Below are 72,089 nucleotides of genomic sequence, written 5' to 3' on the forward strand. Positions count from 1 at the left end.
GTGTTTTGTTCTATGTTCACAGTCTAGTTCTTGTATTTCTATGTTGGCCAGAGTGGTTCCCAATCAGAGGCAACGAGTGTCAGCTGTTGCTGGTTGTCTCTGATTGGGAGCCATATTCAAACAGTCTGTTTTCCCTTAGTGTTTGTGGGATCTTGTTCCTTTTGGTGTGTTCCGTGTTTGTTGTGTTTAACATAGGACGTCACGTTATCGTTTGTTGTTTTGTTGTTCGTGTATTCATTTAATAAAAGAAGTATGTTCGTTCATCACGCTGCGCCTTGGTCTACTCACTCTAACGATCGTGACAATTACAATTCGGGGAAGTCGATGCTGCCTCGAAGTGCAGTCATACACAACCATAATCAATGCCCTTCACTTGTTTTGGAGGACACTGGCGACAGCAATGCATATGAATAGACTGCGCTATTATCATCCTTGCTTTTCAGATCAGATGTCCTACCAGTTAACATAAACATGGTGGAAGCGACTGTGCATTAAGCTAATAACCCATCTTCCCCCACTCCCTCAGTCCCCCACTCTCCAAATCGTTATTAGATAGGGCTGTGGGCTCACTGGCCTGCTCTTAGCACACAGCTGTTAGCAGCAGGCTATGTTTGCTTTGTCACTAATGGCAGCTCTTTGCCTGGGAGTTGCTTGTTAGAGGTTTCTGGTGATAAGGTATCTTCTGCTTAACAATGAGAGCTCTAATTCATTGTTCCAGTGCTGTCAACACATGCTGTCAATACATTTGTAATGGCCAAATGCAAATGACTGTCTCATCTGCTTCTTTATTGTATCGCAACACGTTGGAGGTCTAGACAATGAAGATATTGGAATAGGTTATTGATTTCCATGGCTATTGTTGCAATCCAATTTCCCTATGCCTTCTGAAAAAGGGTATCTTAACCATTCCAGTCTATAGCCAGGGTTGGGTAGGTTACTTTCTAAATGTAATCAAATGGTTACTAGTTAACTGTCCAAAATAGTAATCAGTAATGTAACTTTTAAATTACCCAAACTCAGTAACGTAATGTTTTGGATACTTTCCCCTTAGGAGGCATTAGAAGAAGATAAAAACTATCCATCAAACGCATTTGGTGTGTCATCATAGTGGTCTCTGACTTATGGTCAGACTCGCTTAGGTGCAACAAACTTAAACTTGTGCCTTTTTTCAATGCTGAATTTAATATCATTGAGAAAACAAAAAGGTGTCAATGTATTTTTTTCCTTTCTGAAAATAAAAGTAATCCAAGAAGTAATCATCTATACTGAACAAAAATATAAACGCAACACGCCACAAATTCAAAGATTTTATTGAGTTATATTTACGTCATTTAGCAGACGCTCTTATCCAGAGCGACTTTACAGTTAGCGAGTGCATTTTTTTTCTTCATACTGGCCCCCTGTGGGAATCGAACCCACAACCCTAGCGTTGCAAGCGCCATGCTCTACCAACTGAGCTACACAGTTCATATAAGGAAATCAGTCAATCAAAATAAAGTAATTTGGCCCTAATTTATGGATTTCACATGACTGGGAATACAGATTTGCATCTGTTGTTCACAGATACCTTTTTTAAAAAAGAAAACCAGTCAGTATCTAGTGTGACCATCATTTGCCTCATGCAGCACAACATCTCCTTCGCATAGAGTTGATCAGGCTGTTGATTGTGGCCTATGGAATGTTGTCCCACTCCTCTTCAATGGCTGTGCGAAGTTGCTGAATATTGACGGGAACTGGAACACGATGTCGTACACGTCGATCCAGAGCATCCCAAAAATGCTGATGTGTGATGTGTGATATGTCTGGTGAGTATAGAGGTCATGGAAGAACTGGGACATTTTCAGCTTCCAGGAATTGTGTACAGATAGATTCTTGCGACATGGGGATGTGCATTATCATGCTGAAACATGAGGTGATGGCGGCGGATGAATGGCACGACAACAGGCCTCAGGATCTCGTCGAATTGTGTTCATTGTTCGTAGCTTATGCCTGCCTATACCATAACCCCACCGCAACCACTGGGCACTCTGTTCACAACATTGACATCAGCAAACCGCTCGCCCACACGACGCATCTGCAGTTGTGAGGCCGGTTGGACGTACTGCCAAATTCTCTAAAACAACGTTGGAGGCGGCTTATGGTAGAGAAATTAACATTCAATTTTCTAGCAACAGCTCTGGTGGACATTCCTGCAGTCAGCATGCCAATTGCAGCATGCCAATTGAGACATCTGCGGCATTGTGTTGTGTGACAAAACTGCACATTTTAGAGTGGCCTTTTACTGTCCCCAGCACAAGGTGCACCTGTGTAATGATCATGCTGTTTAATCAGCTTCTTGATATGCCACACTTGTCAGGTGGATGGATTATCTTGGCAAAGGAGAAACGCTCACTAACAGGTATGTAAACAAAACAAATGTGTGCAATTTTTTTTTGAGAAATAAGCTTTTTGTGCTTCTGGGATCTTTTATTTCAACTCATGAAACATGGGACCAACACTTTACATGTTGAATTGATATTTATGTTCAGTGTTGTTTTTCCGAAGTATCTGCAATCTGATTTGTAAAAAATGTGCTGGTAATCTAACTGTTTTTTGTTGTAATCAGATTACATGTAATCAGTTACTCCCCAACCCTGTCTATAGCCATAAACGTTAGGTGGTAGGTGTCTTCTTTACCATCAAACTCCTTGCATTTACAGCTGGCTGTTGTTATTACCTCTGCTGGGTTTCCAGCCCGTGACTCAACCAGAGTCTTATAGCCTATTGGTATGAATCAACTTGGTCCCCTGGATTCACTTAGCAGATTTGTCTATTCTCCAGGACACACAGTGTAAAGCATCTGGATCAGACCCACTGAGGACTCATAGAAAAGGCATGAAAGGCATTCAGCACTTTATCACAATAGGCCTTTATCACTGAGTCTCTCTCATGTCACATATAGATATGATACAACTAAATCCCACCCCACCTCTCTGACACGTTAGTCTTGGCATGCACTTAGAGCCGCGTTAACTATTACGGCGCCCTCAATGTCATATAAAATGGATTAATCATCTGGGCGCTTGGCAAGCTAATATTTCTGACAGGCAGCGAGATGTTTCTGCTGCCATGAAATATGCACAGTGTGTGCAAGTGATTAGTCATTCTTGGGGAAAGGCTGGGCGTAATAGAGTTGTAAAAGAGTGTGCAGTGGAGGAGAGGATAGGGAATTAGGGGAGTGAGTGGGGAAACCTGATGCTTGGGAAGTGTCCATAATTTAGGTCTGTACTGACTTCAATAAACACTCAATCATTTTTTGTGTGTTCAAGTAATATTTATGTTGTGCATATTATTATTATTTTTAACGTATTTTATACTGTACAGCATATGCAACAAAATAGCCTAACCTGTAAAACACTGACCAGATAATTTAATGTGGTAATACTGTATTTGCTGTAATAAGCTAAGCTATTGTGCATAAAGAAGAAATACAATCATTTTAAGAAAGTTGCACCTGAACCAACCAAAGTCAGATTGTGAAACCACAGGCACGTCAGACATAATACTATATTTAATTTTCAAGCACTTATGTTAAACACGGACTCTCTAATGAGTCTCCAAAACATTGACAGTTGACATAGTAGCAGTATACAGCAGGGAAAAAAAATAGTATTGCAAAAAAAAGTATTGCAGTTAGGCATGTATCACATCTATTCCAGTACATGTATAAACAAAAAGCATACAGAGGTATTTACAGAATGGCTTCTGCCTCCGAGGACTCGTCTGCTTTTTCTTCCCTTATTGATTTGTGCCTATCAACATTGAGGTACTGTATCTCTGTGTATGCTGGTTCTGTTGGGGAGCTGCAGCCTGTGCACTTTCTCTCCCTGACAGAACACAAAAGTATGTCGTCGTAGGGTTACAACAAAAGCTCCACATTTCAGGTGTGTAGCATGTATTAAAAAATATTGTGCTGAGGACACATCAGTTCTCCTTTGAGATAATAGGACCACCAAGATACTGTATTGGAGTGCAGTGGTACTTTAATGTACAGTGCCTTCAGAAAGTATTCATACCCCTTGACTTATTCCACATTTTGTTGTGTTACAGCCTGAATTCAAAATGGATTCAATAGATTTACACACACACACACACACACACACACACACACACAATACCCATAATGACAAAGTGAAAACATGTTTTAGACATTTTTGCAAATGTATTGAAAATGAAATACAGGAATATCTCATTTACATAAGTATTCACACACCTGAGTCGATACTTTGTAGAACACCTTTGACAGCGATTACAGCTGAGAGTTTTTCTAGGTAAGTCTCCAAGAGCTTTCCACACCTGGATTGTGCAACATTTGCACATTACTAATTTCAAAATTCTTCAAGCTCTGTCAAACTGGTTGTTGATCATTGCTAGACAACCATTTTCAGGTCTTGCCGTAGATTTTCAAGTGGATTTAAGTCAAAACTGTAACTTGGCCACTCAGGAACATTCACTGTCTTCTTGGTAAGCAACTCCAGTGTAGATTTGGCCTTGTGTTTTAGGTTATTGTCCAGCTGAAAGGTGAATTCATCTCCCAGTGGCTGATGGAAAGCAGACTGAACCAGGTTTTTCCTCTAGGATTTTGCCATTCCGTTTCTTTTTTATCCTGAAAAACTCCCCAGTCGTTAACGATTACAAGCATACACATAACATGATGCAACCACCACTATGCTTCAAAATATGGAGAGTGGTACTCAGTAATGTGTTGTATTGGATTTACCCCAAACTCAAGTGAATTGATTTGCCACATTTTCTGCAGTATTACTTTGGTGCCTTGTTGCAAACAGGATGCATGTTTTGGAATATTTTTTTCTGTACAGGCTTCCTTCTTTTCTGTCATTTAGGTTATTATTGTGGAGTAACTACATTGTTGTTGATCCATCCTCAGTTTTCTCCTATCACAGCCATTAAACTCTAACTGTTTTAAAGTCACCATTGGCCTCATGGTGAAATCCCTGAGAGGTTTTCTTCCTCTCCGGCAACTGAGTTAGGAAGGACACCTGTATCTTTGTAGTGACTGGGTGTATTGATACACCATCCAAAGTGTAATTAATAACTTCACCATGCTTAAAGGGATATTCAATGTCGGCTTTTCTTTTTTACCCATCTACCAATAGGTGCCCTTCTTTGTGAGGCCTTGGAAAACCTTCCTGGTCTTTTGTGGTTGAATATGTGTTTGAAATTCACTGCTCGACTGAGGGACCTGAAAGATAATTTTATGTGTGGTGTACAGAGATGATGTAGTCATTCAAAAATCATGTTAAACACTATTATTTCAGACATGCAACTTCTGTGACTTGTTAAGCACAATTTTACTCCTGAACTTATTTAGGCTTGCCATAACAAAGGGGTAGAACGCTTATTGACTGAAGACATTTAAGCTTTGAATTTTCATGAATTTGTTAAAATTTCAAAAAACATAATTCCACTTTGACATTATGGGTTATTGTGTGTAGGCCAGTGATTATAAAAATCTCAATTTAAATCATTTTAAATTCAGGCTGTAGTCAAGGGGTGTGAATACTTTCTGTAGGCACTGTATATAAAAGCCATCACCTTACTTTATAGACTTGTAGTATTCAACCGAGAAATGATCCAGTTGAGCTGCAGTCAGTGAGCTGCAGTGTCCACTATGTGACATCCACAGATCAATTCAATGTGATGTAGAATACATGTATACAGGTTGAATGTATGAATGAGTGACATCTTTAGCAGCCCTTTCATCCACCCTCTTTATACTCGACAGGAGCTGCCAAATGTGACTGATAGTGTGGTAAATGTAGCTGGACATCCACAACTCACCGTTAACCGAGCAGAGAACATGCCCCGTAAACGTACAATATGCTCTTGGTACAGGTAATATTTAGTGCATGTTGGCCTGCCCTCTCAAAGGTTGTGTTTTGCCTTGGTAAAACTCATACCAATTTTAAACATCTGAAAAATAAAATCAGTCGTGTATGGAACGACTAACAGAGTTTCCAGTTTTTCCTTGTCAAAATGAGAAAATAACTTGACCGTTACAATACCATTTTCCATATCATGAACCTCTTGTGTTAGATCCCACGAATTGTGCCAACCATATGGCCAGGTTCTGTCCATCCTGATAGTCCCATAGTTTGCAGGCCCATATTCCATTGTTCAATTGTCCCCAAGTGAACCACACCCCCAGCGCAGTCAGTCCAGTGCACTGGGTTGGGGGCAGGGCAAGGCTACAAGTGGTGGTTCTTGGAGAGGTATGCGATGAGAGCTACAGCGACGCCCACATATATGCCTGTCCCGATGGTGATTGACAGCACAGCCAGGAAGAGGGCACGTCTGGAGCTGGAGCTGGCCAAGTGTAAGTCCCCCTTAGACACCGCCTTGTTCGTCTGAGAGAGAGAGAGACCGAGGGCAAAGGAGAGAGAGAGAGACAGAAATACCCAATTAATAGGAGGAAATTAAACAGTAAATTGGCCCATTTCCAGTGAAATGTCTGGGGGTCTTGTGGAGGCGCTCAGCAAACATGGCAACCCACAGCAGATAAATAATGAACTCAGCTGTGACTCAACCATCCAACTGGGCCTGTATCCTTTTGAAGTCCACGAGACATTATCAAGATTAAAGAGGGTTATTCTGATTAATATAGCTCAATACCCTAGAGCCTAGTGGTATTCCTTATTATGTCATCCATATACCTCCCCTATTACCTTGCTGAGGACCATTCTTGGTTTGTTAGCAAGCAGACCTTGTTATTTTATCTTCAGCATTACGGGTAGCGATCAAAAGGCCGCCTCCAGACAAGCCCCCTCTAACATTGTTAATTGTGCAAGTTTGAACATTTATTAATGAACCCAATCCTCATTTAAAGATTCCAGACAAAGTTAATCACGAGGTGGGTAGCGGCTGAAAGCTGATAACCCCACTGGTGCTTGGGCCAAGTCTTTTTTTTAAAACTGTTCTTTGGGTCAATGGAGGGTGAAGATTAAGGGATTGTGATGTTTTTATCTTGTTATTTTCTAATGTTCATACAGGAGCATAACATGGACTCGTGAGGGCTCCCGGCTCCCTGGGGCAAAAAAAGTTATTTCACATTTTAATGTAGAGTGAACACAATGTAACAGCGTAATAACTGAGGCAGAGAGAGCGAGAGGGAGGGGGGGCGTTGGATGAGAGGGAGTCCTGCGGGCTATTGAAAGCTCCACTATGATTTGGAATTTGATGCCATGTTTTCTCTGTGTGAATGTGGCCAGTGACTGGGTAGCTGAAATATTAATGCATGTAGCCGACCCCTGAGTCCCACGGGAGCCCCGCTGAGATGTCAGCTTTACAGCATCACACCATCACTCAGACAGGACAAAGAAAGAGATGGAGAGTGAGGAAAGAGTAGTCGTAACAAGGAATGACTTGAGCGGTGCTGTAGTAGTCAATTAAACCAGAGTACTTATAGCATCCAAGAGGTACTCATGGTCTGTTAGTCTTATTTCACACTCTTCTCAAGGTAGCTACGATTGGAATGTATTTTCATTTAGAGGAACCAATCGTGTATGAAGGTGAAATGTCTTGAGTAAACTGTATTTCCTATGATTACTTAATATGCTAATTGCAATTGTGAAGGTTATGCCTCACGGCCATGCAGTAATCCTGCAGGCCACACAGAGTTGTAACCGTACGACCGAGAATGGCGCCGGAAGGGATGGCTGCAGTTTTACGGGCTCCTAACCAACTGTGCTATTTTGTATGTTTTTTCGCATTGTTTGTAACTTATTTTGTACATAATGTTGCTGCTACTATCTCTTATTACCGAAAAGAGCTTCTGTATATCATAACAACGATTACTCACCTCGAACTGGACGAAGATTTTTTTTTAATGAGTCCGACGCGAAGGATATACTGTTTCTCCGAGACCAGGCCCAAATCCCCATCATTCGCGTGAAGAAAAGACGGAGGTACAGGGGACGGAGATCGGGGTGCCTTGTGAGAATTTGTCACGAGTGGGTAACCCGCCTCTACCATCCGTTCTATTGGCCAACTTGCAATCACTGGAGAATAAACTAGATGAGCTCCGTTCGAGACTATCCTACCAACGGGACATTAAAAACTGTAATATCTTATGTTTCACCGAGTCGTGGCTGAACGACGACACGGATAATATACAGTTGGCTGGGTTTTCCGTGCATCAGCAGGACAGAACAGCTACGTCTGGTAAGACGAGGGGTGCTGGTGTGTGTCTATTTGTCAATAACAGTCTTGAGGTATTGCTCACCTGAGGTAGAGTACCTCATGATAAGCTGTAGACCACACTATCTACCAAGAGAGTTCATCTATATTTTTCTTAGCAGTCTATTTACCACCACAAACTGATGCTGGCACTAAGACCGCACTCAACAAACTGTATAAGGCCATAGGCAAACAAGAAAATGCTCATCCAGAAGTGGCGCTCCTTGTGACCAGAGACTTTAACTCTAGACCACCTTTACTCCACACACAGAGACGCATACAAAGTTCTCCCTCGCCCTCCATTTGGCAAATCTGACCATAATTCTATCCTCCTTATTCCTGCTTACCAGCAAAAACTACAGCAGGTAGTACCAGTGACTCACTCAATACGGAAGTGGTCAGATGACACGGATGCTACAGGACTGTTTTGCTAGCACAGACTGGAATATGTTCCGGGATTCATCCAACGGCATTGAGGAGTATACCACCTCAGTCACCGGCTTCATCAATAAGTGCATCGACGACGTCGTCCCCACAATGACCGTACATACATATCCCAACCAGAAGCCATGGATTACAGGCAACATCCGCACCGAGCTATACCATCATCCCGGAAACCCTAGACCCACTCCAATTTGCATACTGCCCCAACAGATCCACAAATGATGCAATCTCAATTGCACTCCACACTGCCCTTTCCCACCTGGACAAAAGGAACACCTATGTGAGAATGCTGTTCATTGACTACAGCTGTGCATTCAACAACATAGTGCCCACAAAGCTCATCACTAAGCTAAGGACCCTGGGACTAAACACCTCCCTCTGCAACTGGATCCTGGACTTCCTGACGGGCCGCCCCCAGGTGGTAAGGGTAGGTAACAACACATCTGCCACGCTGATCCTCAACACGGGGGCCCCTCAGGGTTGCGTGCTTAGTCCCCTCCTGTACTCCCTGTTCACCCACGACTGTGTGGCCAAGCACGACTCCAACACCATCATTAACAACACAACAGTGGTAGGCCTGATCACCGACAATGATGAGACAGCCTATAGGGAGGTCAGAAACCTGGCAGTATGGTGCCAGGACAACAACCTCTCCCTCAACGCGAGCAAGACAAAGGAGCTGATCATGGACTACAGGAAAAAAGGAGGGCCGAACACCCCCCATTCACATCGACAGGGCTGTAGTGGAGCAGGTCGAGAGTTTCAAGTTCCTTGGTGTCCACATCACCAACAAACTAACATGGTCCAAACACACCAAGACAGTCGTGAAGAGGTCACGACAACGCCTTTTCCCCCTCAGGAGGCTGAAAAGATTTTGCATGGGTCCCCAGATCCTCAAAAAGTTATACAGCTGCACCATCGAGAGCATCCTGACCGGTTGCATCACCGCCTGGTATGGCAACTGCTTGGCCTCCGACCGTAAGGCGCTACAGAGGGTAGTGCGTATGGCCCAGTACATCACTGGGGCCAAGCTTCCTGCCATCCAGGACGTTGATACTAGGCGGTGTCAGAGGAAAGGCCAAAAAATTGTCAAAGACTCCAGTCACCCAAGTCATAGACTGTTCTCTCTGCTACTGCACGGCAAGCGGTACCGGAGCGCAGAGTCTAGGTCCAAAAGGCTCCTTAACAGCTTCTACCCCCAAGCCATAAGACTGCTGAACAATTAATCAAATGGCCACCCGGAGTATTTACATAGATCAGCTCTTTTGTCAATAATTGGGAAAAATATCAGAATTGGGCTGCCTGTGTAACAGCCTATGCTGTTCAAGGTTACAGATAATTGATAATTGCGAACACCAGGCTGGCAGCGGAGATGTCATTCGTCGCAACAGGTCCGTCCTCATCATGACACTTTAATGTTCACACCAAACAATGCCAAAGAACAGAGGTGTTGGAATAATTGGCACATAGTTCAATTCAAGTGTGTTACCAGTGTGAGAAGAGACCATAACCAATCATGTTCAATCACAGGGAGGGATATAACACACTTGAATTGTGTTAGGATCTGTGTAACTTGTGGCCCAAGTTGTGGGATCGTTCATAAAATCCAGGCTTTTTATGTTTAACAGAACCAGGATTCTTCTCTTGCTCCATCATGTAAACTAGCTATCCCCAATAGGCTAAATGAACATGCATTTTCTCTCATACAGTTCTCATGATGCCTAGAATGATTAAATATGCACATGCCAAAACATAAATATTGTCAAGAGGATAAATGTTTGCCATTACAATCATCAATACAATAACAGTTTTAATGTAGTCTGGAGGATAGAAACAGCTGTCATTCAGTCCACTGCTTTCTGTAATACAGAATTTAAAAAATTGAATTCCGTTAATGTGATCGTGGAGCACCATTTAAGTGTCTTGCTCAAGGGCACAGACAGATTTTTCACCTAGTCGGCTCGGGGATTAGAACCAGCGACCTTTCGGTTACTGGCACTACGCTCTTAACCACTAAGCTACCTGCCGCCTACAATGCCAACTCAAATAGATTTATGTAATGCTTTCTGTCATGACATACATTTCGGTCCTTGAGCCCAGGCAGCAGTTATCTCCTGTTCTGTGATCTATTTATATTACTGGCATATAGCTACTTCAGCCATGTCTAGGCCTGAGGAACAGAGAATTCGGTTTAGCCGCACGTATTGTATGGATTCAGCACTGTCTGCAGCCTCAGTTAGAAGCTTTCATGGAAGGCTATATCTTATTTTTCATTTGACTCACCACGGATAGAATGTGCTTGAATCAATGAGGACATTACCTAATGACTTACTATATAAGACCAACCCTAGCTCTTAAGAACTTAATGGTACTCCAAACTGTAAAAGGTTTTTATTGAAGATGTGGATTCACTCTCATGCCTACATCCCTTAATGACAAATCTACTAAAAGAGGCAAGAGAGATGGACTAATAATATATTACCTAATAATCCCTTCATTTTTGGATCGACACATTTTTTGGGGGAGATATACAAAACAAAGTAATTGTCTTTAAAAAAGGAAGCATGATGATTTATCCAATTTGTCAAAAAGCTTAATTCTTGGAAGCAAAGGTAATCAAGGTAATTCAAACAATTATTTAAAGTTTTTGCTGCTTCGCATTGAGAGGTCAAATATACTCTCTTACGTATATAATAGATGACCTTTACTGTGTTTGGGTAGACAACCCACCCCTAACACACACACACACACACACACACACACACACACACACACACAAATCCGCACACAGTCTCTGTCCAACTCCAAACAATGCTACCATGAGGACCAAAGGCTGATTATCATCGCCTGCGTGGGGATCCCTGATCCATTGTTCATCTGAGCCTGATGGTATTATTTCATTTAAAGAGATCAAACTCCCACCCACTGCCTCCACCATACAGAGCCATGATCGCATGGAACTCCCTTCAATCTCCAATTACTCAAGCAAACAGCAAAATCAACTTAAAAAAAAGATTAAACAACATTTCTTGGAACGGCAGGTGAGGGGACAACACATGCACACACATTTTAGTTGTATTGTTTGTACCATTATATTTTTGTTGCATTGTTTGTATATCGTTGTATTTTACATTTGTGTGACTTTCCTTGACTATCAGTGTATCAGTGTTTTGTTACTTGTCATGTTTTGTGTTTTTTGTGGACCCCAGGAAGAATAGCTGCTGCTTCGGCAAAAGCTAATGGGGCTCCGAATAAACCACCATCCTGGAAAATATAAGCCTCAACAGTGACCTTGTAGATCAATAGCAGACCTGAGCAGAGGGACTGCAGGCCACGTTACAGATTTACTGAAAGGCACAACTAATCATTTAGCATACGTCGAGCTGACGTGGGCCTTGGCCCAAGTATCAGGGAGCATTCTGCCCCGCTGCCCCAGTGACATCTAAAATCTGAAGCTTTTATGATTACTCTCTGTGTTTGATATAACACACATTTACCCAGGGGGGAGGGGGAGTCAGGCATAGATACAAACAATGACCTTCACGATCTCCAAGTTGTGAGTACACATGCACAGTATAATCATTCACAGAGCTATGAGAAGGTAATATAGGCCTTTGTTAACATGACAATGAACCATAATTGATCTGAGTTATGTCTATCACGTTACATACAGTGTACGAAACAAAATATGAATAATTTCTGCATACTTGGAAAGGTCAGCAGGACATGGTTGTTTAGGCTGCCAGCAGAATTGTAATGAGGACAATGAAACATGCAGGTGGACATGAAAATGACTGTTGATGAATATACATTCAGTGTACAAAACATTAGGAACACCTTCCTAATATTGAGTTGCACCCTTTTGCCCTCAGAACATCCTCAATTCGTCGGGGCATGGACTCTACAAGGTGTCGAAACGCTCCACAGGGATGCTGGCCCCTGTTGACTCCAATGCTTCCCACAGTTGTGTTAAGTTAGCTGGTTGTCCTTTGGGTGGTGGACCATTCTTGATACACACAGGAAACTGTTGAGCGTGAAAACCCAGCAGCGTTGCAGTTCTTGACACACTCAAACCGGTGCGCCTGGCATCGACTACCATACCCCATTCAAAGGTACTTAAATATTTTGTCTTGCCCATTCACCCTCAATGGTACACATACACAATCCACGTCTCAATTGTCTTAAGGCTTAAAAATCCTTCTTTAACCTGTCTCCTCCCCTTCATCTACACTGATTGAAGGGGATTTAACAAGTGACATCAATAAGGGATCATAGCTTTCACCTGGTCAGTCTGTCATGGAAAGACCAGGTGTTTCTAATGTTTTGTGCACTCAGTGTATGAGAGACATCTCTATAGAATTGCTTCGATGTTATTGTTTAAAGGATAAGAGGCGGATAACATACTGGGATCAACATTCCTTAGTAACACAGACTGTTTGTTTCAGATGACTGACAAATGTAGCAAGATGAGCCACACTGCTCCCAGTCTGTGTCTCATTATTCTAACTATCATCTGTTTTAACTAGAGGATGCCACATAGGGTGTTATTGAGTCTTGGGGAAATCTTACAGACACTACCATTTTCCACCCAGCCCTCCCAGCAGTTAATGAGCATACTAAGTATGTAAATATGTTTAACAATCCTATTGTTCTGCACAGGCGAGAAACAGTTCTTTGTAATTACTGGTTCAATTTAAGTCAGCTTAATTAATTACAATCAAATCAAAAACGAATTAACCACGGAGCAACCGCAGTTCCTCAGATGCAGTAAGGAGAAAGAGAAAAAGAGAACAACAATTTTCAGAATGAGGATGAAAAACGTGTTTTACAAACACAATTATCTTCTACCCTTGAGATCTGAGTGTGTTGCCTGAAAAAAATCTTTCTCATTTCAACAAAAAACGTAAAAGTGCTCCTACACCATCATCCACAGGGACATAAATGTACTGTATACACTACATGAAAGTATAGGTCATTGTGGATATATCTATGAGTGAAATATTTTATACATGGTAAAAACCTTTGCTTTGTGGAATATGTCCGTCATCGCCCAAGGAGGATTTTTGTCCCTAGCTTATTCCATACAAGGCCAACTCTCACACTATCGAGCCAAAATATTATGTAAAAAGCTTACCCAATTTGTGTGGAGCATGCTCTAAAAGCAGTGAATCAGATTATACACACTGGCGTAGCAAAAACAGATTGTTGCAGTTTGGTATCGTAACATTACATTTTACATTTACATTTTAGTCATTTAGCAGACGCTCTTATCCAGAGCGACTTACAGTTAACACATTGAGAGACCTCTTTAGGGAGTAGGGACTTATTCAACTTTGCCCATGTGATATGACAGAGCTTGATTAAAATGAAAAAAAAAAGGTAATTATTAAGCTGCACATATAATCCTATGTGTTTTTCCATCTCAACATTTGTATACACCACCACCTTATTTAAAGAATAACAACTACCTGGTAAAAAGTATGCTCAGGAGAGTAGTTGAATAACTATTCCAATACAATCCTCCTTGACGACACCAATGAATCCACAAAATCAGCCAATGCCAGAAGAAATGGTTGAGTGTTACAGGTGATAATAAACACACAAACACATGCCAGGTGTGGTGCCAGGTAAACAACCTCTCCCTCAACGTTAGCAAAACAAAGGAGCTGATTGTGGACACGCCCCCATCCTCATCAACAGGGCCGCCGTGGAGACGGTCAATAACTTCAAATAACCTCAGCGTACACTACTCAGAGAAGTTGAAATGGTCTAACCACACGGACAATGTAGTGAAGAAGGCACGACAGCGACTCTTCAACCTCAGGATGCTGAAGAAATTTGGCTTGTCCCCGAGGGCACTCACAGTGTTCTACAGGAGCCTCACCTGCTCCACCCTCTCCCCTAAGGACATCCCCCCCCCCCATGGACATTCCACCCCCATATACTTTTACTCTGCCCCCACCCCAACGACATTAGTCACTGTTGCTAATATGTACTGTATATTATAACTTTTTTTTATTACAATTTTTATTGTTTTTATTTCATTTGATCCCCACACCCACTCAATGGTCATGCTACTCCCCCCATGGTCATTCCCCCACACCCCCTAAACAGTCTTTACTCTGCCTCCACCCCAATGGACATTTATTCATTCATCACTGCTACAGTTATGATGTATATAGTGCTATTTCTCTTGTTAGTTTTTTTATTACCATTTTCGTTATTTCATTTCACTTAGTCCTGCATGTTGGAGCTCGAAGCCTAAGATTTTCACTGTACCCTGCAATCACACCTGCAACCCTGTACATGTGACTATTAAAACACTGAATCTGAATAGTAGAAGACTGTTTATTTATGTGTCTGTGGCTTTGATAATGGTAACCCTGTGGAGAAGCACTATACTGGTCTCAACCTCAACTAAATTAGATGTTACTTTCAGTATTCTTACACAGCAGCTAAATGACCAGTCAGGGCGTTTAATCTCCAGCAGATCTTGTGTTTAGGCCGTTCAATCTGTATTTGGCCAGTGCCTTATGCATCTGTGAGCCGGTAAATACGCCCATGCACTTTTACATTAATGTGGATGCTACCATGATCACGGATAATCCTGAATGAATCGTGAATGCTAACCTCCCCTGTTATTGTAATGGTGAGAAGTTAGCATGTCTTGGGGGTATGGTATTTGTGCGTCTGTAACTTTCTCACTCATCATTATTCACGATTCATTCAGGATTATCCGTAATCATGGTAGCATCCACATGAATTTAGAAGTGATTAGAAACATATTATATTCTTATTTTTCCCCAATACTTTTGGTTCCCTAAAATAGGGAGACTATGTACAAAGTGCTGTAATTTCTAAACGGTTCACCCGATATAGGTGAAACTACACTCAAATTAAAGCTGACAGTCTGCACCTCATAGTCGTTGTTTGATTTCGAATCCAAACTTGTGGAGCATAGAGCCAAAATAATACAAAATGCTTCACTGTCCCAATAATTACGGAGGGCACTGTCTATCAATTTATTTTATTATTTTTATCTAAATAGTTTAAACTGCTTTTTTTGTTGTTGCAATAATCACTGTCAGTCTATGAAAATGCCCTTTTTGTTACAGATTTAACCAGAACGATGCATAATGCACATTCACTAATAATGACAAACTTCATTATAGCAGGTATTATAGGTCTCATAAACAATCTCTCAAGCACAAGCCCAGCCGCTAGTGAGTAGACAGATCTTTTCCCACAATTGCCCTACTTTGAAAACGATGTCACAGGTGGTGGGTTTTTGGGCTATTTCTAAGTTGCACCTCGGCCGCCATGGCATTTCTCTTTAAAATAAAATATATATACAGTGGGGAGAACAAGTATTTGATACACTGCCAATTTTGCAGGTTTTCCTACTTACAAAGCATGTAGAGGTCTGTAATTTTTATCATAGGTACACTTCAACTGTGAGAGACGGAATCTAAAACAAAAATCCAGAAAATGACATTGTATGATTTTTAAGTAATTAATTTGCATTTTATTGCATGACATAAGTATTTGATCACCTACCAACCAGTAAGAATTCCGGCTCTCACAGACCTGTTAGTTTTTCTTTAAGAAGCCCTCCTGTTCTCCACTCATTACCTGTATTAACTGCACCTGTTTGAACTCGTTACCTATATAAAAGACACCTGTCCACACACTCAATCAAACAGACTCCAACCTCTCCACAATGGCCAAGACCAGAGAGCTGTGTAAGGACATCAGGGATAAAATTGTAGACCTGCACAAGGCTGGGATGGGCTACAGGACAATAGGCAAGCAGCTTGGTGAGAAGGCAACAACTGTTGGCGCAATTATTAGAAAATGGAAGAAGTTCAAGATGACGGTCAATCACCCTCGGTCTTGGGCTCCATGTAAGATCTCACCTCGTGGGGCATCAATGATCATGAGGAAGGTGAGGGATCAGCCCAGAACTACACGGCAGGACCTGGTCAACGACCTGAAGAGAGCTGGTACCACAGTCTCAAAGAAAACCATTAGTAACACACTACGCCGTCATGGATTAAAATCCTGCAGCGCACGCAAGGTCCCCCTGCTCAAGACAGCGCATGTCCAGGCCCGTCTGAAGTTTGCCAATGACCATCTGGATGATCCAGACGAGGAATGGGAGAAGGTCATGTGGTCTGATGAGACAAAAATAGAGCTTTTTGGTCTAAACTCCACTCGCCGTGTTTGGAGGAAGAAGAAGGATGAGTACAACCCCAAGAACACCATCCCAACCGTGAAGCATGGAGGTGGAAACATCATTCTTTGGGGATGCTTTTCTGCAAAGGGGACAGGACGACTGCACCGTATTGAGGGGAGGTTGGATGGGGCCATGTATCGCGAGATCTTGGCCAACAACCTCCTTCCCTCAGTAAGAGGATTGAAGATGGGTCATGGCTGGGTCTTCCAGCATGACAACGACCCGAAACACACAGCCAGTGCAAGTAAGGAGTGGCTCCGTAAGAAGCATCTCAAGGTCCCGGAGTGGCCTAGCCAGTCTCCAGACCTGAACCCAATAGAAAATCTTTGGAGGGAGCTGAAAGTCCGTATTGCCCAGCGACAGCCCCGAAACCTGAAGGATCTGGAGAAGGTCTGTATGGAGGAGTGGGCCAAAATCCCTGCTGCAGTGTGTGCAAACCTGGTCAAGACCTACAGGAAACGTATGATCTCTGTCATTGCAAACAAAGATTTCTGTACCAAATATTAAAGTTCTGCTTTTCTGATGTATCAAATACTTATTTCATGCAATAAAATCCAAATGAATTACTTAAAAATCATACAATGTGATTTTCTGGATTTTTGTTTTAGATTCCGTCTCTCACAGTTGAAGTGTACCTATGATAAAAATTACAGACCTATACATGCTTTGTAAGTAGGAAAACCTGCAAAATCGGCAGTGTATCAAATACTTGTTATCCCCACTGTATATTTTTTTCTTCACTGTGACCTGCTGCTAACTGTCAGGCAGTGAGGCAGGCTGTTGCTGAGTGAGTGAGTGGTGGGGAGGGCCGGAGGGACGGAGGGGTGTGTGTGTGTGTGTGTGTGTGTGTGTGTTGAGAGAGCACTACAGCTATTGAGTCACGTGAGCGAGAGGAGGGAGCAGCACGCGCGCACAACTTTTTACCAGTGGTAGGCTATTTAGATTGTTATTACGGAGACACCTATTTCCAACCCTTTTTCCGTAAAACATATGAATAAACTAGAACTGATGCGCATCAAGAAATTATGGAAATAACAACTTTGGGCGCACTAGAGCGCATTACATACATTCGCTCGGAGGTGGTTAAAACTGCATTCCAATGTTGACTTTGCTTAAAAGAAAACAGTATCAAGCTAAGTGTTTTATGCATGCTCAGTTCTTGGGTCTCTGGGCTGCCCGAGTGGACATTTGAAATGGAAGTTATGGAACTCCCTCGCATGGTTTTTTTAAATGGGGGAAAGTCCTCAATGAAACTGACATTAAATGTGGAAAATGATACATTTGCCTCTGTTGGCCATCAAGTAGCCTATTCATTTATATGCCATTGTAGGCTACCATTTGATCCAATAAATGTTGAAATGATCATATCACTGGAGTCATTGCAAATCAATTTCTGCCACTTGTGCAGCCTACCTGGAGCTGGCAAACCAATTCAATAAATTGCCTATAACTTCAGATTATTGTTGTTGTAGCCTTATGTTATTATGCAATTATTAATGGACATGTTTAGTTAATTAAATTGTAAGTTATCAAAGCTCTATGGCAATTGCAGATCAGTTGTTAGAACGCATTAGATTGACGGTAACAGTAGTCAGATTAGGCTACAGGAAAGAAATTACGACCCCATCCTCAGTAGCCTATTCCAGCAGGCTATTGGGAAACACAAGCACTTCTTACCTCGAAATCGCCTCGCTATTCATGTTGAATACATTTGTCTGTTAATTTGAACTAAGCAAGCTGCTAAATCGTTCAGTTCACATCTTGTCTACATCTTGTCTAGGCTACTGTAGACTATCTGAAATTAGATGTAGGTCTATCAGAGGCTATAAACTACCTGCCTTTATCTAAGCAAACCCATGGCAAAATTAAATTACAATCATAAACCCTGATTGTAGTCTGTAGCTTATGCCTATTGAAATAACAAGTCAATCTCGCAAATAGGCCATTTATAACGGTTTGTAGTCTTAACATCTGGCACATAATAACATCACAATTGCCAGAAAATAGCCTAACAGTTTATTTTATGTTCGTCCAAGTGTTTCTTGCTCAGAGATTTCGAGATCCTCTGTCCAACTTCCATCACTCAAACTCTCTCGGATTTATCTATAGTTATGCACATCCACAAAGGGGATTTATTTACAATTATAAACCTGGATCGAGCCCTGAATGCTAATTGTCTGAAAGCCGTGGTATATCAGACCTTATACCACGGGTATGACAAAAAAAATACTTTTTACTGTTCTAATTACGTTGGTAACCAGTTTATAATAGCAATAAGTCACCCCGGGGGTTTGTGGTATATGGCCAATATACCACGGCTAACGGCTGTATCCAGGCACTCCGTGTAGCGTCATGCTTAAGTACAGCCCTTAGCCGTGGTATAACGAGTTAAATCGACATATATTGTTGGAAAAGATCTGGCTAGTTTAATAAGGGCTAATTATATTTTCTCTTGCGACATTCAAATTCCTTTATTACATCATAGCTTGCAATAATTATTATTTTGAGGAAAACAGAATTTACTACGATATTCCTTCTTAATTGGCTCAATAATGTTATGGAAAAAGGGGTTATTATATAAATATGGCAACTCCTCTAGCTGTGAAAAAAAATGGGGCTAGTTTTCAGGCCTTTTCGGCGGGTTTTAAGTGGTCATTGGGCTCAATTTAGCTACACCTGGAAACCCTGAACACACCCTTCTGTCTGTCTCCAACTGTGTGAACAGCATGCTAGCCTGTCTACTTTGTTCAGATGTTGAAATCAAATGGCCTACCTTATTTTTCAGAATGAGAACGAGTTCCCAAATCCTTCTATAATAGTTTTTTTATGCTTATGTACATTTATAAAACACAGACTAGACAGTATAACAGTCTGTGGCAAAAATGCTGCTAGCGGTACACGAGCGCAATAGAAACTGAGCATTCATTTCCAGAATCAGTGTTCATTGATACTCCTGTTTTAGTAGGAGTTGAAACATAAAAAGGGTATCGTTAGAAAGGTTAAGTTGACCTCTATTACAGTAAAATATTGTCTCAATGTGTTTCGGTGTCCATATAACCAATTCTGTTGGACCACCCCAAACGCAAATAGCGAGTGGAAACCGCTGGTTTTCAGAGAGGAAGAAGTGGTCTTTCATCTTTGTTGTTGTGAGTGGCAGGGGGAGGGGCTTGGTGTGTGTGTGTGAAATGTGAAGATGCACAGTCACAGCAGAAGGAGTGAAGGAGACAATATCAAAAAGACAACATGAGAACAAGCAGACATAAGCGTTCATAAAAACTAAAGAAAAAATAAATAAACTTGATTCTTACACAATACAGGCATTTGGAATATTGCACTAAAACATACATTGAAATTAATTAGATATATAGCTCAGCCCTAAAATTAAATACTAAATAGCATATTCAAACCAGGGAAATACCCCCATAGAAATGCACTTTAAAAATGTTGAAAGAGTTATGCATGTCCATTTACACAGCAGTATTTCTCTGTGGAACAATGGAGCATGCATATCAGGTTTATGTTCTGTCAATGGCCTTTAGTTAGCCTGGGTGTCAGTTGGGTATGGGTACCCAACATTTTAAACTAGGCTACAAAAAAGTACACTAAAATCACTCCAATCCCAATTAAAATGTAACATCTGTTTAGCATAATGACTGGCTGGCTTTAGGACCATGCGAAGCATTGCTCGGAGAAAAGCTGCCAGCCTGCACCCATTCTCTCAGAGAGCAGAGACAGTGCCAGACAGTTTGCTTTGCCGGTCAGCCGTTTAGGCAGTGCGCCGATTGCTTTGAATTTGATGTTGACATTTGAACTCGGCCTTGTAAGCCTCACGGCCAGCTGTTTAATGCACCAGTTACTCTCACATTGATGTCGGCATAAGCGATGCGTCCAATAGGCTATGGGAAGATAAGCTTCCCCTAAAGTAAATTGAATTAGCCAAAATTTGCGATACAATTACTTGTGCCTATACATAAATAAATAAATACATACATACAAAACAGGAGCTGCCTCCACTATTCCAGCACCATTTCAACTTCAACATTTCAACATCTAATAACCTATGCTTCGCCTAATACAGTGACAACTAAAAGATACCAAAAACCATTTAGTCCAATCAATGTAAGCTAAATATGATGTGGCTGTCCATGGTACCGATTTATCTCTCTCTGTGTGTGTGTGAGTGTAGAAAAACATGTTGACCCTACTTGTAGAGAAACGCCAATGCCATCCTCCTCTTTCATGTTGCCTAAACGGTCTATGTCTCTGTCATACAGTACATGCTTTTAGTATTTGATGTCCTAGGCTACCTGGCTAAAATGCTTGCCCGCTAGCCTAACTACCTTTCATGGGCAACGATATGCCAGGCCAGCTAGTTAACATTAGCATACTACATGTTGAACTTCCATCCTCTCAGGCCAGGGGCACAATGTATGAATTTATGGTTGGCTCAGTATCGCCGTTATAACCATTGGCCAGTATGGAGAATTAAGTAAAACCACAAGTCCAAATCCCTTTCGCCATCCATGGCTAATTTAGGAAAGGGACGATTTTAGCTAGCTAGCCACCGGAGGACAACACAACGAGATGCAACAATTCAAGTTTTTTCCTGTCAATAATGACGTTTGGCTTGTGATGTGATTGGTCTGAAGCCAAATCCAAACAGGCTTCCCTTGACATGTTTTGTTGTTGCGCCAGGACCATTCACAGCTGAGCTCACTCAGTTTAGCTCAACGCTGATTGGCTATTATTTTGTTTATTTTTATCAAGGGAGGCCAAATGCTCGCTGGCTTCCAGTCAGAGGGACAGTGTCATCCTCAAATGTTTCACTGCTGGTACCATAGTAATGAAAAGAAAGCGTACCCAAACACGTTTCAGCCCAGCTTCAACAAAAATAGAGAATCAGGCAACTGAGGGACTTGAAAATCCAAAAAACATTCCTTACCCTAGGACACTTCCAGGAAAAGAATAACAGGCACTGTGTCTGCATTGATCTGAGTATTTATTGACAGGACATATGCAGAGAAACTCATCCACGCCTTCATCTTCTCTCGGATCGACTACGACAATGCGCTGTTGTTTGGGGGCCTCCCAGCCAAATCACTATAGAGGCTCCAACCAATCCAGAATAGTGCTGCCAGGGTCCTGACCAGGACCATGAAGTCAGACCGCATCACCCCGATCCTGGCCCAACTCCACCGACTACCGGTCAACTACCAGATAAAAATTCTCATGCTTGTATTTAAAGCCTTAAATGGATTGAGTCCCACCTACATCAGCGACCTCATCTCAATCAGCGAGCCACCTCGCACTCTCCGCTCCAGCCACTCCCTACTGCTTAATGTCCCCCAAGTCATGTCTCTGAACTATGGGGGACTGAGCCTTCTGCTCCCTTGCCCTTCTGCTTTTACTTGCCTTGATTCTAAATGTATGATGTTTATATTGTATATATATTTTTAAAAATTACTAATAAAAGCGCTATACAAATTAAATGTATTATTATTCAAACAGGCTTACTTTTCAGCCTAATTGCCATCAATTCAGTCCGAGTCAGTCTGGGAGTTTCACTTCAATAAAAGCCAATTCATGCTTCTCCTTTGAGTTTGAGACAGTAACATTAAAGTAAGGATCCCACTGGGCACAGACATCAGTTCGTCTATTTTTGAATTACATTTGGTTGAGTTGTCAACTAACGTGACATTTTTTACAAAATGTTACCGTGGCATTGGATTTATGTTAAAAGTTGGGTGAACAAAATACCAATACCAAATTCTCTTACGTTGATGACTTATTGGAAAGCCAATACGTTTTTCACATTGATTCAACGTCGTTACGTGGAAACAATGTTGATTCAACCAGTGGAATGGTAGGAGCTGTTGATCGATATAATACCGTATAGTAGTATTACTTAACTGCTCTCAGAAAATTGCATCATTATCACATAAGATGTAAAGACCATCAATGCAATAATGATGAAGAACAGGAGGAAGAAATAAAGACAAATTAGCAAAAACTACTGTGCAGAAATGAGTTACTAAAATCCAAGTCATTCTGACAGATTGGTTTACCTTCTAACAGGCAACTGTAAAGCTACTGGGTTGTTTATCTAACAGAGCGGGTGGGGGGTCCCCTGCAATCTCACCCATGAAATCTAGATTGGTTGTGGTTAAAGCTTTTTTCCCCCCTACACCCTGTCGCCCCAAAGAGCTGTGTATTGATTGCTTTGTTCCTCCTCAAAAGGAGGAAATTAATTGCAGTGTTGAGCAGTACAAAAGGTAACTGGAACCAATTAAATATGGCAACGGCCTTTACAGTTGCTCTCGATATGCAGAAACCAAGTGCACCACTCAAAACACAGCTCTTATTAATGTTCTACCATCGACACAGAAGCTGCTTTCTGCTCTGCTTTGCTTTGCGCGTGAGACAGACACATATTCACAGAGAGAGCCCATAAGCAATAACCTGATCTTGATTAAAGTGCACTCAAGGTGATTGATATCTGAAACACAAACTCCTGAGAGAGGTGTTGAAAGGGAACCTATGCTATGGCACACACTCTGTATGTGTGGGCTGTAGACAACATGGTTTATCTTTAGAGTACACAGAAATACAGACTGGAGCAGAAACTGGTTGAGCCTTACTGCAGCAGTTCCTTTATCAATCTATGCATGGTTTTCCATCCAATTATTACATTACCCAATTTCCATACAGTACCAGTCAAAAGTTTGTACACCTACTCATTCAAGGGTTTTTCTTTATTTTTACTATTTTCTACATTATAGAATAATAGTGAAGACATCAAATCTATTAAATAACACATATGGAATAATGTAGTAACCAAAAAAGTGTTAAACAAATCAAAATATACTTTAGATTCTTCATAAGTAGCCACCCTTTGCCTTGATGACAGCTTTGCACACGCTTGGCATTCTCTCAACCAGCTTCATGAGGTAGTCACCTGGAATGCATTTCAATTAACAGGTGTGCCTTGTTAAAAGTTAATTTGTGGAATTTCTTTCCTTCTTAATGCGTTTGAGCCAATCAGTTGTGTTGTGACAAGGTAGGGGTGGTATACAGAAAACAGCCCTATTTGGTAAAAGACCAAGTCCATATTATGGCAAGAACAGCTCAAATAAGCAAAGAGAAATGACAGTCCATCATTACTTTAAGACATGAAGGTCAGTCAATCCTGAAAATGTCAAGAACTTTGAAAGTTTGTTCAAGTGCAGTCGCAAAAACCATCAAGTGCTATGATGAAACTGGCTCTCATGAGGACCGCCACAGGAAAGGAAGACCCAGAGTTACCTCTGCTGCATAGGATAAGTTCATTAGAGTTACCAGCCTCAGAAATGCTTCACAGAGTTCAAGTAACAGACACATCTCAACATCAACAGTTCAGAGGAGACTGCATGAATCAGGCCTTCATGGTCGAATTGCTGCAAAGAAACCACTACTAAAGGAAACCAATAAGAATTAAGACTTAGACAACCAGGTGAATTGAGTTATTTACTAATTAGTGACCTTAATTAAATCAATCAAGTACAAGGGAGGAGCGAAAACCCGCAGACACTCAGCCCTCCGTGGAATGAGTTTGACACGTGCCCTAAAGCTTTTCAAAACCTACCACCATGGTGATGTGGGTTTCTGTTGTTTTAATTTCGGCCTGCAACATTTTGTATCCTGCGGCTACAAGGCTTTGTAGTTGGATTTTAGGAAATTAATTTTAGCATGGGCTGTGTTGCCCATGCCAACCGAGCAGACTTTATAAAAACCTAGAGCATAAGAGAGAGATGTAGGTGTGCGAGTCGTGACGTGCAGTCAGACCAGAGTGATTCAGTGTGGGTAGCAGGCTGCTGCCAGAGGCTTTTCAAGCAGAGATATGAGATCATTACACACGGAAAACAACTGTCTAACATCTTCATCAAGCCCACTCTTATCTATCAACTGAATCAATGTTTTTCCTTCTCATTTTCCTGGCTCTAAGATGCATCAAGGTGGTAAAACTATACAAAGTACAAGGTTACATAATGTGGTTTTTATGTGGGATTTACATTGTACATGGTCTGAAACTACAGGGATTTTTCTGTAACGGCATGTTTTTTTGTGTTATACTGTTATTACAGCTAAGCCCTTCCTGCAAATAGCAAGGATTAAATATCATGGTGTCCTTAGTGGTCCTCATGGTGTCCTAACAAACCCATGGTTCACATTAGAGAGAATAACATTGTCTAGGTGCATGCTTTGGCTGTAAACAAATTGTCCTATTCCTTTTTTCTCCCCACTGCCATTGGTGACCTGTGAGCTGAAAAAAGCCACTGCTCATGCAGAGATTTCATCCCGTTCTCTACCTACTAGGCAGCCCCCTGGGACCGTAGCTCTGCTGTCCTATATTACAAATGTTAAATACTGAAAAACACACAGGAATATTGAATATACAGTGAGGGAAAAAAGTATTTGATCCCCTGCTGATTTTGTACGTTTGCCCACTGACAAAGATATGATCAGTCTATAAATTTAAATGGTAGGTTTATTTGAACAGTGAGAGACAGAATAACAACAAAAAAATCCATAAAAACGCATGTCAAAAATGTTATAAATTGATTTTCATTTTAATGAGGGAAATAACTATTTGACCCCTCTGCAAAACATGACATAGTACTTGGTGGCAAAACCCTTGTTGGCAATCAAAGAGGTCAGACGTTTCTTGTAGTTGGCCACCAGGTTTGCACACATCTCAGGAGGGATTTTGCCACACTTCTCTTTGCAGATCTTCTCCAAGTCATTAAGGTTTCGAGCCTGACGTTTGGCAACTCGAACCTTCAGCTCCCTCCACAGATTTTCTATGGGATTAAGGTCTGGAGACTGGCTAGGCCACTCCAGGACCTTAATGTGCTTCTTCTTGAGCCACTCCTTTGTTGCCTTGGCCGTGTGTTTTGGGTCATTGTCATGCTGGAATACCCATCCACGACCCTTCAATGCCCTGGCTGAGAGAAGGAGGTTCTCACCCAAGATTTGATGGTACATGGCCCCGTCCATCGTCCCTTTGATGCGGTGAAGTTGTCCTGTCCCCTTAGCAGAAAAACACCCCCAAAGCATAATGTTTCCACCTCCATGTTTGACAGTGGGCATGGTGTTCTTGGGGTCATAGGCAGCATTCCTCCTCCTCCAAACACAGCGAGTTGAGTTTATGCCAAAGAGCTCCATTTTGGTCTCATCTGACCACAACACTTTCACCCAGTTCTCCTCTGAATCATTCAGATGTTCATTGGCAAACTTCAAACGGCCCTGTATATATGCTTTCTTGAGCAGGGGGACCTTGCGGGCGCTGCAGGATTTCAGTCCTTCACGGCGTAGTGTGTTACCAATTGTTTTCTTGGTGACTATGGTCCCAGCTGCCTTGAGATCATTGACAAGATCCTCCCGTGTAGTTCTGGGCTGATTCCTCACCGTTCTCATGATCATTGCAACTCCACGAGGTGAGATCTTGCATGGAGCCCCAGGCCGAGGCAGATTGACAGTTCTTTTGTGTTTCTTCCATTTGCGAATAATCGCACCAACTGTTGTCACCTTCTCACCAAGCTGCTTGGCGATGGTCTTGTAGCCCATTCCAGCCTTGTGTAGGTCTACAATCTTGTCCCTGACATCCTTGGAGAGCTCTTTGGTCTTGGCCATGGTGGAGAGTTTGGAATCTGATTGATTGATTGCTTCTGTGGACAGGTGTCTTTTATAAAGGTAACAAGCTGAGATTAGGAACACTCCCTTTAAGAGTGTGCTCCTAATCTCAGCTCGTTACCTGTATAAAAGACACCTGGGAGCCAGAAATCTTTCTGATTGAGAGGGGGTGAAATACTTATTTCCCTCATTAAAATGCAAATCAATTTATAACATTTCTGACATGCGTTTTCTGGATTTTTTTGTTGTTATTCTGTCTCTCACTGTTCAAATAAACCTACCATTACAATTATAGACTGATCATTTCTTTGTCAGTGGGCAAACGTACAAAATCAGCAGGGGATCAAATACTTTTTTCCCTCACTGTATGATGCATCTAATAAAAATAAAAAACAGGCACACAGGCAACAGTCCCAGGCAACAGATCCAATGTCTGGCACATTGGAAAGGAATGAAGAATATTTGACTTTATTTCCATTTTAACAATGAATACCTGCCACTAGATCTTGACATAAAGTGCCTAGTGAACATCTACACGCCCCCTTGCAGCCGTCACATTTTTCTGCTTTAAAATTCAAATCTAAAAATGGATAAAAATGTTCCCCTACTGATCTACACATCTTCAAAGTGAAAGAGTTTTTGAAAAATGTTCCAAATTAAAGCTGCAATATGTGAGTTATTGATCTGTCATTTTTATTGAAAGCAAATCTAAGAAGCGGTAGATCTGTTCTATTTCTATGCTTGCGTTCTTAAGTTTTGTTTTTGCGTCCTTTCCTTTCGGTTTTGTACACCAGCTTCAAACAGCTGAAAATACATTATTTTTGGTTATTGAAAATATATTTCACAGCGGTTTAGATGGTACAATGATTCTCTACACTATGCATTGCTTGTTTTGTCACAAACTGCAATTAGGCGAACTATTAGAATTTTAGTAACTAGGAAATGGCGGAGCGTTTTTGCGTATTGCACCTTTAATAATATAAAAAAAATATATATTGATTGCGTATGTCTTCACACCCCTGAGTTAATACTTGGTGGAAGCACCTTTGACAGTCATTACAGCTGTGAATAATTTTGAATAAGATTCTACCAACTTTACACTACTCTTAGGGCAACAAACAACATGGTAGGGCTGAGCGTTATGGCCAAAATATCATATCACGGTATTTAAAAAAAATTGACGGTATGACTGACGGTATTTTATGTTTTTGAATAATAAAAGTTCTAAATTTGCTTTATGAGTAGTGTGAGACCCTAGGGTGGCAACACATCCATTGAAATCACTTAGAATGCGTCTTTCTCCATTCTGATTGTTTTATACTGTTCAATTAAGCCAAAAATAATTTTCTGCATTTTCATAAATTTCTGCATTTACTACACTCATTTGAGGTCATTTCCACACTGCCACGTAGGGCTGCACAACATGGGCAAACAATCTAGGCCTTATTTTTAACCAAATGTTGCAATTTTGATTTGACTTGCGATTTAGAGCAAAACAATTGGGTTAACTGTTGGAATCATGAAAATAGAATGATTATCTATTTCTATAGTTAGAATATAATAGCAGGCACTTTGAATACAGTGTTGTTTGACATGACAATGAATGAAAATGCCAGGGGGAGTTATTGTGACAGGGTAGGAACCAAAGTGTTAATATGTGTTTCCTAAGAGACCCTATAATATTTGGCTACATTGAATGTTCTCTCTTAGCTACTTCATGTAGCTAACATATTCATGCTTCGCCTATTCCTCTTTAATTTAGAAGCTACTGTTGCACAAACATACTGATTTAGGTCTACTCCATCACTGGTATTATCAGGCTGTATAGCTAGTTATGCTTGTTCTGACTCAGTACATTTATAAGCTAGCTAGCTAACACGATTTAGGCCCAACTTGCTAAGAAAAGACAAACTAGCCGTTTGCAGATGTAAGAAACACAAGCTAATAGTGTAATTATAGAAAGCTTATAGATTTATATTAAAAAACAAAGTGAAAACAGCACCGTTGTCATCAACATTGTTGCATGTAATGCATTGACCATGCAGACTGAACACAAGTGTCTGTTGTCGAGGAACAACAAATGTGCTCCTTGAGTGACAGGGGGCGGGGCTAGGTCTGTGTGGAAAGCGGCATGGAGAAAGACAGAGCAGAGAGAGATGAATCAAGCAGCGGAGTAAACCAAAAAAATTGACGTTACACACAGCGTATTACATTTAACAAACCAAACATTCAAATACCGTTATAGAAGGTAACGTAAAACCCCAAACCGGTCCGTGCATCAATACCAGTATATCGTAAAATACCGTATACCGCCCAGCCCTACAACACGGCAAAGAAATTAACTTTTCGGCCTAAATTCAAAACTACAGGTTTGGGTAAAATCCAATACAGAGTGAAACCCTCTGTATTGTCAAGTATTGTGGTGGCAGCATCACGTTAAGGGTATGCTTGTAACCGGCAGGGACTGGGGAGTTCGTCAGGATCAAAATAAATAAGGAGCAAAGCCCAGGTATAAAGTTAGAGGAAAACCCGCCTCAATCTTCTGAAACCTAAACCCCGGATAGAGTTTATTTTTCCAAAATACACACCAGCATGGCTTTCTACAAGGGGTTGTGTGTTCCTGAGTGGTTTAGTTTCAGTCCTGACTTAAATTTACTAGACAATCTGAGATGTTTGAACATTGCTGTCCATCAATGCTTCCCAACCAAATTTACTGAGCTTGAGCAATTTTGACAAAAACAAGGGAAAGTATTCATACCCCTTGACTTATTTCACATTTTGTTGTGTTATAGCCCAAATAAAAAATGTATTAAATATATTGTTTCCTCACCCATCTACACACAATACCCCATAATGACAAAGTGAAATCATATTTTTAGAAATCTTTGCAAATGTATTGAAAATGAAATATAGAAATATCTAATTTACATACAGTACCAGTCAAAAGTTTGGACACACCTACTCATTCAAGGGTTTTTCTTTATTTTTACTATTTTCTACATTGTAGAATAATAGTGAAGACATCAAAACTAGGAAATAACACATATTGAATCATGTAGTAACCAAAAAAGTGTTAAACAAATCAAAATATATTTGAGATTCTTCAAAGTAGCCACTCTTTGCCTTGATGACAGCTTTGAACACTCTTGGCATTCCCTCAACCAGCATCATGAGGAATGCTTTTCCAACAGTCTTGAAGGAGTTCCCACATATGCTGAGCATTTGTTGGCTGCTTTTCCTTCACTCTGCGGTCCAACTACATCCCAAACCATCTCAATTGGGTTGAGGTCAGGGGATTGTGGAGGCCAGGTCATCTGATGCAGCACTCCATCACTCTCCTTCTTGGTCAAATAGCCCTTACACAGCCTGGAGGTGTGTTTTGGGTCATTGTCCTGTTGAAAAAGAAATGATAGTCCCACTAAGCGCAAACCAGATGGGATGGTGTATCGCTGCAGAATGCTGTGGTAGCCATGCTGGTTAAGTGTGCCTTGAATTCTAAATAAATCACTGACAGTGTCACCAGCAAAGCACCTCCACACCGTCACACCTCCTCCTCCATGCTTCATGGTGGGAACCACACATGCGGAGATCATCTGTTCACCTACTCTGCGTTTCACAAAGATAACGGTTGGAACCAAAAATCTCAAATTTGGACTCATCAGACCAAAGGACAAATCTCCACCGGTCTTATGCCCATTGCTTGTGTTTCTTGGCCCAAGCAAGTCTATTCTTCTCATTGGTGTCCTTTCATAGTGGTTTCTTCGACCATGAAGGCATGATTCACATAGTCTCCTCTGAACAGTTGATGTTGAGATGTGTCTGTTACTTGAACTCTGTGAAGCATTTATTTGGGCTGCAATCTGAGGTGCAGTTAACTCTAATGAACTTATCCTCTGCAGCAGAGGTAACTCTGGGTCTTACTTTCATGAGAGCCTGTTTCATCATAGCGCATTATGGTTTTTGCAACTGCACTTGAAGAAACGTTCAAAGTTCTTGACATTTTCCAGATTGACTGACCTTCATGTCTTAAAATAATTAAGGACTGTCCATTCTCTTTGCTTATTTGAGCTGTTCTTGCCATAATATGGACTTGGTGTTTTACCAAATAGGGCTATCTTCTGTATACCACCCCTACCTTGTCACAACACAACTGATTGGTTCAAACGCATTAAGGAAATAAATTCCACAAATGAACTTTTAAGAAAGGCACACCTGTTAATTGAAATGCATTCCAGGTGACTACCTCATGAAGCTGGTTGAGAGAATGCCAAGAGTGTGCAAAACTGTCATCAAGGCAAAGGGTGGCTACTTTGAAGAATCTCAAATATAAAATATATTTTGATTTGTTTAACACTTTTTTGGTTACTACGTGATTCCATATGTGTTATTTCATAGTTTTGATGTCTTCACTATTATTCTACAATGTAGAAAATAGTAAAAAATAAAATAAAACCCCTTGAATGAGTAGGTGTGTCCAAACTTTTGACTGGTACTGTAAGTATTCTCACGCCTTTGCTATGACACTTCAACTTGAGCTCAGGTGCATCCAATTTCCCTTTATCAGCCTTGAGACATCACTACAACTTGGAGTCCCATCTGTGGCCAATTCAATTGTTTGGACATGATTGTTTGGAAACACAGTCTATATAAAGGTCCCACAGTTGACAGTGCATGTCAGAGCAGAAACTATACCATGAAGTCCAAGGAACTGTCCGTAGATCTCATAGATTGAATTGTGATGAGGCATACATCTGGGGAAGGGTATAAAACCATTTCTAGAGTGTTGAACGTTTCCAAGAGCACAGTGGTCTCCATCAAAGGGGAAATTGAAGAAATATGGAACTACCCAGACTGCCTAGAGCTGGCCATCCGCCCAAACTGAGCAACCAGGCAAGAAGGACCTTGGTCAAGGAGGTGACCAAGAACCCAATGACCACTCTGACAGAACTACAGAGTTCCTTGGTTGAGATGGGAGAACCTGCCTGAAGGACAACAGTCTCTACAGCACTTCACCAATTTGGGCTTTATGGGAGAGTGGCCAGACGGAAGCCACACCTGAGAAAAAAGCACGACAGCAAACCTGGAGTTTACAAAAAAGGCATGTGAAAGACTCAGAGCATAAGGCAAAATATTCTGTGGTCTGATGAGACAAAAATATGATTATTTTGCCTGAATGCAAAGCGCTATGTCTGGAGAAAACCAGTCACAGTTCATCACCCGTCCAACACCATCGCTACCATGAAGCAGTGTTGTGTTCGAGACCACCTAAAGCGAGACAGATTCAAGACCAAGAACGGAGCAAGTCAAGACCGAGACGGGGACAGAGACCGAGTCAAGTCAGACCAGAAAAATGCGAGTCCAATTCAAGACCATGATTGTAATTTTGTTAAATCACCACCATAAGAGTTCAAAATGTCCAGTATTTCGGTGTTCATATTTCAGAACAACATATGGATTCTTTAGACATTCAGAATAGTGAAAAAATGCATGCTGAGGGAAAATAGAGCCACTCTACAAATTATTACTAACCCAAACATAGTGGGGAACAATGGGCCTTCTACGCCTTCAGAGAAGGATTTATAAAATAATGATTATAATAATTGTATTATTTTCAATTATGTTCTGATTTAATCTCTTCAGTTTTGTTGGAAAGGAAAGGGTTAACACTGAAGAGAAAAAAATATCCAATCAGGATTTTTCTTTGCTGTCTCTAGGGAGATAAATCTAGCTAGCTAAGTCAACTAATCACATTTTGACTTAATGAGTGGGAGCGTTTTTACTAAAACGTATGGAAACTTCTGCCTTCTTGAAGGCCAACAGGTTACTGCGCAATAGCGAGCAGTAGTTTGCCCATGGTCTAGCTAGCTAGCTTTTGTTGTCAGCTAGTTTGCAGCGGCTGCAGCAGGTGTTATCAAAGATGATGTTGTTGCTAATTCGTTAGCTTCTCTCTTTTCAAGAATACCTTTTAACAAGAAGTTAAGTTTCAAATGATCATCACCTCGTGAGTGGAACTTTATTTTTATTGCAACACACTTGCTGTTAGCCATTTCTTTGAAAATAACTTGTGTGTGAAACATTGTTGCATTTAAAGTGGAACTGACAGCATTTTAGCAACATTAAATCTTATTGAAATCTGTTCATATACAACCCCAGGAAGAATGACACTATAATCATTTACTGGTAAATATCATGAGTTGAAACGTCTTTCCTACTGTACCGGCTACCAATGTCATTCTTCTGTGAGCTGCTCCATGCCAAAACCAGTTGAGAGATGCATACTCTTGCTGCCTGCAGATGATATTCCGCTGAAACTAGGCTATGCGAATATATTTCACGTGCTTTGTGATTGTGTAGGCTACTTTGTGCATGATTTCTCTATTGTACTACATAATTGATAAGTCGTACACCTCCACTACACTACTTTGATATGCACCAGTAGCGATTAAGAAGTGAGTATAAGCAATGCCCACTGAAAGAAAAGTGGGTATACGGCTTTGTGTTTTACAAAAAGGGAACTCTCCAACATGAGTGTGCTGGTATTACGGTTGCTGTCCTTTCAGAATCACGAACCTGTCACACACTGAAAGCCTATGTCTATAATAGATATAAAGTCTGTTAAAATATTAATGTTTCTAGAAAGGAGTGTATATATTTGGCCTGACGAAGCAGTTTTATGCGTTGACTGAATGGAAGCTGATAATTATTAGTTGAGAAAATCTGCAAGGAAGAAAATCCCCAAATCCAAACGTGCAAAGCTGATACAGACATACCCAAGACGACTCAAAGCTGTAATCACCGCCAAAGGTGCTTCTACAAAGTATTGACTCAGTGGTGTGAATACTTATGTATATGAGATATTTCAGTATTTTATTTTCTATATATATATATATTTTTTTTTTTAAATCAATTTTGAATTCAGGCTGTAACAACAAAATATATGAATACTTTCTGAAGGCACTGTCTGTTGCCCTAGGAGTTGTGCAAAGTTGGTAGAACCTTATTCAAAATGATTCCAGCTGTAATTGCTGCTAAAGGTGCTTACACCAAGTATTAACTCTGGCGTGTGAAAATGTGTAGATTTGTAAAAACTAAATAAAAAGTAATCCCTTTTTAGATTTAATTTTAAGGCAGCAAAATGTGAAGACTTGTGCAAGGGGTGTGTAGACTTTCACTAGGCACTGTACTTTTGAGACTTGCACCTAATACTATGATGACCTAAATCTATAAATGATTTACTTCTTTAGGTTATTTATTGTGTGAGGGTGTACACATTCTCCTAAGACTGCCTTGATATTTACTGTAACTACTAGTGGTGAAGCAGCCGTGGTGTGTGTAGTATCATTGACAGTGTAGTAGTCCTTACCTCATGGGACAGGTAGAAGGCAGCGATTCCCAAGGGCCAGAAGCAACATAGCATGGAGAAGACACTCAGGCCCAAGTGGTCCCTCGGTGGCATCATGAGAAAGTTGTCTTCACTCTCCGAGTCGCTCGAGTACTCGCTCTGTGAAAGAACAAAGAGTAACTACTTTAGATGGAGGTCAAGAAAGGTGAGCGGTTTACAGAAGACTGCACTACAGCACAGCATACGGTGGCCTTGCTGATGTTTAGTTGAAATAATTGTCATTCTGTATATACTACAGATGGCTCTTGTTTTCCTCACCTCAGCACAGGTTTGTAAAGGCACTGAGCTTGCACAGCTGGGCTCTCTAGCAGTCGATTTGCACCGAGAGGGCCCTGTACATATCTTCACCCAGACAGGGGCACAACCAGCCATACCAACTGGACAATGATGGGCAAACTCAAACCTGGGTCCAGCAACTGAAAAGCCGACATCTCAAACCGGTCTGGGCTACCCCCGAATTCGCTACAATATATTTCCATGGTTGGTTTCATTGACTCTACCCTTTAACTGCTCCTAATTGACCTGTTTTTAGTTACAATCAGCTTGAGCAAAGTGAGGTGTATAATCTCTGATCTACAAATAGTATTCCCTTCCAAATAGTATTCGCTGCTACACCTCCCCTTGCTTAGGCAATCCCCCCACGAAACACACACGCACCACCAGACATAGATTGGAGACAGCTTGTGTCAATTAAATAACAATTCCTAGGATTTCTACCTGCAGCAAACCTAGTGGATCAGGCTTGAAATACTGGTAAAATCAAAGTGTCTCCCATAAAAAAGCCAAAAAAGCATGGCCTTAATTATGAGGGCATTCTTGTCCTGGAGGGTGGATTAGCAGGACACTACAACAAATCATTGCACCTCCTCAGAGTAGCTGATTAACTTCCGATGGATTCTGAGCATGATGCTAAAAATTCACTAATCTCATTCCACACACAGTGCCTGAATCTGACGGTAATGGGGAAACAGAGGCTATGTTTAGACAGGTAGCTCAATTCTGATATTTATTTTCATAGCCTCTGTTTCCCCATTACCGTCAGATAATGGTGCACACACAGCAGCGTGAAAAGCAATGACGTGGTGCACATATCTACATTGTGACGTAGTGTGCAATTTTCAGGGACCACTTTTGGCTTGTGAGCGCTGGCTACTGAGTAAAAAGTATACAAAGTATGAGGTACAGTATGTGCAATGACATTTTAAGGATGGTAGTCATCTACAATTATTCTGTGGGCACCTCATATTATTACATTGCTGTGTATATTTCAAACAACCCACGTTCAGAATCCAAGGAACTACTTTTGAATAAAGTCAAAATGAAGCGGGGGAGTTTTTTTTGCTTTCTCTATCATTTTACAACATACAGTAAACAAAGACCATATTAAATTAAGAATGATCTATAAAAATTTTGCATACCTTGACTGCTCCAGTGACAACCACCAGAAACCACAGCAACACCAGAAACCAGCATTTTAGTGTTGACTCAAATGTTTCCTGCAAACATTTTGTATTAAAATAACTAGTCGTTGAAGGTCACATAGACCCAGGGATAGGGAAGTGCTATATCCACAAGCCGGCCACCTGAGCCCACATAATGTACATGTATTTTCCTGCCTGGTCTGTCCTGAGGCCTACTGAGCAGGGAAATGCCTGCTGAATCAGAGGTGGTGGACACAGCCGGAAGCAGCAGGGACCTAGTGGTCCAGACAGCCTTACCCTTTTCCTCCCAGTTCTCCTCTGCTCCCCTCTATCATCTCTCCTCCTCAGTCTCCTCTCACCATATCATCTCCTTTCCCCCCTCTCCTATCGCCCCGTCTCTCAACGGAGCCTCTTTCATGCTGAGGTAGCCTTTAAAAAGCCTGATATTTATATTTCAAGCAGTGTGTAATATTCAGCTGTTTACTGCATAAAGGGGTGCTCTTAGTGAACAGCTTAAAGGACCCAATAGATCTTTCTCCTTCAAACAAAAACCTCAGAAATCCATCTGGTCCATTTGTATTTGGCTCTAAATACAATAATACAAAAATATAATACAAACGTCTAACAATACAGCAATACATTCATGCGTTTCATACATACACGACCGTTCAAAAGTTTGGGGTCACTTAGAAATGTCCTTGTTTTCGAAAGAAAAGCATTTTTTTGTCCATTAAAATAATATCAAATTGATCAGAAATACAGTGTAGACATTGTTAATGTTGTAAATGTCTATTGTAACTGGAAACTGCTGATTTTTTATGGAATATCTACATAGGCGTACAGAGGCCCATTATCAGCAACCATCAGTCCTGTGTTCCAATGGCACGTTGTGTTTGCTAATCCAAGTTGATCATTTTAAAAGGCTAATTGATCATTAGAAAACTTTTTTGCAATTATGTTGTTAGCGCAGCTGAAAACGTTTGTGCTGATTAAAGAAGCAATAAAACTGGCCTTCTTGAGACTAGTTGAGTATCTGGAGCATCAGCAATTGTGGGTTCGATTACAGGCTCAAAATGGCGAGAAACAAATAACTTTCTTCTGAAACTCGTCAGTCTATTCTTGTTCTGAGAAATGAAGGCTGTTCCATGCGAGAAATTGCCAAGAAACTGAAGATCTCATACAATGCTGTGTACTACTCCCTTCACAGAACAGCGCAAACTGGCTCTAACCAGAATAGAAAGAAGAGTGGGAGGCCCCGGTGCACAACTGAGCAAGAGGAGTGTCTAGAGTGTCTAGTTTGAGAAACAGACGCCTCACAGGTCCTCAAATGGCAGCTTGATTAAATAGTACCTGCAAAACACCAGTCTCAACGTCAACAGTGAAGAGGCGACTCCGGGATGCTGACCTTCTAGGCAGAGTTGCAAAGAAAAAGCCATATCTCAGACTGGCCAATAAAAATTTAATATTAAGATGGGCAAAAGAACACAGACACTGGACAGAGGAAGATTGGAAAAAAGTGTCATGGACAGACGAATTGAAGTTTGAGGTGTTCGGATCACAAAGAACAACAATTGCGAGACACAGACCAAATTAAAAGATGCTGGAGGAGTGCTTGATGCCATCTGTCAAGCATGGTGGAGGCAATGTGATGGTCTGGGGGTGCTTTGGTGGTGGTAAAGTGGGAGATTTGAACAGGGTAAAAGGGATCTTCAAGAAGGAAGGCTATCACTCCATTTTGCAACGCCATGCCATACACTGTGGACGGCGCTTGATTGGAGCCAATTTTCTCCACAACAGGACAATGACCCAAAGCACAGCTCCAAACTATGCTAGAACTATTTAGGGAAGAAGCAGTCAGCTGGTATTCTGTCTATAATGGAGTGGCCAGCACAGTCACCGGATCTCAACCCTTATGAGCTGTTGTGGGAGCAGCTTGACCGTATGGTACGTAAACAGTGCCCATCAAGCCAATCCAACTTGTGGGAGGTGCTTCAGGAAGCATGGGATGAAATCTCTTCAGATTACCTCAACAAATTGACAAAGGTCTGCAAGGCTGTAATTGCTGCAAATAGAGGATTATTTGACGAAAGCAAAGTTTGAAGGACACAATTATTATTTCAATTAAAAATCATTATTTCTAGCCTTGTCAATGACTACATTTCCTATGCATTTTGCTATATTTCCTAGTCAAACTAATTTCATGTATGTTTTCATGGAAAACAAGGACATTTCTAAGTGACCCCAAACCTTTGAACGGTAGTGTCCCTTACAGTCTAATGTGTTATGATAAAAGACAGAGCCCCAAGCCTTACCTCCAGCTCCTGGAACTCATCATCGTCATAGGACAGGGTCTGGATCTTTGCATCCTCCACAGACAGGTCCAGGAACTTGCCATCGGCAAACATCACCGCATCCTTGGAGGCGGCAGAGGAGCCGGATGCCAAGTCCTCTATGAAGGTGGTCTCACAGCAATCCCCGACCCCTCCATCCCCCCAGGCCCGCAGTGTGTTCTCAGAGTACAGGATCAGGTCGGGCCTGAAGCATGGGTCCATGCCCTGGGGCAGAGCGCTGGGGTTGAGCAGCTGTGGGTGTCCCCCTCCTCCGCCCACTCCCCGGCCATTCTGCTCCTGCTGGGGGGACAGGTTGACCACCATGTGACCCTGATATTGGGGGGCCGAGTACACAGACACCAGCCCTTCCTTAGTCTCCACCATCAAGCTGCGGGTGTTGATCAGTCCATTGTGCTTGCAAGAGCCAAGCCTTGCATCACCTCCTCCCCCGGCTGGAGAAGTTGTTTCCTGGGTGGGGTACTCCACCTCCACAGCCTGGCTGGAGCCCGACCCCGCTCCCTGTCCCGGTCCAACCTCCATCCCGGCTTACAGAGCTGGATTGTTTGATCAAATCCCCTCCTCTTTAAAGGCCTCTCTCATATGGGCCTTGGGTTAGGGAAGGCATGGAATGGTAGGCTGCACTCTCCTGTGGGAGGTCAGATTAAAATGGCTTATCAGATAAAAAGGGCTTTTGTATTCGATTTACATTGTTGTTTTTTCCTCCATCAAAAGCAGTATAAAACACAGACAGAGCTTTAAACCTCTACATGCTTCCTCTATTCAGGTTACTGAATTGGTAATTCAGATGAGAATTTTTTTTTTTGGGGGGGGGGGGGGGGGGTTTATCAGTGATTGGCTTTCTGCCTATTTTCATGTAATCTTGCACTCAGCTGTAAATGTATTTAATTGTGCTGATTTATTTAGGTAAATCCAGCTCAGTCAGAAACATGGTCAGGTAAAGGGGTTATCAAAAAGTGAAGAGTGTTTTGTCAATTAACATCCACCATCTTAATTGCACAGCTGCCAGTTACAAAACATCAACCCTGCCAAGCATTAAATCCTGAGGGGTTCGGTGCTGCCTAAGGCACTTTAACTCCCAGCCTACATCACTTTGCATTTCATCTGGTGGGGTGTGTACCAACAAATGCATTTTGTTGGCAAACACATACATGCCTGCATGTGTACACACACCTCACCCCCCTCTTTCCCTCTCTCAGCCCTGCAAGCTTTTGGTTCTCAACCATGCAAATGTAGTCCCTGCGTAAGCAGTAACGTTGCATGTCAGAGCCATAGATTCCACCATTGCATTATCTATCTGCATGCTATACCTTGCCAAGGTCTGGAATGGAAAGGCCCTTTTTGCTAGGTTCAGCAGTAAATTGTGTGTGCAGGATGAGAAATGGCCCACTGCAGGGCAGGCTCTAATGGACATGGCATCCTGGTCAGCTTTTAAGTGTATTGCCACAGACTGAGAGCAGCTTCTTGTGCAGCATCCTGTGACTAATTAGACACATCACTGAATGTGGGAGGTATTGGGACTCCCTTGGCTTGAGTTCAATCCTTTATGTGTTTGCTTTTTGTATTTTGCAAAAGAGTTCAACATGCTGCTTTGCATTCATGGCCTCAGGGACAGTTAACCAACAGCCTTTAAGCACGTTATATCAAACATTAGCAAATTAATGGCTCATTAGCAAATTAAAGGCTCCAGTGGAATTAAGATGGACTGCCACTATTCAATTTCTATCCCCTTCAAAGCTCAAAGCTAAGGTCAAAGCTAAAGCCTATAGAAGGGACTCCCGAGTGGCGCAGTGGTCTAAGGCACTGCATCGCAGTGCTAGCTGTGCCACTAGAGATCCTGGTTCGTATCCAGGCTCTGTCGTAGCCGGCCGTGACCGGGAGACCCATGGGGCGGCGCACAATTGGCCCAGCGTCGTCCAGGGTAGGGGAGGGAATGGCCGGCAGGGATGTAGCTCAGTTGGTAGAGCGTGGTGTTTACAACACCAGGGTTGTGGGTTTGATTCCCACGGGGGGCCAGTGTGTAAAAATAATGTATACACTCACAAACTGTAAGTCGCTCTGGATAAGAGCGTCTGCTAAATGACGTGAATGTAAATGTAATGGACAACTGTTCAACATTACAAAATCTCTATTTACATTATGAGAATATCTAGCTGGTCACGTTTTGGCTCAATGACATAGTGCCATCTCTGAACATATGACCATTATTGGCCATTACAAGAACAAGCTTTTAAAGGCTTAACTCAGGACTGAGCCTACATGCAATAAGGACAATAATGGCACAGTCCTTTTCCTGAAGAGATACGTTTATATTTTTGTGCAGTATATTAACATGTAAAGTGTTGGTTCCATGTTTCATGAGCTGAAATAAAAGATCCCAGAAATGTTCCATACGCACAAAAAGCTTCTCTGTGAAATTGTGTGCACAAATTGGTTTACATCCCTGTTAATGAGCATTTCTCATTTCCCAAGATAATCCAGCCACCTGACAGGTGTGGCATTGCAACAAGCTGATTAAACAGCATTATCATTACACAGGTGCACCTTGTGCTGGGGACAATAGAAGGCCACTCTAAAATGTTCAGTTATGTCACACAACACAATGCCACAGATGTCTCAAATTGAGGGAGCATGCAATTGGCATGCTGACTGCAGGAATGGCCACCAGAGCTGTTGCCAGAAATTTGAATGTTCATTTCTCATACCATAAGCCGCCTCCAAAGTCATTTTAGAGAATTTGTCAGTACGTCCAACCAGCCTCAAAACCGCAGACTACGAGTAACCACGCCAGCCCAGGATCTACACATCCTTCTTCTTCACCTGCAGGATCGTCTGAGACCAGCCAACCAGACAGCTGATGAAACTGTGGGTTTGCACAACAGAAGACATTTCTACACAAAAGGTCAGAAACCGTCTCTGGAAAGCGCATCTGTGTGCTCGTCGTCCTCACCAGGGTCTTGACCTGACTGCTGTTTGGCTCACCTCCGATGGTCACTGGCACACTGGAGAAGTGTGCTCGTCACGGATTAATCTCAGTTTCAACTGCACCGGGCAGATGGCAGACAGCGTGTATAGCGTCGTGTGGGGCGAGAGGTTTGCTGAGGTCAACGTTGAGAACAGAGTGCCCCATGGTGGCGGTGGGGTTATGGTATGGGCAGGCATAAGCTATGGACAACGAACACAATTGCATTTTATCTATGGCAATTTGACTGCACGGAGATACCGTGACGAGATCCTGAGGCCAATTGTCATGACATTCATCCGCCGCCATCACCTCATGTTTCAGCATGATTATGCACAGCCCCATGTCGAAAGGATCTGTACACAATTCCTGGAAGCTGAAAATGTCCCAGTTCTTCCATGGCCTGCATATTCACCAGACATGTCACCCATTGAGCATGTTTGGGATGCTCTAGATCGATGTGTACGACAGCGTGTTCCAGTTCCCGCCAATATCCAGCAACTTCGCACAACCATTGAAGAGGAGTGGGACAACATTCCACAGCCCACAATGAACAGCCTGATCAACTCTATGCGATGGAGATGTGTCGCGCTGCATGAGGTAAATGGTCACACCAGATACTGACTGGTTTTCTGATCCACGCCCTACTGTTTTTTAAAGGTATCTGTGACCAACAGATGCATATCTGTATTCCCAGTCATGTGAAATCCATAGATTAGGGCATCATTTATTTATTTAAATTGACTGGATTGCCTTTTATGAACTGGAACTCAGTAAAATCTTTGAAATTTTTGCATGTTGCGTTATATCTGTTCAGTGTAGATGGGCCACTTTGAAAGGGACTATAGCTCTGTCTTTTTTTTAAAATGTTTTATTTTTTACTCCTTTTTTCTCCCCAATTTCGTGGTATCCAATTGGTAGTTACAGTCTTGTCCAGTCGCTGCAACTCCCGTACAGACTCGGGAGAGGCGAAGGTCGAGAGCCATGCGTCCTCCGAAACACAACCCGCCAAGCCGCACTGCTTCTTGACACACTGCTCGCTTAACCTGGAATCCAGCCGCACCAATGTGTCGGAGGAAACACCGTACAGCTGGTGACCGAAGGAGTCGCTAGAGCACGATGGGACAAGGACATCCCAGCCGGCCAAACCCTCCCTTAACCCGGACGACGCTGGGCAAATTGAACCCGGATCTGTAGTGATGCCTCTAGCATTGCGATGCAATGTCTTAGACCGCTGCGCCACTCGGGAGGCCCTATAACTCAGTCTTGACAAGCTAAGTCAATGAAGTGAGAATGTGAAGTGAAGTGACAATCAGTCCCCCCTCTCAACACTAAAATACAATGGAAACGGTAAAGATTATTTTCCTCTGACAGTTTTTTTGGAGATTGGATTCAAAAAAAGATGAAGGTGTAAAATATGAATTTCAGTAGGTTTGATAGAAATCATTATTGTCAGTTGTTAGACTATAGTCCTCCCATGTCATGTTAATCACATTTTCGCATGGCTTTAGAAAAGCAGGAAAAATATGTTTTAGTATTCACAATATTCCAGGTGTTGTGTCTGCCAGTTCTTACAGCACTTTATTACAAAAGGCTCAACCTAGGGTTACTCAACGCTTACCCTACGAGGTCCGGAGCCTGCTGGTTTTCTGTTCTACCTGATAATGAATTACACCCACCTGGTGTCCCAGGTCTAAATCAGTCCCTGATTAGAGGGGAACAATGGACAAAATGCAGTGGAACTGGCTTTGAGGTCCAGAGTTGAGTTTCAGGGCTATAGCCTATGTATCTGAACGGTTACAATGTCACCTAAAAAAGGTATCACATATTGGCTAAAGGAGATGACAATGGGAAGGAAGTAATCAATCAGGCCAGATAATGTTTACGTTTTAAAATGAGTGTTAGGATAGCCTACCAGTCAACAACTTAACTTCCCATGAAAGCAATATACGGTGCATTCGGAAAGTATTCAGACCTCTTGACTTATTCCAAATTTTGTTACGTTACAGCCTTATTCTAAAATGGATTAAATAGTTTTTTTCCCCCTCATAAATCTACACACAATAACCTATAATGACAAAGCAAAAACAGGTTTTTAGAAATATGTTTGCTAAAAAAAATTAAAATAAAATATTTTACATTTACATAAGTATTCAGACCCTTTACTCACTACTTTGTTGAAGCCCCTTTGGCAGCAATTACAGCCTCGAGTCTTCTTGGGTATGACGCTACAAGCTTGGCACACCTGTATTTGGGAAGTTTCTCCCATTCTGCTCTGCAGATCCTCTCAAGCTCTGTCAGGTTGGATGGGGAGCGTCGCTGGACAGCTATTTTCAGGTCTCTCCAGACATGTTCGATCGGGTTCAAGTCCGGGCTTTGGCTGGGCCACTCAAGGACATTCAGAGACTTGTCCCGAAGCCACTCCTGCATTGTTTTGGCTGTGTTATCCTGTTGGAAGGTGAACCTTTGCCCCAGTTTGAGGTCCTGAGCACTCTGGAGCAGGTTTTCATCAAGGATATCACTGTACTTTGCTCCGTTCGTCTTTCTCTCGATCCTGACTAGTGTCCCAGTCCCTGCCGCTGAAAAACATCCCCACAGCATGATGCTGCCACCTCCATGCTTCACCGTAGGAATGGTGCCAGGGTTCCTCCAGACGTGACGATTGGCATTCAGGCCAAAGAGCTCAATCTTGGTTTCATCAGAACAGAGAATCTTGTTTTTCATTACATTTTACATTTACATTTTAGTCATTTAGCAGACGCTCTTATCCAGAGCGACTTACAGTTAAGTGCATACATTTTTCATACTGGCCCCCCGTGGGAATCGAACCCACAACCCTGGCGTTGCAAGCGCCATGCTCTACCAACTGAGCTACAGGAGTTTTTCATGGTCTTAGAGTCCTTTAGGTGCCTTTTGGCAAACACCAAGCGGGCTGTCATGTGCCTTTTACTGAGGAGTGGCTTCCGTCTGGCCACTCTACCATAAAGGCCTGATTGGTGGAATGCAGCAGAGATGGTTGTCCTTCTGGAAGGTTCTCCCATCTCCACAGAGGAACTCTTGAGCTCTGTCAGAGTGACCATCGGGTTCTTGGTCTCCTCCCTGACCAAGGCCCTTCTCCCCCGATTGCTCAGTTTGGCCAGGCGGCCAGCTCTAGGAAGAGTCTTGGTGGTTCCAAACTTCTTCCATGTAAAGAATGATGGAGGCCACTGTGTTCTTGGGGACCTTCAATGCTGTAAATAAATGTTGGTACCCTTCCCCAGATCTGTGCCTCGACACAATCCTATCTCGGAGCTCTACGGACAATTCCTTCGACCTCATGGGTTGGTTTTTGCTCTGACATGCACTGTCAACTGTGGGACCTTATATAGACAGGTGTGTGCCTTTCCAAATCATGTCTAATCAATTGAATTTACCACAGGTGGACTCCAATCAAATTGTAGAAATATCTCAGTGATGATCAATGGAAACAGGATGCACCTGAGCTTGCATTACTCATCTCATATGTGTATACTGTATTCTATACTATTCGACTGTATCTTAGTCCATGCCGCTCTGTCATTGCTCGTCCATATATGTATATATTCTTAATTCCATTCCTTTCTTAAATTTGTGTGTATTGGGTATATGTTGTGAAATTGTTAGATATTACTGCACTGTCGGAGCTAGAAGCACAAGCATTTTGCTACACCCACAATAATATATGCTAAAACACGCGTATGTGACAAATACAATTTGATTTGAAAAAGGGAAGGGGTCTTAATACTTTCAGAATGCACTGTCTCTCAGTTTGTGGGTTATGTGCAGCGGGCAACATAACACGCCTACGGGTTGCCCAATATCCTATCATTTTAATTCCATAAATCGTGCATGCACTGGATTGCAATTCTGGTAAAATAATCCAGTTCAGTTTAATGAATTACTCTGTAGGGCAGGGCTCTCCAACCCTGTTCCTGGAGAGTTACCCTCCTGTAGGTTTTCAATCCAACCCCAGTTGTAACTAACCCAGCGTTTCCCAAACTCAGTGCACGTTTTGTTTTTTTGCCCTGGCACTACACAGCTGATTCAAATAATCAACTAGTTATCAAGCTTTTATTATTTGAATCAACTGTGTAGTACTTCGGCAAAAAACAAAACGTGCACCCCTTGGGGTCTCCAGGACCGAGTTTGGGAAAAGCTGAACTAACCTGATTCAGTTTATCAACCAGCTAATTATTCGAATCAAGTGTGCTAGATTTCGGGTTGGAGTGAAAACCTACAGGAAGGTAGCCCTCCAGGAACGGGTTTAGAGAGCCCTGGTGTAGGCTCATCCAAGTGTAGGCTATGACACAATGTAAATGAAGTAGGTTAAAACGTGGTCAGCGGCAGATCAAAATAGTTGCATGAAGTCTCCGGGTGAACGGAGGAGTTGTCCATGGTGCTGTTATTCAAGGTCCTTTACTTACCTTGTTTGTAATGAACACGGAACGGTCGCCAAACATCTATCACTCATAAAGAAGAAGAAGAAAAAAAGCCTTAAAGGCTATGGCCACGCGGAGATGCGGCAATGTTTGTTATTGTGAAACCTTGACGCATATATTTTTTAACTAGTAGTCTACATGCAAACCCCTTTATCGTTTTATAATTCACCAGCATCATCCAAAACTAATCAATGAAAATAACATTTATAGGCTTGCTTGTGTTCTCCACAGTCTATTCTATAAAAACTAACGTCATGTATAAAATTGACAATTGTAGGCTACCCTATTTGAATTGCGAATCATTTAAGTAGACAGTGTTATGCACTAGTGTCATCTTGGTGCAATCATTTGTTGCTGTAACCTGCAAGTTCGTGATCTGACTGGCAATGCATTCACAAAAGCTTACCTTCCAATGTGAAAGCGCGTTCTGCGGCGAGTAGACTAGATCCGATGGGAAACAGAAGTGGACGGAGGGTTTAACAATCCGTCAGCGCTCCTTCCCTTTCAGTAGGAATTCTCTACAGGCTATCCCATATAAATCTAGCCAGGACTCAGAGTCTCCACCTAATCTAACAAAAAGTGTTAAAACCAGCCTCAACAGTCCGATTTCACCAGAGCGAAAAACATCAATCACATTTCTCTTTTGTGTGCCTGCAATGGGGGTGTTGCATTTTGGCTTCTGCTCAGATGGGATGAAGACAGCGGGGAACACGTGCACCATACAGACACACGCCACCGGCTATTGACCTACCACAGATCTTACTTGTGAAGTGAATGCAGCTGCACTGTGCTTTGTATGTAAAAGTCTCTAATAGCAGCCTTTCAGACTTTACCAGCTATCAATCTAGTGCTGGGTGAGTGTGAAGGTACAAAGCAAATGGGACAGTTTACCCCATGGTCCTAAAGAATGCTCGTTATTTCAACAGCTTTTTGTGCTGAAATAGGGCTTTTATGCCCTGTTTCAAGGGGATTTCAGTATCAATGGTTTACAATAAACCATGGTTTAGTAACCCATCTGATACTATAGGTAAATCCTATACTGAATTGGATATTCACTCACAAATATTACAATTTAATGTTGTGAATGTTGAAGCATTATTGACCTCAGTCTCTAGCTCGCTTAATCCAATGCTGCCCCCAGGTGTAGGCTACATGTCAAACAAATAATAAGGGGTGATGTACTGCAGGTCCCAGGTTTGGAACATTGAGCTTTAATAAGAACTAGAGACAGCCTCCAAGATGGCCAACTGTTGTTTTCAATGTAATCTACTCATGGTTGCATACACCGATTTGTGGAGGCTGACATCTTGCTATTTCCGGTTTCAGGAGCCCATTAATACATGTGCACTAGCACTGGAGCTCAGCCGAGCACAGCCTTGAGCCCAGTGTGTGCAGCAGGAAATCTGCAGGCACGAAGTACCACTACACAACCACTGAAAACATGAAGAACGTTTTGTGTATGCAAGTAAGTTATTCAGGACCAATATTCAAATTTTATTGGTCACATACACATATTTAGCAGATGTTATTGCAGGCATAGCGAAATGCTTGTGTTCCTAGCTCCAACAGTAGTATCTAACGATTCACAACAATACACACAAATCCAAAAGTAAAAGAATGTATGATATTTTCTGTTTAAAGGGACACTTTGGGATTTTGGCAATGAGGCCCTATATATTCTTCCCCAGAGTCAGATGAAATCGTGGATACCATTTATATGTCTCTGTCCAGTATGAAGGAAGTTAGAGGTAGTTTCTCGAGCCAATGATAACTAGCATTAGCGCAATGACTGGAAGTCTATGGTTATCTGCTAGCATGCTAGTAGATACCCATAGACTTCCAGTCATTGCGATCATGCTAGTAGACACCCATAGACTTCCAGTCATTGTGCTAACGCTAGTTAGCATTGTCTCGCAAAGCTACCTCCAACTCCCTTCATACTGGACACAGAGACATGAAAATGAAGTTGTTGAAAACGTTACTAAAAACTTATGCAGTTATGATATACCTATTAACAAAGCAAGCTTATAATTCGAGCTGTGTCCCAATCAATCAGTCTAGCAATGAGTACAGTCACCTTGTATAACAACATTTGCTAAAATATAGACATAGACAGTATTTGATAGAAGCTTTTTGTACTATTAGTTTATCAATGACACCAGGATTTTATAAGACGCTCACAACAACATTATGACATTGTGAGTGATGTCAAACCAATATTAGGAGTGATGTCTGATATACGGTTTTCTGTGACTACATGGGGACCATCCTCTCTAACCACCGCCAGATCTCTTCAACCTGTCTCTTCAATATGAGTACAGCATTACGTACTTTATGTCCTGCTATTCAAAACAATCAACAATTGTTTAATCAGAGTAAGAATGGTTCAAATAATATTTATATACAAATGAATATTTTAACTATGTAAGAAATGTTATTAAATGGAGAGAAAAAATCTAAACATCCCGCATCCTCACATAAAACATACACTGAGTATACCAAACATTAGGAACACCTTTATAATATTGAGTCGTCCCCCCCACCTTTTTGCCCTCAGAACAGCCTCAATTTGTCGGGGCATGGATTCTACAGGTGTCGAAAGTGTTCCACAGTGATGCTGGCCGATGTTGACTCCAATGCTTCCCACATTTGTGTCAAGTTGGCTGGATGTCCTTTGGGTGGTGGACCATTCTTGATATACACGGGAAACTGTTGAGCGTGAAAACCCCAGCGGCGTTGCAGTTCTTGACACAAACTACCATACCCAGTTCAAAGGCACTTACATATTTTGTCTGGCCCACTCACCCTCTAAATGGCACACATACACAATCCATGTCTCAATTGTCTCAAGGCTTAAAAATCCTTCTTTAACCTGTCTCCTCCCCTTCATCTACACTGATTGAAGTGGATTTAACAAGTTACATTAATAAGGGACCATAGTGTTCACCTGGATTCATCTGGTCAGTCTATGTCATGGAAAGAGCAGGTGTTCTTAATGTTTGGTCTACTCAGTGTATAGCCCTGGTCTATGATGTGCTTCTCTCTATATATTAACTTTAAGGTTATGGTGGATGACATCTAAAAAATATAGAATTGCCCCAAAGGGTGAAATAAACAATGCCATGCAGAACTAGGCTATTATGTTTTATGTGAGGATGGCTTACCCAGTGCCCTCCCAAACCCTGAACAATTGTGATAAGCACATTGTTTACAAATGTCCTCGCTTTGTCTATTTTGAATGGCCTGCCAGCCCTCCACCGACACTCTGGGGTGATGCAGGAGAAGACAAGGGAGCTTTAGGGGGCCCTACTGATGGGCGAGCAGGACCTCCAGGAGGACGAGTGGAATGGGGATGAGGGAGTTCTGGGGTACATGGACATCGGTGTTGGGATGGAGCTGTCTGAGCTACTGCCGTTGGCCAGGGATAAAGTCATGTTGATGTTGCTGTAAACTATAGGCTGATCTGCTCCTACTTACATACTGTATGTATTCTTTTATATATGTTATCTGTAAATAGTTCACTGAAGTTTTCTGCTTGTACTGGCCGCCTACTTGTTTTCTTTCTTGCTCTACACAAATACCATCAAGACCTCCAGTGGTGTCAGGATACATACTGTCCATCAGTTCACCTCGGCATATAAGAGAATGGAGTTTGACGTTTAACATTGTAGCCCTAAAGGACATGATTACAGGATATGATTACAGATGTCTGAGAGTTACAAAGCAATAATATCTTAACAACCTGCAAGCTTTTATGAAATACATACAAAATGTTAAAATACAATGGCTAAAGGATTTATGCATTAGTCCGTTTGGCCGAATCAAGCGCATATTGAGCAATGTCCTTTGTCCTCTTCAGCGATTGGACAGTTTGATGAGCTGAGCTGGTGATCCCTCTTCTCTGCGCCTGGTGGCATAGTGTCCATCAACAGGGCACAGATATCAGCCTGAGGAAGGAGGAGAATATGGTCAGAGGGAGAGTTACTGGGTGATAAGGGGTTTCCCTAGCCATGTGTGTCAAAATTCAGTTGAAGTCGGAAGTTTACATACACCTTAGCCAAATACATTTAAACTCAGTTTTTCACAATTCCTGACATTTAATCCTAGTAAAAATTCCCTGTCTTAGGTCATTTAGGATCACCACTTTATTTTAAGAATGTGAAATGTCAGAATAAGAGAGAATGATTAATTTCAGCTTTATTTATTTCATCACATTCCCAGTGGGTCAGAAGTTTACATACACTCAATTAGTTTTTGGTAGCATTGCCTTTAAATTGTTTAACTTGGGTCAAACGTTTCAGGTAGCCTTCCAAAAGCTTCCCACAATAAGTTGGGTGAATTTTGGCCCATTCCTCCTGACAGAGCTGGTGTAACTGAGTCAGGTTTGTAGGCCTCCTTGCTCGCACACGCTTTTTCAGTTCTGCCCACAGATTTTCTATAGGATTGAGGTCAGGGCTTTGTGATGGCCACTCCAATTCCTTGACTTTGTTGTCCTTAAGCCATTTTGCCACAACTTTGGAAGTATGCTTGGGGTCATTGTCCATTTGGAAGACCCATTTGTGACCAAGCTTTAACTTCCTGACTGATGTCTTGAGATGTTGCTTCAATATATCCACATAATTTTCCTTCCTCATGATGCCATCTATTTTGTGAAGTGCACCAATCCCTCCTGCAACAAAGCACTCCCACAGCATGATGCTGCCACCCCTGTGCTTCACGGTTGGGATGGTGTTCTTCGGCTTGCAAGTCACCCCCTTTTTCTTCCAAACATAACGATGGTCATTATGGCAAAACAGTTCTAATTTTGTTTCATCAGACCAGAGGATATTTCTCCAAAAAGTACGATCTTTGTCCCATGTGCAGTTGCAAACCGTAGTCTGGCTTTTTTATGGCGGTTTTGGAGCAGTGGCTTCTTCCTTGCTGAGCGGCCTTTCAGGTTATGTCGATATAGAACTCGTTTTACTGTGGATATAGATACTTTTGTACGTGTTTCCTCCAGCATCTTCACAAGGTCCTTTGCTGTTGTTCTGGGATTGATTTTCACTTTTCGCACAAAAGTACGTTCATCTCTAGGAGACAGAACGCGTCTCCTTCCTGAGCGGTATGACGGCTGCGTGGTCCCATGGTGTTTATACTTGCGTACTATTGTTTGTACAGATGAACGTGGTACCTTCAGGCATTTGGAAATTGCTCCCAAGGATGAATCAGACTTGTGGAGGTCTACCATTTTCTTTCTGACGTCTTGGCTGATTTCTTTTGATTTTCCCATGATGTCAAGCAAAGAGGCACTGAGTTTGAAGGTAGGCCTTGAAATACATCCACAGGTACACCTCCAATTGACTCAAATGATGTCAATTAACCTATCAGAAGCATCTAAAGCCATGACATCATTTTCTGGAATTTTCCAAGCTGTTTAAAGGCACAGTCAACTTAGTGTATGTAAACTTCTGACCGACTGGAATTGTGATACAGTGAATTATAAGTGAAATAATCTGTCTGTAAACAATTGTTGGAAAAATTACTTGTGTCATGCACAAAGTAGTAGTAGTCCTAACCGACTTGCCAAAACTATAGTTTGTTAACAATACATTTGTGGAGTGGTTGAAAAACTAGTTTTAATGACTCCAACCTAAGTGTATATAAACTTCCGACTTCAACTGTATATTGGATGGGAATTGTGACGAGACTACGTCATTGTAAGTCAAACACTTGTGCAACTAGAGAGATATAACACATGCATACATTCACTATGTTTACCTTCTGAGCTGACTTGTGGAGAGGGTTGAAGGCTCACTTTTCTGTGGCGTTCACACGGGCATTGAACTTAATCAGGAGTGCCGCAATGTGCATGTGCTGTAGAGGAGAGACAGAGGAGAGAAGTGAAAGAGGAGTGACAGAGAGGAGCGAGAGAGACAGGATGATTTAACATCCTCATGACTTGCCCAAAGACTGATAACAGCCACGCTAATACATATGTAGACTTTCCACTAGGTCTCTTTCATCAAGGTATAGGTGATGCTATTTTATGTGATGGATGGGATGGTTTTCTGTAAGGTTTTGTAAACTAAACAATGCATACAATGTCTTCTAAAGCCTGATGACATCCAAGCTGTTACATACAGTGAGGGAAAAAAGTATTTGATCCCCTGCTGATTTTGTACGTTTGCCCACTGACAAAGACATGATCAGTCTAGAATTTTAATGGTAGGTTTATTTGAACAGTGAGAGACAGAATAACAACAAAAAAATCCATAAAAACGCATGTCAAAAATGTTATAAATTGATTTGCATTTTAATGAGGGAAATAAGTATTTGACCCCTCTGCAAAACATGACTTAGTACTTGGTGGCAAAACCCTTGTTGGCAATCAAAGAGGTCAGACGTTTCTTGTAGTTGGCCACCAGGTTTGCACACATCTCAGGAGGGATTTTGTCACACTCCTCTTTGCAGATCTTCTCGGCTAGGCCACTCCAGGACCTTAATGTGCTTCTTCTTGAGCCACTCCTTTGTTGCCTTGGCCGTGTGTTTTGGGTCATTGTCATGCTGGAATACCCATCAATGCCCTGGCTGAGAAAAGGAGGTTCTCACCCAAGATTTGACGGTACATGGCCCCGTCCATCGTCCCTTTGATGCAGTGAAGTTGTCCTGTCCCCTTAGCAGAAAAACACCCCCAAAGCATAATGTTTCCACCTCCATGTTTGACGGTGGCGATGGTGTTCTTGGGGTCATAGGCAGCATTCCTCCTCCTTCAAAAACGTCGAGTTGAGTTGATGCCAAAGAGCTCGATTTTGGTCTCATCTGACCACAACACTTTCACCCTGTTCTCCTCTGAATCATTCAGATGTTCATTGGCAAACTTCAGACGGGCCTGTATATGTGCTTTCTTGAGCAGGGGGACCTTGCGGGCGCTGCAGGATTTCAGTCCTTCATGGCGTAGTGTGTTACCAATTGTTTTCTTGGTGACTATGATCCCAGCTGCCTTGAGATCATTGACAAGATCCTCCCGTGTAGTTCTGGGCTGATTCCTCACCGTTCTCATGATCATTGCAACTCCACGAGGTGAGATCTTGCATGGAGCCCCAGGCCGAGGGAGATTGACAGTTATTTTGTGTTTCTTCCATTTGCGAATAATCGCACCAACTGTTGTCACCTTCTCACCAAGCTGCTTGGCGATGGTCTTGTAGCCCATTCCAGCCTTGTGTAGGTCTATAATCTTGTCCTTGACATCCTTGGAGAGCTCTTTGGTCTTGGCCATGGTGGAGAGTTTTGGAATCTGATTGATTGATTGCTTCTGTGGACAGGTGTCTTTTATACAGGTAACAAACTGAGATTAGGAGCACTCCCTTTAAGAGTGTGCTCCTAATCTCAGCTCGTTACCTGTATAAAAGACACCTGGGAGCCAGAAATCTTTCTGATTGAGAGGGGGTCAAATACTTATTTCCCTCATTAAAATGCAAATCAATTTATAACATTTTTGACATGCGTTTTTCTGGATTTTTTTGTTGTTATTCTGTCTCTCATTGTTCAAATAAACCTACCATTAAAATTATAGACTGATCATGTCAGTGGGCAAACGTACAAAATCAGCAGGGGATCAAATACTTTTTTCCCTCACTGTAGATATGTACCACTCTAAACATCCATATCAATATCACCTAATACTTCAAATGTATATAATGACTAATATGTTAATACGTTAACCCAATTAATCAACATATTCATGATTTCAGTCACAATCCTCACATTAACTTCCATGTTTCAAACAGTATGATTCAACAATGTCTACCCAAAATAAATCATAAGTGTATCCTAACACATTACCATAATGTATCACAGTTTTTAACCCATAATATCTATATAAAACATTTCTCAATTATACAATAAATATTCTTCATTTTGAAAATAATTATACTAATGATTTACTTAAATAATTCAGTCATCTTATAAATTATAACCAACCAAATGACTTAACTCAACCAAATTTAAAATGACAATTGTTATTGATTCACTTGGTTCTTATCAAAATTAAAACCCTCAAATGTATCACCCATTACAACTGTCAGAATGTACACTTATATTAACATACAGTATAAACATCCATAATTCTATCATGACTTTCCTCATCCTGATAATAAATACAGATCATTATCTCAATGCATTCTTAATAATTTAGCAGTGTATATACCTAATACCCAAATTAGCAAATGTATATAAATCTAATTGTATTATGAACACAACTATAACCCCTTTTTTCTCCCGGCACTTAAATCTTCCGGCGTCTCTTCATTATGTTCTTCAGATATCTTCACATTTCAAAATGACTTGCCCATGACAATGTCACAACTACAATGTCTCATTCGAGTCACCACATTTTCTACAACCCATTTTTCTTGTCCATTTGCCAACCATTTGCCCACAACATCAGAAATGTTGTATCTGAACATATATTTCTCCATTCTCACTCAATGGTGGACTCCTGTCCCACTCTCTTTATATAAAAACATGATAAAATCCTTTGATAGCTTTGATTGTCTGTTGTACACCAGTTGCCTGTAGAAGTGGTGCTTTACAAAATATCTTCAACGCCTCTGATATTCATCTTCAGCCGGTTCATAGGTTGTAACTTTTATTTATGTTCACACCATTCTAGGCCAAATTATCCCTGCTATGCATCAAGACACCATCTGTATTTACCTCACTAGAAGACAAACATAACATTTTAATTGATTTAATTTCTAATCCAATAAATCCATACAATCATTGACTATATAACAAATTATTATGTTTTAACAATTATTCTTACTACCAATTTCTAATATACTTCCCAATTTCTCTTCACATTTCTCTGTGTAGTGTGTCCTTCTTGCATCACACCAATATGGAATTCAAGATTCACTGCTGCAACGACACACAGACATAGACACAAACACAAAAACAATGCTCCATAGTGGCAGTTCCATCTTCCTCCTGTTATTTTTATTACCTCCTACAGTGGGACAAATAGATGCAGGTATCTCTCTCTTCTACTTTCCCCTCCATCGAGGTAGCCATTAACACCTAGTACTAACCACTCCACCTAGATTATGTCCATCTCTGACTTCTGTAATCCTTTACTGCAACACAGTCTCCCATGCACAGAAAATGCCCAAATCCAATAAATCCTTATGCCATCAGTACTACCCCCTTTTGAACACATGAGTCACAACGTGATTCATGCTTTCAAAAACAAAAGACCAACATTGTTTATTAAACCAAAATAAATGAAATTAAAATGACAACATCAAAACACCGTTACCGGTCGCTCCACAAAATCCGCTGTCCTTGCAAATCACGTTAAACAACTAATTCCACGTCGCATAGCAAGTTACGTCACCACTCTAAACGTCACTAGTTCTCACCACTGACTAGCTAGCCCTTTCACACCAAACATTCAACCCCCTATGGCTTCCTTCTCCACACAACCGTTGATCCTTGTACATCTAACGTAAGCCATAATGTCCCTTACAGCGCTCTCACGTTTCAGCGAGCCCCAATAATTAACACCCGCAGAAAAAAAACATGGCAACTCTTCCATTTTTACTAGTATACCAAATAACACATTCTCAAACAGCGTTCTGCATTTACCTCTATCGTAGGGTTTAAAAACTAACGTAACAACATTAACCATCCTAAATTGCTGTAGTAACGTCATGTTTGGTTCAGTTTATCTGTTACGATAGTGTCAATAATACTTCTAACAAAGCTACATTATCCCTAGTGTTTGTTTAATATTCCTATTATTCTCTGAGTTCCCTTGCTTCACTTCCCATAAATATAAGACATTCGCTATGACTACATTCTATGCCTAAACTACATTCTATTTCCCCTGTAATCAACTAAGATCATAGCCACAACTCATATGAAACCACCAATCCGCCATTATTAGAATACAGCAGATGTAGGTAACTATCCTTTCTAAGTAGGCTACAAGTAAGACCAAACACTTGCTGTAGTTTGCCAGTATATATTGCATTTATCCATCGTAACAATACCCCATTTATTGATAGACATTACACCACCAGTCTCAATCATTTAATCTATCCAACCCTTAGTCAACTCAAAGAAAGTACTAGTACGAAATCGTCTCCCATCCTGTTAAATAAGTGAGTCTTACCATTACAACCATGCCCGCTTCAAATCTTCCATTCAACATCACCAAACCAAATACTCTGTAGTATCCATTAAAGCAACACATACCAGCAGTTGTATTACACTCATAAATACAGATTTTACTCTATGCCATTGAAATTAGAAATAAATTCCACGAATAGACATTACAATGGTTTGTCATCTTAACCTCTGAATAAAGTTCCTTCACTTCACCACCTTATCTCCACACTGATAATTAGTTTAATGGAAACCCTAAATTGGCTTTGTACTTTATTATAAATTACGTCTATAACCACATTACTTATGGTCAGTTTATTCCTTAAACCTTATCTCTATCACATGATCCCACAACGGTACAACTTATAAAACACTTATTCATTATTTCTCCCCCCATAACGTACGTCTACGTATGGGTGAGCAAATTAATACATATATAACGTTATAAACTTCTAGGTACTCACATCAAATAATCCCTTCGTGGTGTTTTTAACCAATTCTTAATAGGCACAAATCACTTCTACAAACACTCCCCGCGGACCAAAAATAGACTGTAATTTCAGGACACTGCCCTGCCTATCCAGAAAATATAGACCTTTCCACTACTCTATAAAATAACCTCACAATCTCCATACCACTCCTTGATATTCAATGACTTAATTCTGTTATAGCTTTTTTACTTCTTATCCAAACTTATATCAAATTATTATACCCATTTTTACAACTTATTATGCACCCCTCAGATTCAAATTACTTTCTGCTCTTTGTTCATAAGATAACCCATGTTGTCCCATTCAATTACATAACTTCGTTAGCTGACTTATTTCCTTATTACTTATATTTCCTTGCCATCGTGTGCTCATTAAATCGCATGCTTTATTTCGTGTTGCTTAAACAACCTTACTCATTATCTATCCATGCTGATAAATCACCAAGATACGGTCCCAAATTGAAAAACCCTAATTTACTTAATTTACGTTACTTTTAGAAAATAGTTATTCTAAATGCGGATTTTCCTTTAATAATTTCGTAATTTCCTGTTTCTCTCGTCGAGTTAAACGCTTTACTTTTAATGGTGACTGTTTTTCCAGATACCGGTCTACTAAGCTGGCCATTCATTACTGCTATTAGTTCATGCATTATTGTCAAGGGCTGAGGTAAGTGTGGTGTGGGAGTCAGGCGCAGGACACCGAAGCTTAGTCCAACAAAGTTTACTTGTGCAACAAAAGGCAAAAATACAATACACGGCCTCAACAAAAACAGAGGCGAGCGATTACGCAAACTGTGCGTAAACATCAAAACAACAAACAGAGCAAACACGCAGCACTAACAGACAGGCGAATAACAACACACAAACTAACCAACACAAGACAGGCAACTTATAGGACACATAATCAGACACAAACGGACACAGGTGAAATAGACAGACAAAAGCAATCAACAAACGAAACATCTAACGGTGGCAGCTAGTACTCCGGGGACGGCGAACGCCGAAGCCTGCCCGAGCAAGGAGGAGGAGCAGCCTCGGCAGAATCCGTGACAGTACCCCCCCCTTGACGCGCGGCCCCAGCCGTGCGCCGACCCCGGCCTCGGGGACGACCAGGAGGACGCGGAGCCGGGCGCGTGGGATGACCACGGTGGAACTCGGTCAGGAGAGATGGATCTAGGATATCCCTCCTAGGCACCCAGCACCGTTTCTCCGGACCGTACCCCTCCCACTCCACGAGATACTGGAGACCCCCCGTCCGATGTCTCGAGTCCAAGATGGTCCTGACAGTGTACGCCGGAGCTCCCTCGATGTCCAGAGGGGGCGGAGGGGTCTCTCCTATCTCACTTTCCTGGAGTGGACCAGCTACCACCGGCCTGAGAAGAGACACATGGAACGAGGGGTTAATATTCTTATAATCAATAGGCAGTTGTAACCTGTAACACACCTCGTTCAATCTCCTCAGGACTTTAAAAGGCCCCACAAACCGCCGACCCAGCTTCCGGCAGGGCAGGCGGAGGGGCAGGTTTCGAGTCGAGAGCCAGACTCGATCTCCCGGTGCGTACACCGGACCCTCACTGCGGTGGCGATCGGCGCTCGCCTTCTGTCGACGGATGGCCCGCTGCAGATGGACATGAGCAGCGTTCCACGTCTCCTCCGAGCGCCGAATCCATTCATCCACCGCAGGGGCCTTGATCTGGCTCTCGTGCCATGGTGCCAGAACCGGCTGATACCCCAACACACACTGGAAAGGGGTTAGATTAGTGGAGGAGTGGCGGAGAGAGTTCTGTGCCATCTCTGCCCAGGGGATATATCTTGACCACTCCTCCGGCCGGCCCTGGCAATAGGACCTCAGAAACCTACCCACATCCTGGTTGACTCGTTCTACCTGCCCATTGCTCTCTGGGTGGTAACCCGAGGTAAGGCTCACCGAGACCCCCAAGCGTTCCATGAACGCCCCCCAGACTCTGGAGGTGAACTGGGGACCTCGGTCAGACACTATATCCTCGGGCACCCCATAGTGCCGGAAAACGTGGGTAAATAGGGCCTCAGCGGTCTGTAGGGCAGTAGGGAGACCCGGCATAGGGAGGAGACGACAGGCCTTGGAAAACCGATCCACATGACCAAAATAGTGGTATTCCCCTGGGAGGGGGGAAGGTCTGTCAGAAAATCCACCGAGAGGTGGGACCATGGTCGTTGTGGAACGGGCAGGGGATGTAACTTTCCCCTGGGCAAATGTCTAGGCGCCTTACACTGGGCGCACACCGAGCAGGAGGAGACATAAACCCTCACATCCCTAGCTAACGTTGGCCACCAGTATTTCACGCTAAGGCAGTGCACTGTCCGGCCAATACCTGGATGGCCAGAGGAGGGTGATGTATGAGCCCAATACATTAGGCGGTCACGAACCTCGAGCGGAACGTACGTCCGCCACACCGGACTCTCTGGGGGAGTAGAGTTGGTACGCAGTGCCCGCTCGATCTCCGCATCGACCTCCCACACCACCGGAGCCACCAGACAAGACTCCGGCAGTATGGGAGTAGGCTCAATGGACCTCTCCTCTGTGTCATACAGCCGGGACAGGGCGTCTGCCTTACCGTTCTGGGACCCTGGGATGTATGTGATCTTAAAAACAAACCGGGTCAGGAACATGTTCCACCTAGCCTGACGAGGGTTCAATCTCCTAGCTGCCCGGATGTACTCCAGGTTACGGTGGTCAGTCAGAATTAGGAAAGGGTGTTGAGCCCCCTCAAGCCAATGCCTCCACACCTTTAGGGACTACAGCTAACAGCTCCCTGTCCCCTACGTCATAATTACGCTCCGCCGAGCTGAGCTTCTTAGAATAGAACGCACAGGGGCGGAGTTTAGGTGGCGTGCCGGACCGTTGCGACAGGACTGCCCCAATACCAGCCTCGGACGCGTCTACCTCAACTTGGAATGGTAAAGCGGGGTCCGGATGCGCCAGCACCGGGGCCGAAGTGAACAGGTTCTTTAGTTTAACAAATGCCCTGTCCGCCTCAGCTGACCACTGCAAACGCACCGGACCCCCCTTTAGCAGGGACGTAATGGGAGCTGCCACCTGTCCAAAGCCCCGGATAAACCTCCGGTAGTAATTAGCAAAACCCCAAAACTGCTGCACCTCTTTTACAGTGGTTGGAGTTTGCCAATTACGCACGGCCGACACACGGTCAACCTCTATCTTCACACCAGACGTGGACAACCGATAACCCAAAAAGGAGACGGACTCCTGGAAGAACAAGCATTTCTCTGCCTTGACATACAAGTCATGCTCCAACAGCCTCCTCAACACTCGGCGCACCAGGGCTACATGCTCGGCTCGTGTAGAAGAGTACACTAGGATGTCGTCGATGTATACTACCACACCCCGCCCATGCATGTCCCGGAAAATCTCGTCAACAAAGGATTGGAAGACTGAAGGAGCATTCATTAACCCGTATGGCATGACGAGATACTCGTAATGACCCGAGGTGGTGCTAAATGCTGTTTTCCATTCATCCCCCTCCCTAATGCGCACCAGATTGTACGCGCTCCTGAGATCCAACTTTGTGAAGAACCGCGCTCCGCGTAATGACTCCGTCATAGTCGCAATCAGAGGAAGAGGGTAACTGTACTTAACCGTGATCTGATTGAGACTACGGTAATCAATACACGGGCGCAAACCACCGTCCTTCTTCTTCACGAAGAAGAAACTCGAGGAAACCGGGGAAGTGGAGGACCGTATGTATCCCTGTGCCAAGGACTCGGCTATGTAAGTCTCCATAGCCGCTGTCTCCTCTTGAGACAGGGGATACACACGGCTCCGCGGAAGTGCCGCTCCTGTTTGGAGATCTATTGCACAATCCCCCTGTCTATGAGGTGGTAGCCGTGTTGCCCTAGTTTTGCTGAACACCAGTGCTAAATCCTCATATTCAGGGGGAATGCGCATTGCGGGCACTTGGTATGGACTCTCCACCGAGGTCGCCCCTAAGGAAACACCTAGACATCTCCCTACACACTGGGCAGACCACTCCATAAGAGCCCTCTGTTGCCACGCAATAGTAGGATCATGGGCGCTTAACCAGGGAAGCCCCAGCACCACGGGATACGCAGGAGAGTCGATCAGATAAAACTGAATGATCTCCTCATGACCCCCCTGCGTCGTCATCTTAAGTGGTGCTGTGACTTCTCTGATCAACCCCGACCCCAGCGGCCGGCTGTCTAGGGCATGAACAGGAAAGGGGGCTTCCACCGGCCGAAGGGGAATTCCTAACTTATAACAAAATTCACGATCAACAAAATTCCCAGCTGCGCCTGAATCTACTAGCGCCTTATGCTGGGAATGAGGTGCCACCTGTGGAAATCTCACAGGTATACACAGGTGACCAACAGAGAGCTCTGGGTAAGTGGGGCGCCTACTCACCTGAAATGACTCCCCAGTGCGTGACCTGTTGTCCCCTCTCCTAGGAGACCCTCCCCAGCACCTAGCCGCAGTGTGTCCTCCACGGCCACAGTTGGTGCAGGGGACGGCCCCCCTCGGGTTCTCTCTCCTCCTCTCCCTAGCGCCAGCACCCCCGAGCTCCATGGGAATCGGCTCGGAGGTGCTGGAGGGTGGAATGGACGACCCCCACTCGGGACGTCCGCGGGTAGCCAGCAGGGTGTCGAGACGGATGGAAATGTCCACCAACTGGTCGAAGGATAGGTTGGTGTCCCTGCAGGCCAGCTCACGACGAACGTCCTCTCGTAGGCTACACCGGTAATGGTCGATGAGGGCCCTCTCATTCCACCCCGCATCCGCCGCGAGAGTCCGGAACTCCAGGGCGAACTCCTGTGCACTCCTCTTCCCCTGTCGGAGGTGGAACAGACGCTCCCCCGCCGCCTTCCCCTCAGGTGGATGATCGAACACAGCCCTGAAGCGGCGGGAGAACTCTGCGAAGGTGATGGTGGCGGCGTCTATTCCCCTCCATTCGGCGTTGGCCCACTCCAACGCCTTGCCGGATAGACAGGAGATGAGGGCGGAGACGCTCTCGTATCCCGAGGGCGCCAGGTGTATGGTGGCCAGGTAGAGTTCCACCTGCAGGAGGAACCCCTGACACCCGGCTGCAGAACCATCATATGCCCTCAGGAGCGAGAGCCGAATGCCACTGGGTTCCGGTGCTGGGAGAGGAGGACTAGCCGATGGTGATGGTAAGGTGTGCGAAGGCGTGGGAACCTCTCCCGTAACCAACCGGCGCAGAATGTTGGACACCTCGTTCATGGCGGCCCCAAGTTGCCGGATCATGATGTCTTGGTCGCTGATCCGATCCTCCAGCGACTTGGGTGCCGCCGCTGCTCCTGCTGACTCCATATGGTGTGTTGTTCTGTCAAGGGCTGAGGTAAGTGTGGTGTGGGAGTCAGGCGCAGGACACCGAAGCTTAGTCCAACAAAGTTTACTTGTGCAACACAAGGCAAAAATACAATACACGGCCTCAACAAAAACAGAGGCGAGCGATTACGCAAACTGTGCGTAAACATCAAAACAACAAACAGAGCAAACACGCAGCACTAACAGACAGGCGAATAACAACACACAAACTAACCAACACAAGACAGGCAACTTATAGGACACATAATCAGACACAAACGGACACAGGTGAAATAGACAGACAAAAGCAATCAACAAACGAAACATCTAACGGTGGCAGCTAGTACTCCGGGGACGGCGAACGCCGAAGCCTGCCCGAGCAAGGAGGAGGAGCAGCCTCGGCAGAATCCGTGACAATTATTAATAATTAAATACTTAAATTAAATCCCCATCCTGATCTGTATTAAAATGTAGTTCCTATTTGTCGTTTTGGTGCTATGATTCAATATGTTACATTGCATCTGCTCTGAGTCTTTCACAAAAAAACAAGGTATTCAAATCTAATAATGATACTACACATCAGAGGTCCTATTTCCTTAATTATTTTTACCAAGGTATTAAAAGTGATGATACTACACATCTCTCTATTCTCATGAAGATACTACACATCTAAAATAGTTATTTCATGACTTATTCCATGATGATACAACACCTCTCTTATTTCATGACTTATTTCATGATGATACAACACATCTCTCTTATTTCATGACTTATTCCATGATGATACAACACACCTCTCTTATTTCATGACTTATTCCATGATGATACAACACATCTCTCTTATTCTCTCTCTTGTCTTTGTACTCATTACTCTTAACACACCCTGTTTTGAATCATAGCACCATGTCATTGTCTAATTTGATAATTCTCCTTACATCCCTTCTATACAATTTAACACCACTCATCGTCCCCCTTTAAAAAATATTGAATTTTAAAGGTCCATTACAGCTAAGCCTTACCACAGATAAGCAGAATTTGACATAATCAAAGAAAATGAAAGTCTGCTTACCTGTTAGTTTAGCTGTGAACTGCAACAGCTCTGTTGGACAGTTCTGCAGTCAGCATGCCAACTGCACGCTCTCTCAACTTGAGACATCTGTAGCATTGTGTTGTGTGACAAAACTGCACATTTTAGTGGCATTTTATTGTCCCCCGCATCTGTGTAATGATCATGCTGTTTAATCAGCTTCTTGCTTTGCCACACCTGTCAGGTGGATGGATAATCTTGGCAAATGAGAAATGCTCACTAACAGGGATGTAAACAAATGTGTGCACAACATTTGAGAGAAATAAGCTTCTATATCGTGGAGCTCCGCCCCATAGGGGAGCTCTGCTCCTAATGGTTTACCCTCTGCCCTAAGGCAGCAGCAGCCTGAGACAAAATTATGCACACACCTACAGCCAATAGGAGTACAGGTGTCCCTATAAGAGGGGGTGCCTCCCCTCAATCAGCCTCCCTTTTTCTTCAGCGACTGGACTAGACTGAAGAAGCCAAGAAGAGACGAAGAGAAGACTCAGGACGAAGAAAACGCCGTCGATTTTCCAGATCATTGACGTCGTCCTACAATGAGCACACCAAGCTTATCCATAGGGTAAGTATTTAACAAAAGCTCTTTTCAGAGCTCAATGTCGCTGTTCCCCTTGGCGGCTGTCGACCCCCCCGACATATGTTTCGTGGGTTGAGGGACACAGCACGCCAGGGACAGCTTCATTAATCGCCCACTATGCGCCAGCTGCGCCCTCCTTTTTGAAGGAGTGGAAGCAGCGTTGGGCATTTTTAGGGAGGATATTCCTCTTGAGGATGTGCTATCAGTGTTAGTCTCAGCTTCTGAGGCATCATCTGAAGGCGCTGACTCAGGAGATGACAGGGCTATTGGGGAAGAAATGAATATTCTATTGGAACAATTCATTACACTGACCCAGATGTTTAACACCCCTTTTCCTTCGGGAAATTGTGAGGTCATTACATCCCTGGATGATGACGCCACAGCCTCTCTGTGCCTGAATTCTCAGGTCTCATTGAGTGGGCTGCTAAACAGCGGGAGATTAAGCTGCCCCCCATTCCCTCCAACCCGGAAGTGGATATGAGGAAGGGCGGCCGTTACTCTCGCTACAGCTTGGCGTCAGACGGTGGCCTCCAGCAGCAAGGGAGCGGGCCTCGCCCCCCCCTGCAGCGCCAGAGGTGCCGGCGAGAGAGGTCATTAAAGCGTCATCCTGGCATCACCCGAAGGGCGGCCAGAAGAGACGCCGTTTATGACAGGCGAGGGGGAGAGAACGGAAGACGGCACAGCGCCTGCTGTGACCGAGCCCACTGTCCCCCCCCCACTCTACCGTTGAGTGTATGGAGGAGAATGTTTTTGTTGATGTGTGTAATAAAGAGTTGGCTCTACTTGACACTGTCAAAAAAGAGCCCCTTTTCCATAATACATCCGAGAGCGTTCGACCTTCCTCACTCTCGCTCTCTCTCTTACCACTATGAGTGCAGTTCAGCCCACCATGGTGCGTTGCTCAATGCACACATAAGGCAGGTATATAAAAGGTATTAAGTGTACCTTATAAAGACCTCACTTTACAGACTCCTAGGAGTGCTGTAGTGAGTGTCTCACATAGCAGGCTGCAGTCTCAGCCAGATAATGGCATGATGACGCGACCGCTATTCGGGACGGCGCTCTGTCTCAGGCTAACGCCTCAGTCAGTGCAGTTCAGACCCGTGCTGCGTTCACGGAGGGCCTGATTACTACGGTTACGGGCGTAACCAACGTATCGGCGCCCCCGTTTTCTCTCAGAACGCGCTGATAATAACCACATTGGGGATGGCGCACTATCACAGACTAAGGTCTCTGTTAGTACGACCCAGACCCATGCTGCGTTCAAGAAGGGCCCGATTACCACGGTCACGAAGGTGCCCAGTGTATCGGCGCCCCCACCTTTTTCTGAACGCGCCCAGGCTCACCACACTGAGTGTAGTTCAGCCCACCAGAGGTGCAGAGCTGAACGCACACAGGAGGTGAAAGGAGGTATAATACCTAGACGCCGTCTTGGTTTATCTCAAAGAGACCTCACATTACAGACTCCAAGGAGTACTGTAGTGAGTGCCTCTCATAGCAGGCTGCAGTCTCAGTCAGGAGACATGATGACGCAGCCGCTAGTTGGGGATGGCGCACTATCGCAGACTAAGGTCTCGGTTAGTGCGATTCAGACCCATGCTGCGTTCACGGAGGGCCCGATTACCACGGTGACGAAGGTTCCCAGTGTATCGGCGCCCCCACTTCTTTCTGAACGCACTAATACTCACCACACTGAGCGTAGTTCAGCCCACCAGAGGTACAGAGCTGAACGCACACAGGAGGTGAAGGGAGGAAAGATACCAAGACACCGTCTTGGCTTATCTCAAAGAGACCTCACTTTACAGACCCCAAGGAGTACTGTAGTGAGTGTCTCTCATAGCAGGCTGCAGTCTCAGTCAGGAGACATGATGACGCAGCCACTATTTGGGGATGGCGCACTATCGCAGACTAAGGTCTCGGTTAGTGCGATTCAGACCCATGCTGCGTTCACGGAGGGCCCGATTACCACGGTCACGAAGGTGCCCAGTGTATCGGCGCCCCCACTTCCCTTTGAACGCGCTAATACTCACCACACTGAGCGTGACTCAACCCACCAGGGGTGCAGAGTTGAACACACACAGAAGGTGAAAGTTAAGAAGGTATCAAGGCGCCGCCTTGTTTTACCTCATAGAGACCTCATACTACAGACTTCTAGGAGTACTGTAGTGAATGGCTCTGATAGCGAATTGCAGTCACCTAAGATGAAGCAATCGCTTGCTGGGGATGGTGCCCTGCCGCAGGCTGTGGCCTCGGTCAGCGCAATTCAGACCCACGATGCGTTCAAGGAGGGCAGGAATACGAAGGTTACGGGTTTAACCGATGTCCCTACTCCTCTTTCTTTCTCAGAACGCATTTACTCTCCCTTTCACGGGAGGCCCACCTTGGGGTGTTCCACCACTTTAATGTTGGGGAACAGTGGCGGTAAGGGCCATAGAGGAATACAGGTCCTTCCTACTGGATGCACCACAGCTTCGCGCCCAGCCACTTTCTCTGCATTGCTGGCAGTGGCGAAGAAGCTGCACCCTCTCACGCTGGCTAGAACAGACGTTGCAGAAGGGTTATGCTCTCCAATTCCACCGGACCCCACCCCCGTTCAGGGGAGTGGTGGAGACGGTGATGAAAACACCAGACAAAGTGGCCGCTCTGATGACAGAGATTATGGAACTTTTGGCGAAGGAGGCGGTGACAGTAGTTCCCCGGGAGCAAAGGAACAAAGGGCTATATTCGCCTTATTTCCTAGTGCCCAAAAAGACGGGGGGAGTGAGGCCGATTTTGGATTTACGCATTCTCAACGAGAGCATAACCAAACGGCCCTTCCGAATGCTAACGACAAAACGTCTGCTGGAATGTGTCCAGAGAGGGGACTTTTGTACGAGCATAGACCTAAAGGACGCGTACTTTCATGTGCCGGTTCAGCCGCGTCACAGGAAGTTTCTGCGGTTCGCTTTTCAAGGGGTGGCGTACGAATACACGAGGATGCCATTTGGGTACGCCCTGGCACCTCGCACATTTTCCAAGTGTGTGGAGGCGGCATTGGAACCGTTGCGTCGTCAGGGAATACGGCTACTAGCCTACCGGGACAACCTACTGGTTCTCGCCCCGTCAGCAGAGCTGGCGATCACTCACACAACACAGACAGTGATGCATCTCACAAGTCTGGGGTTCGATGTGAATTGGAAAAAGAGCGCACCCTGGCCCACTCATCAGATTGTCTACCTGGGGATACAGCTAGACACTGTGAGGATGAGGGCTCGAATTTCGGACCCCCGAAGGGTAGCCTTGTTGCTAGCCCTAAGGAAGTGTCGTCCAAATCACACGGTGACGGCGCTGTCGATCATGTCACTTTTGGGTCTCATGTCGTCAGCCCACTCTGTGGTTCCGCTGGGACTCCTGCACATGCGCAGGACGCAGCGATGGTTCGCCCAACTAAGACTAGACCCATTGCGTCAACGTCATCGGTTGGTGGTGGTTCCCCTCTCGCTCAGTGCAGACCTAAACTATTGGAGAAACTTGCGCGTTCTCACGCACGGAGTCCCGATAGGAAAGGTGTCCTCTCACATCCCAGTATTCACGGATGTGTCCCTGACGGGATGGGGAGGGACATGTCAGACACAAGCGATAGGAGGTGTGTGGCCTCAATCAGGTCGTCACATCAACCTCCTGGAGTTGGAAACGGTTCGACTGGTTCTGACCCACTTCGCGTCTACCCTTCGGGGTCGCGATGTGCTGGTCTGGTCAGACAACCGGACCACAGTAGCCCACATAAATCGCCAGGGTGGAGTCAGGTCTCCTGCTCTCCATCGGGCGGCAGAGGAATTGTGGCTGTGGGCTCACGAGCACCTTCGCTCATTGAGAGCAGCAAACATTCCGGGCTACTTGAACGTAGGAGCAGACCTCATGTCAAGAGGGGGTCCTCGAGACGACGAGTGGTGTCTGCATCCAGACATTGTTCTCCAGATTGGGAACAATTCGGGAGAGCCGAGGTGGACCTATTCGCGTCACGCGTGAACGCGCAATGTCCTCTGTGGTTCTCTCTGAGGGAACAGGACGAACCGCCACTGGGAAGGGACGCCTTTGCGCACCAACCGTGGCCGAGAGTTCTCCTGTATGCATTCCCTCCGCTGTCCTGCATTCTCCCACTGCTAGCCAGGGTGAGGTCAGGGGGGCTGTCAGTGATACTGATAGCGCCCGATCGCCCGGGGGCTCTGTGGTTTGCGGAGATGAGTCAGATGTTGATTGCGCCACCTTGGCCAATTCCACATCGACGGGACGCGTTGTCTCAGGCGGCTGGCACGATAGGGAAATTGCCCATAATCGGCCAACCACTGAAGGCCTGGCTGCTGAGAGGGACAGGCTAGAGCGCCGTGGGTTATCTGATGCAGTGATCAGGACCATACAGGGTTCACGTGCCAGTTCCACTTCTAAGATGTATGCCAGTAGATGGAACGTGTTTTCACGATGGTGTGTCACACAAGGTGTGGACCCCATGAGCTGTCAGGTGGAGAGTATTCTCTCTTTTCTGCAGCTCATGTTTGATAAGCAAAAATCGCCTGCCACGATTAGAGTGTTTGCAGCAGCGATTTCAGCTTGTCATGAGGGTTTTGGCAGAGACAATGTCTTTAGTCACCCTCTAGTGAAACGCTTCCTATTAGGAACGCGGCGACTTAGGCCAACACCTAGAGTCACGCTTCCTCAGTGGGATTTGGCTTTGGTACTCGAAGCGCTATGTAAGTCGCCGTTCGAGCCATTGAATCAAATACCCCTCAAGATGCTGTCTATCAAGACAGCACTGTTGCTCGCTTTGACTACAGCTAAGCGGGTCAGTGATTTGTGTGCTCTTTCGACGAGACCTGACTGCCTAGCCATCAATGGTGACCTGAGCAGAGCAGTGTTACGTCCTAACCCGGCATTTGTGCCGAAGGTTATTAAGAGTTCATATAGGTCACAGACCGTGGAGCTGTGGGCTTTTTCTCCTCCTCCTCATAGAGAGAGGAGTGAGGAGAAGCTCCATCGCCTGTGCCCGGTACGCACTTTGGCGTGTTACGTCGAGCGCACAGCAGCGATTAGGTCATCGCCTCAGTTGTTTGTGTGTCACGGTGCGGCTGCACTAGGTAGACCACTTTTAAAACAGAGGCTGTCTCACTGGCTTTGTGAAGGCATTGAGACAGCTTATGAGGTAGCAGGGCGGCAATTGCCTCAGGGTATCAGAGCTCACTCCACTCGTGGAGTAGCGGCTTCTACTGCCCTTTTTAGAGCAGGAGTAGAGGATATCTGTAGAGCAGCATCCTGGTCGACGCCGTCTCCATTTATCCGTTTCTATCTCTTAGATATGTCTTCTAATTCTCTTGCTCGATCTGTACTCAGCGTGGCTGAAGGGAGATCTTGAGCAAGAAAGAGAGGAGAAGCAGGACTGTGGACACAGGTTTCCATCAGGTCCGCTTTGGTTAGGAAGACGTGTTTTTGACAGATGTGTTTTCTAACTCTTTGGCTCGGTCTGTAATCAGCATAGCTGAAGGGAGATCTGGAGCTAGGAAGAGAGGGAAAAGCAGGACTATGGACTGGGTTTCCATCAGGTCCGCTTTGGATAAGAAAACATATTTTGTGGCATGAATCCTGACTGACAGGGTCAGTACAGTAGAGGCATGCGTTGATTAACAGAGTATGAGGTCATCTATCTGCTTGTTCAGTTAGTATGACCCAGGTTTTGTTCCCGCCCACTAATCTCTGGGATTCCATTGAGTGAGTGAGGCGGTCTACCGCGTTCATAATGTAGAGTGACACTTGATGTCATTCCATTAGTGGTCGGTAGTGTTTTCACAGGATATTGAGGCACATCTATCTGCTAGTACAGATTAGTATGGCTTCTATTCTGGTGATCTGCCCACTAGTCATTGGCATTGCCATTGGACTAGGTGGGGCGGGTCTTTTAACCGATGACGCGGTATATTGTGACGCCCGTAGGGCTTTTTAGTTGCAGTACTGCGGGACTCGGTTGCAGCCATTGCTAGGCTTGACTTTCTCGTTTCGATGGGAAGTATTAGGCTCGGCAGGGAGTACATTTTGGAGCGCTACGCTCCGCCTTAAACCATTAGGAGCAGAGCTCCCCTATGGGGCGGAGCTCCACGATATAGAACGATTAGTTACCGGAGTGTAACTCCAGTTCTATGAGTGGAGCGGAGCCCCATAGGACTTAAGGCCCTGCCGACCCTCTCTAGTCTCGCTGAAGAAAAATATCTCGGGAGGCTGATTGAGGGGAGGCACCCCCTCTTATAGGGACACCTGTACTCCTATTGGCTGTAGGTGTGTGCATAATTCTGTCTCAGGCTGCTGCTGCCTTAGGGCAGAGGGTAAACCATTAGGAGCAGAGCTCCCCTATGGGGTTCCGCTCCACTCATAGAACTGGAGTTACACTCCGGTAACTAATCGTTTTTGTGCGTATGGAAAATTTCCGGGATCTTTTATTTCAGCTCATGAAACATGGGACCATTTATATTTTTGGTCATTGTGTCTACATTGCCTGACAGCAAAGTTATTTGAGACAAGTCAGATGCAAACTTGGTCACAAATATCGTGGTGGGGGTCTTTTTTCTCTTCAAATGGGTATAGAATAGGGTACAACCTTTTGGTGTCAATTAAGGACCTCATACACTAGAAGAATGCGCTTGTGTCATTATTTTGTGTTGGGACACTATGTTCTTCTATTGGTAACCATTTCACTGTCTGTTTAAATTGTCACTAGGGATGCCCATCACTTTGAAGATGAGTGTTTTCACCGTGATGAGATGGGAAGAGTCAGCCTCACCCGGACTGCTGTGCCCCCCATTTTCTCCTTCCCAGCTCATCTACAAAAGTGGTCACAAGGCCCCAGGGGAAAACAAAGGAGTAAGGTAAGTACCGAGGTAAGTGGCAACGTTTATCTTGCTGCACATGATCACACTTACTGTGATCTTGATGAAGTAGAGGTAGTTGATAATGATGATGCAGACATTGATCACAGCGATATCACTGTGATGCTGGATATGCATGATGATACTACTTTTGTGTCAGATGTAGGCCTACATCACAATGATATAGCTGTGACGGTGGATGTACTGTATGTGAGGAAAGTGTGGTGTCAGACTCTATCGATCATGGTTATGCCATTCAGGACACCCCTTGTGTTCCTGAACACTACCCAGAACACTCAAGTGTAACTTGAGGTTAGTAGGATAAATAAATTGGAAACATGTCGAAAGAAGATAAAATTGGAGAAGGAAAAAACGAATATCCACTTTGTTACATTAGATTTGTTGAATGTGCGCCAATGATGGCGTCCTGCATTCCAGTGATCCCTTTACCACATCTATGTTCTTAACTAACATTGTCTTTGTCTACTAACAACCCACTCTTAGCCTGTACCTTGACGTGGTGAGTGGCCTTCAAACCAAGACAGGCCATTAATTTAAAATGTATTTAAAGTCCTCAGATAACCACCTGCGTGTGTGCCCTTTCCCTCTCCCTTCTGCAGGACTACTTACTGTATGGATCCTGGTGTGACTGTCACAGCTGCAACATAACTATTAAACTATAACAGTAGATATTGGACATCGAGTGTGAATTGAACTATGAACTATGAATACTGCTCCAGTGTTAATGCTATTGTGTGCCACTGGGTGTGCTGTGTTTTGGTAGCTTTCGTTATATTCAGGTGACCTGACTTGGACGCAGTGTGGCAGCCCAACCCACTTGGTGGCCTGTAATTTGCTGGTATCTTATCTGCAATATGAATGGAGGCAACTGAGACAATGACAGGATGTCGCCCAGGAGGAAGCCCTGGAAAGAGGGACGTTTTTTCTCTCCATACTTCCTCATTGGCGTGAGTGTAATTTACCGTTTATGGGTCTTTTTATAAACTAGGGTACCAGTGATCTTGTAGTGAACAACTGCAAGAAGCTGTTGCAAAGTCATTAATAATAATGAGCCTTTTTTTTCACGTGAAAAATTAAGATATAAAGGGGAACATAGTAGCTAACTACACTCAGCCCAATTGTAGTTAATATTAACGAGCTAGCTAGATAGCTAGACAGCTAAGTGATTTTGAAAGCTAACAATATTTATTTAATGCAAATTTGAAGCAGGCTACTAGCTAATGTTTGCTAGCTAGCTAGCTATCCTCAATGACATTGATTGTGGGCTAACCAAGTTTGCTAGCTATAGCAAATCACAATGCAAACTGACAAGATAGCTAAAATCAACTTTATTTTCAAGATGAAGTAGCTAGCTAGTTATTTATTACACAAAATCTTTACTACAAATCAATCACCAACTTACTTGAACTAATGATATTATTTGGATACATTCACTTCAGTCAGTCTTCAACTCATCTTCCAGTCTCAGGAATCCAGTACCTTGAATGAGCAGGTTCCATTGTTTTTCCTTCTGCGTGTGCATGTGACACAAGCTCATCCATGTAACAGCATGAATATAAAACGGTAATAACTTTGGCTGTGAGTGATGAAGAAAAAAACTTGACCTTGAAGACAATTCATGGAAAAATTTAATGGATATTTTTGGCACAAAGGTGATAACGAAAGTGTCTTTTTAGGAATTTTGTTAATTGACTTCTCTATGGGGGTGTCTATTGGAATTGTCTTTCTGGGCTCAGTGTCAGTTTAACTGCAGTACCGCCAGTCTCCTCTGGCGCCATTATCATGCCGTTTTATGGGCTCCTAACCAATTGTGTGTTTTTTCGCGTTATTTGTAACTTATTTTGTACAAAATGTTTCTGACCGAAAATAGCTTCTGGATATCAGGACAGCGATTACTCAACTCATACTGGACGGACATTCTTTATTTAACGAGCCGGACGCGAAGGATTTACTTCAGACACCCGACAAGACCCAAATCCCCATCATTCGCAGGAGAAAGAGACAGAGATATCGGGGACGTAGGTCGGGGTGCCTTGTAAGGATCCGAAGGCGAGTGGGTAATCTGCCTCTACCATCAGTCCTATTAGCCAATGTACAATCATTGGATAACAAAATAGACGAGCTATGATCACGAATATCCTACCAACGGGACATTAAAAACTGTAATATCTTATGTTTCAACGAGTCGTGGCTGAACGACGACATGGATACAGCTGGCGGGGTTTACGCTGCATCGGCAAGATAGAACAGCGGCCTCCGGTAAGACAAGGGGTGGCGGTCTGTGTATATTTGCAAACAACAGCTGGTGCACAAAATCTAATATTAAGGAAGTCTCGCCTGAGTATCTCATGATAGCTGTAGACCAC

General features: G+C 43.5%; 1 protein-coding gene across 1 annotated transcript; it reads right to left on the bottom strand.

The window, feature by feature from the left end:
• Nucleotides 1-6,248: 6,248 nt before the first annotated feature.
• On the bottom strand, nucleotides 6,249-38,277 carry LOC311110946 (synapse differentiation-inducing gene protein 1-like; the record flags this gene model as incomplete). The annotated part of the gene is made up of 3 exons (XM_084153593.1): nucleotides 6,249-6,407; nucleotides 33,948-34,085; nucleotides 37,720-38,277. The coding sequence occupies 3 exons, from the start codon at nucleotides 38,275-38,277 to the stop codon at nucleotides 6,249-6,251; spliced, it is 855 nt and encodes a 284-aa protein (XP_084009719.1).
• Nucleotides 38,278-72,089: the final 33,812 nt, after the last annotated feature.

Source organism: Coregonus lavaretus (genome assembly GCF_964263955.1).
Source record: "Coregonus lavaretus genome assembly, chromosome: 36".
Classification (NCBI taxonomy): domain Eukaryota; kingdom Metazoa; phylum Chordata; class Actinopteri; order Salmoniformes; family Salmonidae; genus Coregonus; species Coregonus lavaretus.